The sequence below is a fragment of the Lolium rigidum genome, chromosome 2 (assembly GCF_022539505.1).
Source record: "Lolium rigidum isolate FL_2022 chromosome 2, APGP_CSIRO_Lrig_0.1, whole genome shotgun sequence".
In the NCBI taxonomy this organism is placed as follows: Eukaryota; Viridiplantae; Streptophyta; class Magnoliopsida; order Poales; family Poaceae; genus Lolium; species Lolium rigidum.
Window position 1 is genome coordinate 179,475,861 of NC_061509.1, and position 59,091 is coordinate 179,534,951.

At 46.6% G+C, this 59,091-nt stretch overlaps 1 protein-coding gene across 1 annotated transcript; it reads right to left on the reverse strand.

Annotated features, from left to right (window-relative positions):
* Positions 1–18,323: 18,323 nt before the first annotated feature.
* On the reverse strand, positions 18,324–24,645 carry LOC124692655. The gene is made up of 4 exons (XM_047226069.1): positions 24,580–24,645; positions 20,794–20,929; positions 18,918–18,996; positions 18,324–18,631 (listed from the first exon to the last, which is right to left on the reverse strand). The coding sequence occupies exons 1-4, from the start codon at positions 24,580–24,582 to the stop codon at positions 18,541–18,543; spliced, it is 309 nt and encodes a 102-aa protein (XP_047082025.1). The 5' UTR covers positions 24,583–24,645; the 3' UTR covers positions 18,324–18,540.
* Between the last annotated feature and the right edge of the window lie 34,446 nt (positions 24,646–59,091).

Sequence of the window (59,091 nt, forward strand, 5' to 3'; positions counted from 1 at the left end):
GGCTTGGGGAAAACTGAGGAAAAACTAAGGGGCTGGGGAAAACTGAGTACAACTAACGACCCGAGGGCACGAAAATAGAAATCCCATAAAGTAAAGCTAGCAACTAATTTTTTTTGTGTTTTGATATAATGCAGCAAACAAAGCAGTAAATAAAGTAAAGCAAGACAAAAACAAAGTAAAGAGATTGGAAGTGGAGACTCCCCTTGCAGCGTGTCTTGATCTCCCCGGCAATGGCGCCAGAAAACAGTCTTGATGCGCGTAGATGACACGTCCGTTGGGAACCCCAAGAGGAAGGTGTGATGCGCACGGCAGCAAGTTTTCCCTCGGTAAGAAACCAAGGTTATCGAACCGGTGAGGAGCCAAGAAGCACGTTGAAGGTTGATGGCGGAGGAGTGTAGTGCGGCGCAACACCGGGATTCCGGCGCCAACGTGGAACTCGCACAACACAATCACATAACTTTGCCCCAACGTAACGGCGAGGTTGTCAATCTCACCTGCTTGCTTGTAAACAAAGGATTAGATGTATAGTGTGGATGATGATGGTTGTTTGCGAAGAACGGTAAAGAACAATTGCAGTAGATTGTATTTCGGATGTAAAGAATAGGACCGGGGTCCACGAGTTCACTAGTGGTGTCTCTCCCATAAGATAGCAGATGTTGGGTGAAAAAATTACGGTTGGGCAATTGACAAATAAAGAAGGCATAACAATGCACATACATATATCATGATGAGTACTATGAGATTTAATCAGGGCATTACGACAAAGTACATAGACCGCTATCCAGCATGCATCTATGCCTAAAAAGTCCACCTTCAGGTTATCATCCGAACCCCTTCCGATATTAAGTTGTAAACAACAGACAATTGCATTAAGTATGGTGCGTAATGTAATCAACACAAATATCCTTAGACAAAGCATCGATGTTTTATCCCTAGTGGCAACAGCACATCCACAACCTTAGAACTTTCTACCACTGTCCCAGATTTAATGGAGGCATGAACCCACTATCGAGCAAAAATACTCCCTCTTGGAGTCACAAGTATCAACTTGGCCAGAGCCTCTACTAGCAACGGAGAGCATGCAAGAACATAAATAACATATATGATAGATTGATAATCAACTTGACATAGTATTCAATATTCATCGGATCCCAACAAACACAACATGAAGGATTACGGATAGATGATCTTGATCATGATAGGCAGCTCACAAGATCTAACATGATAGCACAATGAGGAGAAGACAACCATCTAGCTACGCTATGGACCCATAGTCCAGGGGTGAACTACTCACACATCGATCCGGAGGCGATCATGGCGATGAAGAGCCCTCCGGGAGATGATTCCCCTCTCCGGCAGGGTGCCGGAGGCGATCTCCCGAACCCCCGAGATGGGATTGGCGGCGGTGGCGTCTCTGGAAGGTTTTCCGTATCGTGGCTCTCGGTACTGGGGGTTTCGCGACGAAGACTATATTTAGGCGGAAGGGCAGGTCAGGGGGCCACACGAGGGCCCCACACGCCAGGGCCGCGCGGCCAGCACCTGGGCCGCGCCGCCCTGTTGTGGCGGCGCCTCGTGGCCCCACTTCGTAAGTCCTCCGGTCTTCTGGAAGCTTCGTGGAAAAATAGGCCCCTGGGCGTTGATTTCGTCCAATTCCGAGAATATTTCCTTACTAGGATTTCTGAAACCAAAAACAGCAGAAAACAGCAACTGGCTCTTCGGCATCTCGTCAATAGGTTAGTGCCGGAAAATGCATAATAATGACATATAATGTGTATAAAACATGTGAGTATCATCATAAAAGTAGCATGGAACATAAGAAATTATAGATATGTTTGGGACGTATCAAGCATCACCACCAAGGCACAAACAGAAGCACATCAAGCAACCATCAAGAAGCTGATGATCATCAGAGCTTGCTAGAGGTTGCTAGAGCCTGCTAGAACCAAGCATGGTATCAGGAACTTAGTCAGTTATTGAATAAATACACCCAAGCCATAACTGAATAAACAGAAACTGAATAAATGACTTTATAATTGTATCCAGAAGCACATCAAGGAAATGATGTACCACTAGATCAAGTTACACAAGGATAGCACACAGCACACATCACTGGTCCTTGCTCAAGCAAGGATTGCTCAAGGCAATCAAGTCAGGGAGGAATTATATGAGGAGTGAATTCACCAGTTGCTTAAGTAGCTTCGCACGAGCTCTTGTAATGGGTCAAATCCTGACTTCGTTGGACTTGAACTTCACAGCAACATCATCTTCATCTTGCAATGATGGAGGTAGTAGCTCGGTAGGGATGTCCTCATCAGCCGGAGCGGCGGCAAAGTCGCAGTCGGATTCCGTGCAGGCTGATACGTCCCAAACGTATCTATAATTTCTTATGTTCCATGCTACTTTTATGATGATACTCACATGTTTTATACACATTATATGTCATTATTATGCATTTTCCGGCACTAACCTATTGACGAGATGCCGAAGAGCCGATTGCTCGTTTTCTCGCTATTTTTGGTTTCGTAAATCCTAGTAAGGAAATATTCTCGGAATTGGACGAAATCAACGCCCGTGGGCCTATTTTTCCACGAAGCTTCCGAAGTCCGAAGAGGAAACGAAGTGGGGCCACGAGGTGGCGCCACACTAGGGCGGCGCGGCCCAAGCCCCGGCCGCGCCGGCCTGTTGTGTGGGCCCCTCGTGACGCCCTTGACCTGCCCTTCCGCCTACTTAAAGTCTTCGTCGCGAAACCCCGATGCACGAGAGCCACGATACGGAAAACCTTCCATAGACGCCGCCCCCACCAATCCCATCTCGGGGGATTCAGGAGATCACCTCCGGCACCCTGCCGGAGAGGGGAATCATCTCCCGGAGGTCTCTTCATCGCCATGATCGCCTCCGGATCGATGTGTGAGTAGTCCACCCCTGGACTATGGGTCCATAGCAGTAGCTAGATGGTTGTCTTCTCCTCATTGTGCTATCATGTTAGATCTTGTGAGCTGCCTATCATGATCAAGATCATCTATTTGTAATGCTACATGTTGTGTTTGTTGGGATCCGATGAATATTGAATACTATGTCAAGTTGATTATCAATCTATCATATATGTTATTTATGTTCTTGCATGCTCTCCGTTGCTAGTAGAGGCTCGGCCAAGTTGATACTTGTGACTCCAAGAGGGAGTATTTATGCTCGATAGTGGGTTCATGCCTCCATTAAATCCGGGACGATGGATGAAAGTTCTAAGGTTGTGGATGTCTTGTTGCCACTAGGGATAAAACATCGATGCTTTGTCTAAGGATATTTGTGTTGATTACATTACGCACCATACTTAATGCAATTGTCTCGTTGTTTGCAATTTAATACTGGAGGGGTTCGGATGATAACTTCGAAGGTGGACTTTTTAGGCATAGATGCATGCTCGGATAGCGGTCTATGTACTTTGTCGTAATGCCCCGATTAAATCTCATAGTACTCATCATGATATATGTATGTGCATTGTTATGCCTTCTTTATTTGTCAATTGCCCAACCGTAATTTGTTCACCCAACATCCGTTTATCTTATGGGAGAGACACCACTAGTGAACTGTGGACCCGGGTCCTATTCTTTACATCCGAAATACAATCCATCGCAATTGTTCTTTACTGTTCTTCGCAAACAATCATCATCTTCCACACAATACGTTTAATCCTTTGTTTACAGCAAGCCGGTGAGATTGACAACCTCACTGTTACGTTGGGGCAAAGTACTTTGATTGTGTTGTGCAGGTTCCACATTGGCGCCGGAATCCCTGGTGTTGCGCCGCACTACTCCGCCGCCATCAACCTTCAACGTGCTTCTTGACTCCTACTGGTTCGATAAACCTTGGTTTCTTACTGAGGGAAACTTGCTGCTGTACGCATCACACCTTCCACTTGGGGTTCCCAACGGGCGTGTGCTTTACGCGTCATCAAGCTAAATTTCTGGCGCCGTTGCCGGGGATCTGAAGAAAAGTTACTCCACAAAGATTTCTAACTCCCACGTCAACTGCACGCCAGCAGTAAATTTCTAGCACCGTTGCCGGGGAGATCAAGACACGCTGCAAGGGGAGTCTCCCACATCCAATCTCTTTACTTTGTTTTTGTCTTGCTTTACTTTATTTTATTTACTGCTTTGTTTGCTCTCTATATCAAAACACAAAAAAATTAATTGCTAGTTTTACTTTATTTACTGTCTTGTTCTCCATATTAAAAACACAAAAAAATAGTTACCTGCATTTTTACTTTTGTTATCATGTCTAGCTCTGCACATGTTACTTCTTCACCTGAGGAATTAGTCTTCACTTTTAAACAACGGGATGAGGAGAGTTTTAAAGATGCTTGGTCCAGAATTTTTGATTCTTATCGTAAAGCTGACCTCAAATGACTCTAAGTTTGCTCCTTGGTAACTTTTATTTTGGGCTTATGATTCGCTATAGATATGCCTTGGATGCTGTAGTGGGAGGAGATTTCCTTCATTGCGATGGGGATCAAGCTTTTAATGCCATAAAAAATTGGTAGCATCCCATAGTTCAGCTAATAACTTTGATTCAGCTCTTATTAGCATTTATAATAGATTAAACACTCTTGAGACAAGTGCATCTTGCTTGAAAGAAAATTATAGTTATGTTCGTAACCGTCTTGATCAAGTTTTAGTGAACTCTGAACCTTCAATATGGGACCCTACTATTAAAGTTGTTATCGGTGGTGAAACTTTTCATGCCAATTGTGATATTATGTCTGAATTTTGCCTTATGCCTAAGAGTATTTATGAATCTTTGACACTTTGGGGACTCGTTGAAGGGGAGAAGGAATAACTCTTATTGATAACTCTGTTATAATTCCTAAGGGAATAGCCGAGGGTGTGCATACAACCATTCTTGGAAGAACGATATCCATCGATTATCTTCTTATTGAATGTGTAGGAACAGGACAAATCACACTCGGAAGATCCCTGCTGAAACTATTGGGAGCAGTCATAGATGTGGGAGAAGGCACCCTAAAATTCATCTCTACACCGGGAGGTAGACATGTATTCCCTAAATCAAAGATTAAGAAAAAGAATAAGAAGGGTAGGCGTAAAGCCCGAGGTAATGTTGATGCTTCACCTCTTGACAATACTTGATACACACTTTCTGCGCCTAGCTGAAAGGCGTTAAAGAAAAGCGCTTATGGGAGACAACCCATCATTTTACTTCTGCACTTTTATTTTATATTTGAGTCTTGGAAGTTGTTATTATTGTAGCAACCTCTCCTTATCTTTATTTTATTGCATTATTGTGCCAAGTAAAGTCTTTGATAGTAAAGCCAATACTAGATTTGGATTACTACGCAGGAACAGATTTCTTGCTGTCACGAATTTGAGCATAAGTCTCTGTAGAAAATTTATAAAAATCTGCCAATTTACGTGCGTGATCCTCAGATATGTACGCAACTTTCATTCAATTTGGGCATTTTCATCTGAGCAAGTCTGGTGCCTCTTAAAAATTCGTCTTTACGGACTGTTCGTTTTGACAGATTCTGCCTTTTATTTCGCATTGCCTATTTTGCTATGTTTGATGGATTTCTTTGTTCCATTAACTTTCAGTAGCTTTGTGCAATGTCCAGAAGTGTTAAGAATGATTATGTCACCTCTGAATATATGAATTACGCACTGAGCCTCTAATGAGTTTGTTTTGAGTTTGGTGTGGAGGAAGTTTTCAAGGGTCAAGAGAGGAGGATGATACAATATGATCAAGAAGAGTGAAAAGTCAAAGCTTGGGGATACCCCCGTGGTTCATCCCTGCATATTTTAAGAAGACTCAAGCGTCTAAGCTTGGGGATGCCCAAGGCATCCCTTCTTCATCGACAACTTATCAGGTCACCTCTAGTGAAACTATATTTTTATTCCGTCACATCTTATGTGCTTTACTTGGAGCGTCTGTTTGTTTTTGTTTGAATAAAATCGGATCCTAGCATTCTTTGTTTGGGAGAGAGACACGCTCCGCTATTTCGTATGAACACATATGTTCTTAGCTTTATTCTTAATGTTCATTGCGAAGGTTGAACTACTTCATTCATTGTTATATGGTTGGAAACGGAAAATGCAGCATGTGGTAAATGGTATAATGTCTTGAATAATTTGATACTTGGCAATTGTTGTGCTCATATAGATCATGTTTAAGCTCTTGCATCATGTACCTTGTACCCATTAATGAAGAACTACATAGAGCTTGTTAAAATTTGGTTTGCATGATTGATCTCTAGAGTCTAGATACTTTCTGGTTAAGGTGTTTGAACAACAAGAAGACAATGTAAAGTCTTATAATAGTTACAATATGTTCATATGTGAGCTTTGCTGCACCTTTTATACTTGAGTTTGCTTCAAACAACCTTGCTAGCCTAGCCTTGTATTGAGAGGAATTCTTCTCGTGCATCCAAATCCTTGAGCCAATAACCATGCCATTTGTGTCCACCATACCTACCTACTACATGGTATTTCTCCACCATTCCAAAGTACATTACTTGAGTGCTACCTTTAAAATTTCTATTCTTTGTCTTTGCAATATATAGCTCATGGGAAAAATAGCCTTAAAAACTATTGTGGTGAAGAATATGTACTTATGTGTCTTATTTCTTAATAAGTTGCTTGTTGAGCGGTAACCATGTTTCGGGGACGCCATCAACTTTTACCTTTGTTGAATATCATGTGAGTTGCTATGCATGTTCGTCTTGTACGAAGTAAGGGAGATTTTCATGATCAAATGGTTTGAGTATGCATACCGTTAGAGAAGAACATTGGGCCGCTAACTAAAGCCATGATTCATGGTGGAAGTTTCAGTTTGGACAATCAATCCTCAATCTCTTATGAGAATTTTAATTGTTGTTGAATGCTTATGCATTAAAGAGGAGTCCATTATCCGTTGTCTATGTTGTCCCGGTATGGATGTCTAAGTTGAGAATAATCAAAAGCGAGAAATCCAATGCGAGCTTTCTCCTTAGACCTTTGTACAGAGCGGCATAGAGGTACCCCTTTGTGACACTTGGTTAAAACATATGCTATGCAATGATAATCCATGTTAATCCAAGCTAATTAGGACAAGGTGCGAGCACTATTGGTATACTATGCATGAGGCTTGCAACTTATAGGATGTCTTATACATAACACATATGCTTTATTACTACCGTTGACAAAATTGTTTCTTGTTTTCAAAATGAAAAGCTCTAGCACAAATATAGTAATCCATGCTTCCCTCTGCGAAGGGCATATCTTCTACTTTATTGTTGAGTCAGTTTGCCTATTCTTTCTATCCCAGAAGCAAACACTTGTACCAACTGTGTGCATTGATTCTTACATGTTTACCTATTGCACTTGTTATATTACTTTGTGTTGACAATTATTCATGAGATATACATGTTGAAGTTGAAAGCAACCGCTGAAACTTATATCTTCCTTTGTGTTGCTTCAATGCCTTTACTTTGAATCTATTGCTTTATGAGTAACTCTTATGCAAGTCTTATGGATGCTTGTCTTGAAAGTATTATTCATGAAAAGTCTTTGCTATATGATTCATTTGTTTACTCATTATCTTCATCATTGCTTCGAATCGCTGCATTCATCTCATATGCTTTACAATAGTATGATCAAGGTTATGATAGCATGTCACTTCAGAAATTATCTTTGTTATCGTTTACCTACTCGAGGGCGGGTAGGAACTAAGCTTGGGGATGCTTGATACGTCCCAAACGTATCTATAATTTCTTATGTTCCATGCTACTTTTATGATGATACTCACATGTTTTATACACATTATATGTCATTATTATGCATTTTCCGGCACTAACCTATTGACGAGATGCCGAAGAGCCAATTGCTGTTTTCTGCTGTTTTTGGTTTCAGAAATCCTAGTAAGGAAATATTCTCGGAATTGGACGAAATCAACGCCCAGGGGCCTATTTTTCCACGAAGCTTCCAGAAGTCCGAAGAGGAAACGAAGTGGGGCCACGAGGTGGCGCCACACTAGGGCGGCGCGGCCCAAGCCCTGGCCGCGCCGGCCTGTTGTGTGGGCCCCTCGTGACGCCCCTTGACCTGCCCTTCCGCCTACTTAAAGTCTTCGTCGCGAAACCCCCAGTACCGAGAGCCACGATACGGAAAACCTTCCGGAGACGCCGCCGCCAATCCCATCTCGGGAATTCAGGAGATCGCCTCCGGCACCCTGCCGGAGAGGGGAATCATCTCCCGGAGGTCTCTTCATCGCCATGATCGCCTCCGGATCGATGTGTGAGTAGTCCACCCCTGGACTATGGGTCCATAGCAGTAGCTAGATGGTTGTCTTCTCCTCATTGTGCTATCATGTTAGATCTTGTGAGCTGCCTATCATGATCAAGATCATCTCTTTGTAATGCTACATGTTGTGTTTGTTGGGATCCGATGAATATTGAATACTATGTCAAGTTGATTATCAATCTATCATATATGTTATTTATGTTCTTGCATGCTCTCCGTTGCTAGTAGAGGCTCGGCCAAGTTGATACTTGTGACTCCAAGAGGGAGTATTTATGCTCGATAGTGGGTTCATGCCTCCATTAAATGCGGGACAGGTGACGGAAAGTTCTAAGGTTGTGGATGTCTTGTTGCCACTAGGGATAAAACATCGATGCTTTGTCTAAGGATATTTGTGTTGATTACATTACACACCATACTTAATGCAATTGTCTGTTGTTTGCAACTTAATACTGGAGGGGTTCGGATGATAACTCGAAGGTGGACTTTTTAGGCATAGATGCATGCTTGGATAGCGGTCTATGTACTTTGTCGTAATGCCCTGATTAAATCTCATAGTACTCATCATGATATATGTATGTGCATTGTTATGCCTTCTTTATTTGTCAATTGCCCAACTGTAATTTGTTCACCCAACATCTGTTTATCTTATGGGAGAGACACCACTAGTGAACTGTGGACCCCGGTCCTATTCTTTACATCTGAAATACAATCTATTGCAATTGTTCTTTACTGTTCTTCGCAAACAATCATCATCTTCCACACAATACGTTTAATCCTTTGTTTACAGCAAGCCGGTGAGGCTGACAACCTCACTGTTACGTTGGGGCAAAGTAGTTTGATTGTGTTGTGCAGGTTCCACGTTGGCGCCGGAATCCCTGGTGTTGCGCCGCACTACACTCCGCCGCCATCAACCTTCAACGTGCTTCTTGACTCCTACTTGGTTCGATAAACCTTGGTTTCTTGCGAGGGAAACTTGCTGCCGTACGCATCGGTTGACGTCGAAACCCCCGGCGGGCGAGACGGGCAACACAGGTAGAGCCGGGAACAACTAGGGCTGCGGCCGGCCCCGGTCCCTCGGAGCGACGGCCCGCAAAGCCTCCCGGTCGCACGTCCGATGCAATCGCAAGGGCGTGCCACCCGACCTATACCGGTCGGGAAGGTGTGGATGATGCCTCGCTTAGTTTCTGCATGGCATACACGTAAACATTAAATACGAGCCTCGATCGGCTCTCGGGTTATCCTGTGAATCGGCTCAAAGAGCCGATCCACCCATGATTCGAACGAGGTGTCCGAATATATGGTGGTCCTGCTTGATCAAGATAAAGCTAATGAGATCTACGACGATTTAGGGTTTTCACCGCATAATCGGATCATCCTACTCACGATTGGGCCTCGCGCTCGCGCACGGTGACCGTAAGCCGATCCTAGACGGGGCCTAAAAACCAACACGAGGTTGATCCCGGAACATCCTTTCTAGGGCTAGCGAACGCCACCCTACACGCCGCTGGATCCTCCAACCCTTTGTAAGGCCTAACTATTGCGGATGTTAAACTAATCCTTGATGAACAAGGAGCAACCGTAACGGATCAGATCTACTAAACTATGATCAAGCGGGGTGCCGCCCCTACACCTAAGATAGGTGTAAGGGCGGCTAGATGTGCAAGGGTTGCATAACGAAAGCATGTAATTCGAAGAACGATGCTAACCCTAACACATCTAAGATAACTATGTTGCTCGCAATCAAAAAGGCTTCAGCACGAGCAACGCATGAACAACGTAGGCAGGCTTGTGCTGCCTAGATCGCAAGATGCGATCTAGGCAGCATGGTGCTTACCGGAGAAACCCTCGAGACGAAGGAGTTGGCGATGCGCCGAGATTTGTTTGTGTTGAACGTTGGTTGTTGTTTATTCCATAAACCCTAGATACATATTTATAGTCCAAGGGACTTTCTAACGTGGGTGTGCACCTAACCGTGCACGGGTAAAATTCTAACTCTTAACCGACACGTAATCTAATATGTTACAGATACAAGGGCAAACTAGCCCAAACTTTGCATGTAAGGCCGATTCACGTATTTCTTCTATATATATTCTTCAAGTCCATCTTGATCGCGTCCCACCTCTGACTCGGTCAAATTCTGGTGATAACACATTCCCCCCTGGTTTTGGAAATGACATTTCCAAAATCATTACGCTTTCCTTTCGTCGGGTCATGTCGTGGCGGAGCAAAAACCGCCGCAGAATCCTCATCATGATGCCTTGCCCTCTCCACTTCTACACGTGGCCGTAAAACTTTCCTGTTGGGCAACATCTCCTCGGAAACTGCTGTGGCATTGAATTTCCCTCATATCCCCTTTATTTAACCGTTCTCAACAGCTTGCGCCTCCTTCGTCCTCCTCGCCTTAGCACCAAAAAACCCTCTGTGCCACCATGTCTTCTTCCTCCTCCTCCGAGCTTTCCTACGGGTCCGACTCCTCCCGCGAGACGCCGCCGGAGATCCGTGCCCCAGAAGAATGGGACGAGGAGAGCCACGCCTCCTCCATTTGGTCCGAGGACGACAATTCCTTGACCAGCGGGGATGAAGATCTTCAGTTCCTTGCCGACGGAGAACTGGAGTCGGAAAGCGAGGACGACCGGTTCCCCTGGGACGGCTGCCCCACCTCTGAAGAAGAGGAAGAGGAAGACGACGACGACGACGACTCCCTCGAGGGCTACCCGCCGGCGAAACGCCTCCGCATTTGGTGGGACGACGATAGCAGCGACGATGAAGACGGGGATGAAGCTCCCGTAGAGGGCTACGGGAGTAGCGACGAGGAACCCATCGGCAGCAGTGCCGATGAGAGTTCTGAGGACGACGACGAGGGTAGTGATGGCCCGTAGATTAGGATCTACTAGTATAGGCCTAGCAGTAGTAGATTGGTCAATAGACCCTTCTTTTGTTCTCCCTTCTTTGAGCAATCGGTTCTTCCTCTGTAAGAAATCCTGTTTATTAATGAAGAAATTTCCCCAATCTGGTATTGCCGATTTCTTTTGAACCGATTCTCAATGAGCCGATGGCAACGTATCGGTCTCTCGTAATCCGCCCATTGTCTCTCCGACCACAGGGTGACTGGAATCTTGGTCAAAACTCAATAAGCCGATGTTAACATCAAGTCTTCGTGAATTATCCTTCATCCTTTCGCATAATGAACTTGAGTTCCGCCAGATCACCACCCTTGACGAAAATCGCGGCACAGGACTAGCCGGTAGCCACCCAATCGGCTTCCAAAAACGGAGCATCCATCAGGCCAGCTGCCCCCCGAGCCTCAGTCAAGGCGAACAGAGACGAAGGCATGTCATTCAGACAGATGGACTTGAGTCAGACCATGTCCGAGAGAACTATCATGCAGAGCCAGCCGATTCCCAGCAAAATCGGCTCTCCAGAGCAGAGAACCTTCGGGGTGAGCTGCCCCCCGAGCTTCCTCAGTCCTTCCTGCACTTTGCCGGTCAGATCGGCTCCTTTCCTTTGGCGGATCTAATGCAATCCATCCTTGACCTGATCTGCACGTCCAGGCTGCTCTTGGCATTGTTTTCGAAGAGAGGATCTGAGCCATTAAACCACTCCATTGAGGAGTTCTTCCATTAGAGTCTCTCTTCGTGGCCCACTTCCTGCTCCATTGATCCTCTGATTATAACAGTTATACCTCTTGAGTCGATGGCCATGCATCGGCTTTATATCCTTAAGTCGATGTCTGCTGCATCGGCTGTGTTCAAAAAATTTCGAATTTTTTGAATTTTTTACGGCCGACTTATGCATCGGCCCCCATACTTCAATACCCATACCAACGGATGAGACCCTTCTACTGCATATCCTCGTGTTTTATCCACCTGGGTGCCCCCCCGAGCCGATTCTGTCAAGAGAATTGATGGTATCGGCTCTGTTGGATAACATGTTGAACCCGAGCGAGAATGGATGGTGAGGATAATTTTGGCCGATTGCTGGAATCGGCCTCCACGTTGCTTGCTCGGTGAAGGTCTTGTGATGTCCCTTCATAAATTTTTTGGGGCCGATCACAAGGATCAGCCTCGCAACGTTTGCTTATTGACGTGCTCTTGCTACTCGTTCAGGCCGGCAGATAAAACCAGCCCAATCTCTGACTTTATCATGTTGGTGTGCTTGCTGTCGTCCACCTTGAGTGCATCGTATATTCGTGGAGCACTAAGCTTCGTCGGAAGAACGAGTACCATGTTTGTGCCAGCCGATGTTTCATCATCGGCTTTCCTTTGCTTGGGGCGCCACTCCATTTTCCGTGGACGACCCTCTTCATCCAGGGTTCGCTGAACCTTCGCAGCCAGATCAGGCCTTGCCTTCCTCAATGTATGCAAGTATAACCTCTCGGCTTCCTCCGGGCCGCGCAATCGTTGAACCCTGCGTTTCGGGAACGGCTGAGTCCATCGGGGCACCACCTTGGCCGGTGGTACTGTCTTCTTCTTCTCCCTCGTCTTCTGAATCTTCGAGATCTTTCAACCGAGGGGACTCAGCGCGTTTGCTTTGTTGCGGGAGAGGCCCTAGGCGCTTGAACACGGACACGTTGGCTGTCTCCTTCTTCTTCTGGTTGCATTCTGGGCAGTTGCCGATTGTGGGCAATCGGCTCATTCCTCGAATCCCAGCAGTGTCTGAAGAAGGGACAGCCCCTGTGCCTATCTTCGTCGACTCGCTCCCCCAACTTTTCCTTGGCACGGCGCTTGTGCTCCTCCTCCTCGCGATCATGCCGACGACATCTCCTGTCGTCCCTAGCCAGACGATCTTCTTCATCATCGTCGTTGTATCGCCGGCGTTGGTCATACTGACTCACGTACTTGTTGAGGAGGTGGTCGGAGAGAGGTCGTTGATACCTTATGTTTTTCACCTCTCCCTCTCGTGACGTAGCGCTTGCCGTCTTGGCGGAGCCGATCGCGTGGAGCGGCTTCCTCTCGTATCTTTGCTATGAGAGCAGCTGCCCTCATCTCCGTCCTTACCGCAGTGGTGCCCAAGATCTACCATGTTGATTTTGCACGAGAAATCCGGCTGGCACCCTCCATGGTAAGTATACTCCACCATGTTAACGGCGGGGAAGGGGTGTGTGTCGACCTTCATGGCGTACTGGTTGAAAATTAACCGTCCATTTTCTATCGCCATTTGGATTTGCTGCCGCCACACCCTGCAGTCGTTGGTGGTGTGGGTGAACGTGTTATGCCACTTGCAGTATGGCTTTCCGTTCAGCTCTTGCACCGTGGGGATCTTGTGGCCTTCGGGTACCTTTATATGCTTCTCCGTGAGTAAGAGATCAAAAATCTGCTCGGTCTTGGTCACGTCGAAGTCGAACCCTTTTGGAGGGCTCGGTGGCTTCACCCATTTGCGGGTCACGGGGCTCGTCGCTCGAGTCCATTCAGCCACTGCTACCTCTCGATCTCCCGCAGCACCTTCATCCTCGTCTCGCCTCAACCGGGGTCACCGCACGCTTGAATTTGTCCCGGTAAACATCCGGGTGACGCTGCTCATATGCTCGACGGCCTTCGCACCATGTGCGCCAATGAAGGGTAGTCTCGCTTGGGAGGCCACGTCCTTAATCGATGATGAGAGACCCACCACCGCCAACTCGATCGCTTCTTTTTCACTTACATGAGCCGAAAAGCATCGGTTCCTAATGGTCCCGAAGCGCCGGACGTATTCGACACTCGTCTCCCCGCGCTTCGTCGTACTTGTGCTAGATCGGCAATACCAACCTCGGAAGCCTCCGAGTGATACCGCTCATGGAACTGTTCTTCCAACTGCTTCCGAGTTCGGATGGAGTTCGGTGGCAGCGATGTGTACCACCCGAAAGCCGATCCTGTGAGGGATCGTGCGAAGAACCTCACACGCAACTCGTCTGATGCTGAGATCGTGCCCAGCTGTGCCAAATATCGGCTCACATGCTCGATGGAGCTGGAACCATCTGATCCACTAAACTTTGTGAAGTCCGGGAGCCGATATTTGGGTGGTAGCGGGATCAGTTCGTAGTCCAGGTGCGGACGAGTGCGACCCGGAACAGCCTCTTGCTGGAATCAGGCGTAAGGGGTTGTGGTTGATCAAGTGGCACTGGTTGTCTTGGGACAAGATTGCAAAACGTTGGGGTACGGCTTGGTGTAGCCGAACGTCTTCCTTTTCGGCATCATGCCGAACTGATCTTTCAGGATTGCACAAATCTGATCCGCTGTGATGGCTGAAGGTGTCGAACCCTGAAGATTCGCCGGGGTGGCATACTTAACCAGCCATGCTTGCTTTTCCGGTTCTAAGCCAACCTGCAGGAGGTGGGCTCTGGAGGTTTGTCGGAGTGGCGTACTTAGCTAGCCACGTTTGCTTCTCGAGATCGGCTCCCGACGTTCCTCCCGCCGTTCCGAGGCCCCCGATGTTACGGCCTGGTTCGAGAGTGCCCAGGTGTTGCAGTCTGGTACGTATGCGCACGCGTATCCATGCGGGATCTCCTTGGGTGCCTCAGGTAGGAATTGGTAGTCACTAGGATCACCACCAATCTTGTAGACGATGTATGCCGATGAGTTCGGCAGTTCCGGTGCTGCCCATGCGAACGGCTGGGGCTGGAGTGGCATCTCTCCTTTGAAAGTCCCCGCAGCTGGTCCCGACGGAGAATACCGGTGGCTCATGATTTCCGGACCACGCGCGAGCGACACGCTCCAAAGTGTTCACCGAGCTCTCGAGTGGCGGTGCAGCGAATGAGCCACCATGTAGTTGATTTCCTGCCGCGGCGACCCGGTGCGTTCTTCGACGGGGCGGACAGGTCCACTCCATCGAGTGCGCCTTCGGGTGTGAAACCCTTCCACCCGACGCCATGGGAGCGGGTTCGGTGGAATGAGCCGATGAGTTCGGCTTCGAGGACCGCCTTGATTTCGTCATGCTTCTTCTTGAGCTCATCGAGCGGATCCTCGTACTTGACCGGAGTGTCTTCCGCCATCTCGGATGTAGATGGCGATGTTGTGGATGTCGAAGGTTGTCCCACCGGTGTGCCGGAATGTGTTGACGTCGAAACCCCCCGGCGGGCGAGAGACGGGCAACACAAGTAGAGCCGGGAACAACTAGGGCTGCGGCTGGCCCTAGTCCCTCGGAGCGACGGCCCGCAAAGCCTCCCGGTCGCACGTCCGATGCAATCGCAAGGGCGTGCCACCCGACCTATACCTGGTCGGGAAGGTGTGGATGATGCCTCGCTTAGTTTCCTGCATGGCATACACGTAAACATTAAATACGAGCCTCGATCGGCTCTCGAGTTATCCCGTGAATCGGCTCAAAGAGCCGATCCACCCATGATTCGAACGAGGTGTCCGAATATATGGTGGTCCCGCTTGATCAAGATAAAGCTAATGAGATCTACGACGATTTAGGGTTTTCACCGCATAATCGGATCATCCTACTCACGATTGGGCCTCGCGCTCGCGCACGGTGACCGTAAGCCGATCCTAGACGGGGCCTAAAAACCAACACGAGGTTGATCCCCGGAACATCCTTTCTAGGGCTAGCGAACGCCACCCTACACGCCGCTGGATCCTCCAACCCTTTGTAAGGCCTAACTATTGCGGATGTTAAACTAATCCTTGATGAACAAGGAGCAACCGTAACGGATCAGATCTACTAAACTATGATCAAGCGGGGTGCCGCCCTACACCTAAGATAGGTGTAAGGGCGGCTAGATGTGCAAGGGTTGCATAACGAAAGCATGTAATTCGAAGAACAATGCTAACCCTAACACATCTAAGATAACTACGTTGCTCGCTATCAAAAAGGCTTCAGACACGAGCAACGCATGAACAACGTAGGCAGGCTTGTGCTGCCTAGATCGCAAGATGCGATCTAGGCAGCATGGTGCTTACCGGAGAAACCCTCGAGACGAAGGAGTTGGCGATGCGCCGAGATTTGTTTGTGTTGAACGTTGGTTGTTGTTTATTCCATAAACCCTAGATACATATTTATAGTCCAAGGGACTTTCTAACGTGGGTGTGCACCTAACCGTGCACGGGTAAAATTCTAACTCTTAACCGACACGTAATCTAATATGTTACAGATACAAGGGCAAACTAGCCCAAACTTTGCATGTAAGGCCGATTCACGTATTTCTTCTATATATATTCTTCAAGTCCATCTTGATCGCGGCCCACCTCTGACTCGGTCAAATTCTGGTGATAACAGCATCACACCTTCCACTTGGGGTTCCCAACAGGCGTGTGCTTTACCCGTCATCCCAGGCGCACAGACCGTGCGGGCACTCCATCCTGTGGGCGTGGACCTTGTCGTAGGCGCCCAAGCTCCCGGAGTCGTCGTAGTGGCACTCGTTCATTGCTGTCTACTTGAGAAGATGATCATAGGAATGGATCTGTGTGAAGGGTCTCGGTTATAAGGGGTGTTTTTTTAGAGGGTTATAGGGGGTGTTGGTGGGGGAGAAGCGGCGGAGAAGTCCTCTTCAGCTGGAATGAGAAACAAAAGTCCATGACCTTAATCAAAGTTTACTGGTGGTCCACTAGTCGCCGAACAAGGAAAAGTTACTGTCTCTGCCCCTTCGTCTCTTTTCAAGATTCCTCTAGAAACTTGAATCCAACCGAAGGAAATTCAAATAAGGAGTAGTTTCTTATAATTAAGTACCCCTCGTATGCGAAACATAAATGACTATTTATAAATGTATAGTCTCAACACAAGATTATATAAGAAAATAATGGTAGTTCAATTAAGAAAGAAAGTGAGAATATTTTAAGCATAGAAGATTGCAGAATGATGGAGAAGTGTGTTTTGAGGTTTGTGCATAGCCTCCGTCTTCAGATCTTGTACCAGAGGCCCGTCAGGGCGACCTCCGCACCATGCCCACACCCGCCGCCACTTCACCGCCCACGCGGCCGAAGAAAGTAGACCGCAGCATCGCCACCTGCCGCCCGCCGCCAGGCCGACGATGCCCCACCCTGCGCCCAAGACCGCCGCCCTTGATTCCTGGCCCCAGCCCGGTCGACGAAGGGCACCAAACCACCGGCCACCACTCCCTAGCGCCGACGAGGCCACGCCGGAGAGGGCGCGGAGGGAAGCGGGCCAACCTCTCCCAGCGGCGGAGGCCACCCCCACGCGGCCGTCGTCCTCCCTACAGCAACGCGCGGGGGGCGGAGGAGAGTTCCCCGCCACCCCCTTCATCGGCGCCGCACGGCCTTGTCGGCGGCCGCCTCCGGGGGCGACGAGGGGGGGGGGGAGGAGAGGGAGGGGGAGGCGGCGGCAGGATCTAGGGTTTCCCCCCGGTCGCCTGGAGGGGCGACGCGGGGGAGAGGGAGCGGGGAGCGATGCACGTGGATGATACTATGTCGAAAAAAAATCATGTCCGCATAAGAGAAGAGTAATTATAACTCACTTTAATGGGTCAAACACCAAAGCTGCAAAGGTATAATTAAATCGCATTATTATGCCATCGCAAATGGCTGATTGCATCACTAAGCATTGTGAGGTTGAGGACATGATTTCATATCAATTACATGTCTTTAAGCAGCAGATTGTTATTGCATGTATTCTTGTCATATATTTCACCTTCTCTTATTAAATATTATCTCAGAATGTTTATACATGTAGTGAGAATTTGATAATTGACCGTGGCAAGGCATTCAACTAGTAATGAGTAATATAATTCCAGGAGAGTATACGGACGGGAAGGACGTGCACTGGGGTGAGTTTTTTAAAAACTGGACAAATAAGTATCAACATAATATCTACATACGTGTATTTTTTTTAAAAAAAAATCCAAAACTTTGAAATATCATTTTTTGGAACTTTCAATATAGGGTGCATATACACCCGGGTGTAACCGGGTATTTCCCGAGAGTAGACTCTCTTTAAAGTCCTAGGGTTTATTCTAGGAAACAATTTTAAAACCTTCTCTATTAATGAAAATGGCAAATCTTTACCTTGCTTAAAAAAAAAAACTATTGCGGATTTCGGTTCCAAAAGAAACAAAACCGGAAGTTGTGCCATGCATCATTCAGAAATCATAGCTAAAAGTAGTCTTACAGATAATGAGGTGACGCCACTTGGCTAAAGCTAGAAAGGTCCATGGCCAAAAGGCAAAATAGTCTGACGAAAACAACACGATTTAGGAGCTGATAGCAGGGCCCATCAAAAGCTAAATACTAAATAAAGTGTTGCCTTAGGGACAGTGGACACACCATCAGATAAATTCCACATAATTACATACGCAGCGGACACCTACGATTATATGTACATAACAACCTTAAAAAAAATTGATGCTTCGTAGCTCGGGGCATGCACAGAACAGAGACAGAACATCCGTGAGTAGTTTATGAGATCGAAAGCTAAGACTCCTGGAGGACGCAAAGCAAGAATCAGACTGTTATTAAGCTGCATAGAAGAAGAGAGGTGCAGAATAATGCAGGGAGTTAGAGGAAGGTACATCGAGTATATATAAGCATAAGAAAACGTGTGTCAATATGGTTAAATCTCTTTATCTCATATATCTTCCTAGTATATACAGAATCAAAGGTAAACTCAAATAAAATATGGATCATATCTATATTAATTCCCAGTGACATTTACGCAAATAACTCAACAGCAGTATCGGTAGGAACATGTGGAAGTAAGCGTAAATACCTCTGAAATATCATCTCAGAGGGGGGAGTCCTGCAATAGAGCTCACTGCAGAGATGAATTCTTAAGATCTTTGCTGTCGCTGCAGAAGGCGATGATCGTGTGCATTAGATCATATCAATACATATTAGGTTCATCAGTTTTAAGAACTTATGGTGACATCCTAACTCATATGTACTCCCTCTGTCCCAAAATAACTTGCTCAACTTTTTCTAGATACAGCATCCGTATCTACAAAATGTTGAGCAAGTTATTTTTGGGATGGAGGGAGTAGTATTTCATTTCAAAGCAAAAGAAATCTACCATTAAAAAGGCAAATAATAACCTGGCGTGCAAGAGTTAACCAGAACTGATCGGAGAAGCTAAAACACATCTAACAAATTTAAATATGGCGCAAATTGCTTGCACTCACCTAAAATACTTCACTATGATGCTTTTCTGAGGTACACGATAATTAAGCTGCTCTATCTTTGCGGTCGAAGATGAATACCAGAATTAACCTCAAGAACACATGATATAAATAGAAGAAAACATCACAGAAGCAGAGTACGTAAAAGGATATCCATTTTGAAAGAAAAAGCAGCAAACCAATACCTTAACCACATATCAAAATGACATTCACCGGGTAGTACATAACACATGATTGTTATGGAAAAGATACCAAAGTTCAGCCATGCGCAATAAATTCAATGACATATGTCACCTGATCTGCTTCAATTATCTAAAGCTACAAATAGCCAACAATCATACTACCTTCCATTATCTAAAAAGTTGTGGCCAATTTGTGCAGCTATGATTGAATCGAGACATCATCGACACAGAGCTTCAACACCTCGACACTTAACATCTAAAAGAAACATTCTTGGGGAAAATGGAGGCCTCTCAGGGAACTTGAGGTCCCTCCCATCCAATCAGCAGACATGGTGCTATCCTGGCCGTCGCTCATCTCCCTCTTTTCTTCATTCACGAACAGAAACCTAGCTATTCCCACTGAAAGGTGGACCTGCTTTTGCTAGTGTATCAGGGGCAAAATCGAAATTCTGCGTCCCATTCCGTCCTTCTCCTCCCACGCCCTAGGTGTGTGGCGGACGGCGAGGCGACGCCGTACATGAGCACGAGCGCCCCGCCTCTTCCATTTCACACCTTGCCCAGCCTATTCCCTTCCCTCAATTCCTTGAGATGTTCTAGGTTTGCTCCCACATGATGTGCCGGGTATCCAATGTAAGGTCCGGCGCTGGCTGGACGGGCTTGAGCAGAGAGGTACGAGCAGCAGGGCAGTACGAGATGCGCGATGCAGGAGCGTTCTGCGGTGTTTCTGGCCATGGCGGCCAGGACTTGTATGGAGGCCGGGGCTTTGTGCTGCTCGAGGCTGGCTGGATCTCGTCTTTCTGAGTGCGGGGCGGTGTCGAGCAGTCGTCCTCCCTCGCCGCTGACGATGCCTCCGGCCTCAAGTACGTGCCACCCATCTCCAAAAATTGATTTCTTGCGAGGGATTGTGTGGGGGGTATCACAGGGGCACCACGAGTGTGGAGGCGGGCTGCACAGGGAGACGGAAGTAGGCGTGCTGGCGCCGGACGGTCTTCTTCCCTGCCGTGGCCGCCTCAACAACAACAGCAGCAACAACATCCTCCCCGATCCCTGCTGCATTCCCTGTCGTGGGCGCCCAAGCTGCCTTCCCTGCCAGCAGCCTGCTGCAGCAGCAGGAAGGGCTCACCGACCTCGAGCATCAACGCCCAGGCTCGTGGGCGGGCTCTTCGTGCCCCCGAGGGACCCAAGAAAGATCAACAAGATGGCAAGGAAGAACGTCAAGGACACCACCGGCAAGGGCTGGTGAGTTAGAAATTAGAATCTTGCTATTATTTCTTGTATGGATGCTTACGTTCCGTTTGCAGGTTTGACATGCTGGTGCCGATCATCACGCCCGAGTTGAAGAAAAGACCTTTTGCAGGTATTGTGTTGCATTTGGGTGAATTGTTCTCAGTGGTAGTACTTTTGTGCGAGGCTGCATTGTGTAACTGCAGAAAACAGAAACCAACTATTTAATTGAGCATGTAGGAACGTGGTCCTGAATTCCTGATGAGCAAGCATCAGCAGTTTGATAGGCAGTGTACTAGAATGTAGAGCATGCCTACTCATGGATTTGTCTTCTACTTGTGTGTTATTCTCAGGATAATAATAATAATACAAGGAGTTTTCCTTTAGTTTGACCTCAGTAGCAGAGAAAATAGCAATTGAGCAAGCATGAATGGTTTAGTGAACACTTAGTACCATTCATATTTTATTGTCAACATGTACCGTCTTTGGAGGCTTATATGATAGTACTGCAATCTGGTCTAATTGTGTTAATTCTAAGAAGAACTGAATATTGCCATGTTGTTTATCAAATTTTATCCGTACATGTTCCATTTTTTCCTTATCTGCAAAAAATGCCTCTCTGTCCATACAGTTTCTATCACAGCTTACAAGCTTGTGAGCTGAATCTATTCAGCTCTAATTAGCAAGGAGTGGCATGTGATACTAGTCTTATCTTTTCTAGATTTAGTTGGATTATGTCTCAATGCTTATGTGATAAATCTCTGCAGCAAATGACAAAACTAAGGACACGAAAGGTTCAGGAGCTTTCTGTCTTCAGGTTGCGAGATAATTAAGTGGATACATTGCATCTAATTTAGTTTTGCTTGAAAGATTTTATATGGAATAAGATGGCCTTTCAATTCTACCAGCAAACTTATTTGTTGTTGCATACTTTACATGGTCTTTAGTCATTGTGATGGCATTTCATTTCCTAGTCGACAGTCCTTGAAATATCATTCTTATTTTACTTGCTGCTTATTCTCTAGGTGTTAGAGCAATCAAATTTTACACATTCAACGTCTCTTGTTGATGAACACACAACAATTGAGTTTTTATCTCTAAATGGAACCAATACTGCTCAATCACTTCAGGACAAGGTAACTGCACATTTCTACTCCTATAGTTTTGGAAGTACTTGTTTGTTGGTTTAGCAGAAATGAACCAATTTTTGCTATGAAACTTTCGAGAAAATATAGCAAGTAAATTGTTGTTTTCCTGCGTTGGTTTTGTTGCCTTGACCTTTCAGTTAACACGATGGTGCGGTTCATTGGGAACTTATGGGCCCGTTACAGACTGTGTTAGAAGCTACCGCAAATGAGTTCTATAATTCACTAAAGATATTGGCTGATCCTACTCACCCAATTTATCAATAGGAACCTCTTAGCAACTTCACTGGAGACAACAAATTATCTTTGCTATTTGTAGGGCTAAATTCTAACAGAACTTTCAGGAACCCGTTTATTATCAACCTGAGAAACCCTCAATATTTCATCACTCATCTCCGTGTTTCCTGAAATGTTCATACCTATCAGGAGCTGCCAGCATGCCCGACCCCATGGCTGGAACACCTACGAGGAGGAGTTCAGTTCGCAGTTCCTGCAGGATTACATCGAGGCGACCCTTGAACCCAGCAGGTACCTACTCCATCCAGTCATCTCAGTACAAGAGCAAGATGACACCTGAAACAGATTGACACAGCAGTTTACTCACCATTCTCCTCTCTGGGTGATGAGCAACTGGTCAAACGTGCAGGGTTACTTTGTGTTGTCATTACTGGACATGTTTGAGTACCTCTTCGGCTACTGAATGGGCTTCGGCCTCTATGGCGTCGACTTCAACTCCAAGGAGAGTAAAAGGTACAATAGACACTCTGCCTAGTGGTTCACCAATATCCTCCATGGATCAACTTCCTTCAACCCTCATTTTATTTCTGTGTTTGCGGCTAAAGTGTGGGTGAGATTTTGGTTTTGGATGCCATGGATATCAGTATATCATAGCCATTCAGCACTTCACTCCAAAGACACTGCAAAGCCACAGGTATTCCTCTTCCATGTGCAATTGCTTGGGCATTTACTATTGTTTATTGTGGCTACCCAATTAATATGATCACACTGCTTTCACAACTTTTCATTTACATTCTTATCTATGTGATCTACCATTCAAGCATTCTCTGTTATCTATGGTTGGCACATGTATATTTCACTATGTGCAGTACCATTTTTATGTTTTGGCCCCATATCATTTTTGTGTTACTATGTGATTTTGTATAGATGATCTTCCTTATATTGTCCACATATTTTGGTTGTTGGTTCGCACGCTTAGACACACTTTTGTCCTATCTTCCAATGTTGTTTCTGTTATTCATGTGCATACCCCTTTTCGGTCAAACATAAAAGAAATGGATCATTAGTTCATTACCCTCGATTGAATGTCAGCAGCGTCAAAAAGATACTGAATTGACAAGTATATTCATTGCTGGTTAGATCTTCTGTTGGTAATATATATTTGTCAATTTGTAAATGAAAAATCATGTCAGTGCTCCTAGGTTGAAGCTGATGCTCAATAAATGATCACCAATAATGTTACAAGAACAGTTCTAGAAGGATTTATGACTGAATGAAAATTTTACAACCGAGAGTTGAACCGTCGATGAAAAGTGACAGTTTGATGAAAAGGCATGCCTTTGCTCAATCCCCGCTCTTTAGTTGCTAAATCGTAATGCATCGATGCTATGTATAGTCTATGGTTCTTAATATGAACTTTTTAGCTGGCTTGTAAGTGACTAAATGTCAGTTTTGTAGAGACAATGCTTTAGGAGAATACTACGGGACATTGCTCAGTACTCACTGCTTTGCAAAATTGCAAATGCAATCTGTACGTTGCCTTTGCATCTAAAATCTCTACCATGCCTTTGTAGACTATGGGAAAATATGATAGACGTTTGTGGCTCAGGGTCCTATTTCTCTACTTCTCAATAGAGGTTTTTCAGCTCAAAAAGGTAATACTCATGCCTATGCCCTTAATTAGAAACTCAAATCTTCCAGATGCAAATTTAGAGACTCTCCTTTACCTTATTTTGTCCAGCAAGAACTAAATGATTCCATGAAGATTGATACGTTCTTTAGAAACACATATTGCTTGGCTTTGTTTATGCCTGCCTTTTTGTTATAAATTAGAACAAAGTTAGGAGGAATCATGAAAAAAATTCTGTTATCAAGCATGAGAGTGATAATGCTAACTCATATGAAGATATAGCGGAACAAAAAAAAGTCTGAGATGGAATTTACTGAAAATAAAATTATGAGAGATGGGCTTTGATTGTTTAGAGCTGATCTGTTTTGAAACATGTGTTTTACATCTAGACTTATTTCAATTACGTATCCGTCAAATCAAGAGGTGAACTAGAAAATTGTTCTTTGTGCCATCAAGGCGAGATCGAACCGATATTATACTGGTCCTCACTCTTCAGGCAAGACATGCAACAATTTTTCATGAGGTGTTAAGTCTGGATTTAATGGGTTCTATTTCTGGTCTTTAGATTGTCTATGAGTATGTGCAACTAAATTTCCGGTGCATTCATCACAGCAAGCAGAGAAGTATTGCCACACCATCAGTTGCATTGGTTACCTAACATTTTTAGCTGGAAAGGGAGGTTATCGGTGAAACATGAATAGGATAGTCCAGCGGGTTGATTTGTTAGCTGAGCAGAGTAATGAAGGTCAATCGGGCTGTTGTTGAGAGCAGTATTTAGCGGGCGCGAACAGAGGAAGATGGAGAAAATCAGAGGAGAAGACAAGATGAGAGCCCGTACCATAATCTTCTGCTTCGTTGCCGCGGCGGCGGTGGCGGCCGCTACTGCCGGTCGCCCGGTGGCGGATCCTCGGGGCGCTGCTCGCCCGCTGGAGGATCCTCAGGGCGCTCCTCCCGCTCGCGCTGTGGCCACTTCGACAGCCGCTGCTCCCGCTCTCGCTGTGGCCGCTCCGACGGCCGCTGCTGCTACGGAGGCGGCTACGGCGTCTCCGATGACGGCTGAGCCGGGGGACGAGCATTGCTGCTGGGCATGGTGTTGCGGCAAGTGCTGCTGGAGGGAGCCGCCGCCCGCAGCTGCGGCTTAATTGGGCCGAGCCGCCGGAGCTCCGCCCGGGCCGCTCACACTGCGCCGCCGGCTGCTTCTCTAAATAAAGAAATCTGTTAGATTCTGGAGTACTGGAGTAGTAGTTTATATCTGATGATGGGGTTGTCCGTACTAGCGGATGATGTAGTACTATCTGTGATGCCAGTTCAATAAAGTGGGATTTATGCTGCAGGCCTCTCCCTGCGTTTTCTTATCTCCATCCTCTTCCTATCTCCATCCTCTGTTTCTTCCATCTGCTATGTTCTGTGCCCTCATGCCCTGTTCCGCCGCTTTCAAGAGTTGTTAATGCTTGCTGCTTACGTGTACCTGTTTCGATATGAGCCAGTCAATTCATACCGTGGCCTAGCAGCTTTGAATACTGAACCAAAGGTACATAATGGATATGAGGTGTGTTACGGTGATTGGGCAGTACTTTTGAGTACTACCGAGTACTACTGCGTTAATTTTTTCTGTCCGTCCGATCTGGCCAGTTAACTGGGATTTTAAGGGGTATTTTGGCAACTTCCTTAGCCTACCCAATCCGCACGACCTGGTCCACGATCTCAGTCCCATACTGCAGCAATCCTCCCTCTGCCACGTCGTGGCTCCCGCTCGCCGGACGCGCCACCGCCGCTCGTCGGACGCGAAGCTGAATCAGACCTCCGCATCCGCACTCCATTCCTGCACCGCGCCTGCCTAGCCCGCGTCATCAAGGAGCTCGGTCGCCGCCTGCTCGCCGACGAGCTCACCCGCGTCCCCCGGGAGGTCTCTCGCCTCGCCCAAGATCTAACACACCTACACCGCTCATGCTCTCCCACTCCGAACCCCCGCCGCAGCGTTGTCCCTGCACGCCACCGCTACCTCCACGCTGTTGATCTCCACCTGGCAGTGCAGTCTGAAAAGTTGAGTTGTTGCCGATTAAGAGCATCTCCAACAGGCGCGCTATATAGGCCGCGCGGCATAAAAACGTCCGATATAGCGCGCGCGGGACAGAATCAGGCGCTCCAGCAGGCGCGGTAAACGGCGCGGTGCTGTAAAATTTTTAGGGCGCGCGGCGTTTTGCACAATCCGGAGCGGCATATCCGGCGCGTCGGCTACGGCGCGCGGCATCGCTCGTCCAACCGCGAAAAATCCCCGCGGCTGAAACTTCCTCCCCGCGTCGGCCGCCCGAGCCCAATCCGTCGTCTCCGCGCGCCGCCGGCGATCCCGACGATGGACGACCCCTCCGGCAACCCGCCGACCCCTCCCTACTCGTCACACCCTCCGCCGCCGCCGCCACTGCCGCGCCGGCGCCAAACCCTAGCGGCGGCGCCGACGCCGGGAACCCAACGGCTGGCTGCGCGGCGGCTGTTCGTCCCGCCGCGCGGGCACTACACGCAGGCGCCGCCGCGGCGCGGATGGCCGCGCAGGGCACCGGCAACGCGCGGCCCGCGCCGAGGAGGGAAGGCGCCGTCAACGAAGCGGCCTCACGTCGGCCCCCGCCGCCGTCGCGCCACCGAAGAAGCGAAGGCGCCCGTCCCCCGCCGACAGCCTCCTCCTCCGGCGCCGAACCAGGCGCCTTCTCCTCCTCCTCCTCCGCCGACCCAGCCGACGCCTCCGTCCGGCAACCGCGCGGCGCACATATGGTGGATGGTGAAATGCCCGAGAGGTAAAAAACACTTCTTTTTGTCGAATTGTGGTTTAGATGCATACCTAGCCGATGGTAATGAATTTCATTGCAATGTAGAGTGGATGATGCGGCATTCATGGAGACAATGAATGTTGGATCCTCGTTCTTGCATGACGATGAAGCCGCCTATGGGGAGGAGGAATATGAGGATGTAGATGAGGAAGGAGAAGGGTTGATTGAACCTCGCCCTCCCGGCTTCGTGTCTTCCATGAATGCTACTATTCCTCCTTCAACCCAAGATGACGAGGACGAAGAAGAAGGTGTTGACTTGGAAAATGCGGAAGTGTGATATGCATTTGTGATATGCATTGTTTCACTTTGTCCATTTGAACCATATGTCGTGTGTCATTGTTGAACTACGTCATTTTGTGTGTCCTTGTTGAACTATGTGATGTTGTTGCACTTTGTGTCATTTATTTCATGAATTGTGTCATTTCTTTCATGAATTGTGAATGCAAAATAGACTAGAAATCTGTTTTCCGCGCCCGCGCGCGCTGTATTTTGCAGCGCATGGCGGAGGACCATTTTTCCTGCGCGCGCACGCGCTGTATTTTGCCGCGCCCGGCGGAGGAAAAAACGGCACAGCGCGCCATATCTGTTTACCGCGCGCGGATTCTTGGTTTTAGCGCGCCGCGATATAGCGCGCCTGTTGGAGATGCTCTAAGCAGAGCATGTTCACCAAGTTCTGAACAAAATCTTTATTTCTAATTCTATCCTTGGCCATATGACTAATGATATTTGGCATTCTGATTATAATTCTATCCTTGGCCATATGACTAAAGGTATGTGGTATTCTGATTACTAGTGTGAAGTTAGTTCCTTTAGAAATCAAAGAAGTGCATTCATGTGATTTTGGTATATCACATCTCAAACATATTGTTTCAGCCTTAATAATTAGACACTTCCATGTTCATCTTATTTACCAGCATTACAAACAACCTGACCCCTATGTTTAGTTAGCTTGCCTATTTCTCTTGTTAAGGTTTGTATATAATGAACAATATGGTGCCACTGTTCTATTCAAATAGCATTATGCCTAGAAAGTTGGCGTCTAACTGTTCCTTATAGCTTGGGTTTGGACTTTCTAAAGCTGCTACTTTCTTGTTTGTCTCATATTTATTTTACCAGTTTAATTCTAGCATGGAAATTCACAAGAACTATCCGTCACACCAATATTATCATTTCATGATTACCGGATTTTCTTTGGTTTATATATATGTGTGCTGGTCTTATGCTTGCTCACCCAGAGAAGTTCGTGTGCTCTTCAATTGCAACAACCGTAACAGAACTTACTGTGCAAATCTGATGTAGGAGTTGCATTAGTTTACTGACAGAACTTGCATCTTCCAAGAGGATTTCCAAAATTCTTCCGGAAACGTTGGTGCTATTAATGCAAAGCTTGTTAACCATAGTTTGAATTTCAGGTGTTGTTTTCTATCAGAGAAGCTGATGTGAACAACTTAAAGTGTCTGGCGGAGGTGTTTGGTTCATAGTGGGCAATGCAGCATATAATCTCTCGGGTTAGACCCATTTATGCCTAACTGGAACTTAACGAATTCTCCTTAATTTCTATTACTAGTCATGAAAGGTCACATGTTCTATTGTCTAGGTGTTGGAGAAGATAAACAACCCACATTACATGTACCACATTACCATCCTGCAAGCCACCTCATTGCTAGCCTCGTCGTGGTTGCAGACGTAACATGCCAGAAGCCTCCATGTCGTGGTTAATTCCTCAGAGAACATGTGACTGGCAAATACCATACCGGCAAAAACTCATCTCTCGAAGGCTTCTTCGCTGAGACGCTGACAAGTATCTTTAAACTTTCAGGGTGCCCAACATCGAGTTCAATGTTGCCAAGGTTCCGCAGTCGTGTACATCAGTCCTTTGCTGTGAAGACTTTGAAGCCATGCCTCATCAAGCTCAGTGAGGACACAAACGTGGATGTGAGAACTACGCGAACCAGGCCCTCGAGGCGTGTGATCAGATCATGGTCTCAAGCTAATTGCGGATGATGGCTGGGGAAACTGAAGATATGTGAGGTGATTATGCTAGTTTCACTCCGGACTTGGATGCCCATCCTAATCCTGGGCGTCGCTCGTTGCCACCATGAGAAGCGAGAAGCTGTGATTAGTGGCATGGGATGTTCTCAGGGATATAACTTATTTTTTACTACATACTGTATTAAATTAGGTTTAGAAACATAAGAAGAATATGTTACATAAGTAGTTATGTTGAGACTTTCTGGTCATTTCTTAGGTTCAGTGACAAAATGAATCGAATCGCTAACTTGATCATTCTTACATAATGAATGAAGTTCACGTTCTGTGAAAAAGCAGAGGAAAGATGGCTAACAATTTTAAAACCCCTTTCATTGATGTACACAACAAGTGAGAGGATTCTGTCAAAAAAAAAAACAAGTGAGAGGATTAATTACAACCTCCGTTCCAAAATGTAAGCCTTTTTAGAAAGCTATAGTAGGGTTCTAAAAAGGCTTATATTTTAATGGAGGTAATATTTCTCAAGGAAACATCAGTGTGGTAATCACAGATATATATATTCTTCATTCTTTTCCCAGTGTACCACTAGCTCACATTTTTTACCGCATACACAATGAAGTTCACATTTCCTCTTATAAATGTTAAGAAAGGAAGATGGCTCCGCATCTGAAAGCCCGGCTCCTTAGTGTACAGAAAAAGGGGAATAACTCTACAATAAACACCAGTGTGGGATCCATTGTTGCCCTGTTGCATTATCCAGGACGGTGACTTGTTTATTGTCCATCCAGGATGGTGAAACTGAGTCACTGTGTGATCAGATCATGGACTCATATTTTGGCTTTGATGGATGCAAATGACAATAGTCTCCTTCTGTTCATCCTTGTTGTCAAACATTATGAGCTTTGGTGGCGACCCATAAGCATACCTGGTTTCTACATAAGGGAATTCATCTTTATCCTCTTCGAGAAAATCAACGACTTCTGGATAAAACACTAGCTTTCTCATGCATACCTCAACAATGGCGCCGGAGTATACGAGCTGCAATACCAAAGCACCATAAGATACCATATGAATTATGAAGTACAAGTACACTTCTATATTGCATGTTTAGTGCCCAGCTGCTCATTATCAGTCTTAAAAACATTGTGTAACAACATAAAGAACAAGTTCGTCTATACATATCCAAAAACAGTAAGCTGCTAGTTGGCGCCTATAACCTAACCTTGAATATATCTTAAAAGATGAGAAAGCAAGAAATATTGAAAAACACTTAACCAGATAAGATCCTATAAGGTTATTCATACTATAAATCAAGCAACCTTCAGAAATACTACTAAATGCACCCTTAATCCGAATAAAACTGGTTCTGGTCGCATCTTATGGCAAGTAAAAGCAGTTGTCACTAGTCAGAATTCATGGTATTCATGGCGCTTCATAGTTCATACCTTGATGTAGCTGAGCAGAAAAAACTGGAGCCGTGATAGTACCAGTACTGGTCCTCTCCAACACGTGCAGGTGACCGCGACTGAGTCCTAATGGAGCAACTGAGCAGAACATTTCACAGAACATAATAAGCAACGACCAAACTATATACACTACAGTTCTGCACATTAAGTTAGCTTTTCATCTAGCTTCAGGATGCTCCGAGACAAAATTAATCAAAATTACAAAGACATATCCCCATAACTGTCTGCCTAGTGCCTACTGTTCAGCTGCAATAGCTTTCAATCCCTGCAGATTACAACTGTTGTTTCTGTTCACCGGAGGAGCCAGAGGAACGCACTTTTTCCAAAGTTTGCAACTGAAATCTGGAGTCCCATCAAATCAGTTTTTGGGGTCAAACTGAATCTCAAGAATTTCAGAAGTGTTCAGCAATGGTAAATCCAGTGGTACATGCCACTAGTTTGGCTGTCACAATTTGGCACAGATGGGATGCTCGGAATGGTGAATCGTCCATGTACAACGTTCTGAAACGACGGTAATAAATCTACCGAGCAATGCAAACATCAGCTACTCACCGGTGCGATGGCGTAGGGAACGGCGAAGTACCAGGCCTGGGACATTTCTAGGGCGTTTATCTGGATCCCAAGAAGGAACAGAAACTCACCTTGGAGACGATGAGGTGGTCGGAGATGCCGACGGAGACGAGGAGGTGAAGCCATGGTCCAGGACGATCTGCCGTAGGCGGGGAAGATGGAGACGAAGGCGAGCGGCTCGGGACGATTCCTCACACGGGGAGGACCGGTGCGTCGGGGCGGTGTGGATGATCGCAGGTCTCAGGGCCGACGGCGGGGACGGCACGGTGGAGCTCACCCCGGCAGGGAGGTGGGGGAGGGAAAGACGACATGGTGTCAGTGACGGGAGAGAGCCAGACAGGTTGACCAATAGACTCAAAATGACATGTTTACCCTTTTAATAAATAAAACAAATTAATACTTTCCAGTACTTTTCAGTACTTCTTTGTTTGTACTTTCCAGTACTACCTATTTTCCAGCCGTTGAATTAGGCTGGTTGGACGGTTCCTAAAATCCCAATCATGGTAAAACTTGTAAATGGATATATATAAAAAAATTACTATATCAGTTTTACGAAAAGCAAAAGTATCAGAATTAATGTGTATGTGTAGCTAAAATAAATAAACTCAATTGTCATGCAGCAGACAAGGAACCAAGTGCGAAATCAAGTAATCCAACAATCTAAGGTGATTTTCTTGTTTCACATCACTAAATAGCAACATGATTAAACACTCCATCACCATTACTTCCATACTACCTTGCTCGAATTGATGCTCCACGACCAATGTCCACGGCTGCAGCTTGCTACAATTTCGGCTGGTTTCAGTTTTGTATTAGCGTGAGAAGAAATAGAGAGCTAGGCCATGTAGATTGCAGAGAAGAGAATTGGAGAGAGAGAATTATTGACGTTTCTAGTTGATTTGTTTTTCTCTGAGCAATGCAGAAACTTCACAATTTTGTTCGCTTGTTGCCTAGCATTTTTTGAGTGATGTTTTTTTAATTGCAATGTATTCTAAGCAAACATACCCCTTTTCTTCCCAATGCAAATAGAGAAGAGGACCCGAAGATTCAAGGTGTAGTGCTCTTTGTGCAGCATGCATGTATGATGTCGGCCTCTCGCAACCCGTTGGCTGCTCCGAGGCCACCATCTCTCATGGCGTGATCTAGCAACGTTGCTGCTGTGGTGTACGGGCTTGGGGCAGTGGTACCTGCCACATGGCGTCCAGAGCTCGGCTCATGGAGCAGCACTGGTTGCAGGGAACTAAGTTTGGCTCCGACCCGACTTGCCGCTGATGCTCTTCGCCGCGGCGCTGCCTTCGTTGCCGAGGCTGCAGGACATAGTGCTGGTGGCCATGGTTGTGCTGCTGCACCTGGTGGTGATCTGAAGAGAGCAGGAGGAGAGCTGTGTATATTCGTGATTCATATATGAACTCTTATCTCTAAATCTGGTGCTTCTGCTTGCATATTTGTTATGGTTTTGTAGTGTGGCAAGAATTGCAAGGACGAGTTCATCGACCTTTTATCACACTAACTCAGTTAATTCTCTTCTAGATCCTGCTGTATATGCGTGTTTGTTTCCAACCATTCATGACTTGCACGGGGTTCTAATGGTTGTGCTGGGTGTTTGCGGCGGCGAGAGAGTCCACTAAAGTCTGGGTCGAAGGTGGTTTTGAGTTATCAATATTAATAGTTCTGAATACTTGTTCTGGTAGATTATTCTGAGTATGTTTATTTCTGTATTTAGGTGGATACATGTCAACATTATGTGATATTGCAGAAGTACGGTTTCCATTGAGGTAGGTTTGAACTTTGGTTATGGCTGGTATCTTCATGTTAATGTTCTATTTTTCACATCACATTTGAAGTAACTGAACAAATCAAGTTTGTCTCTTGAGTCTATTGAAATGAAAATTTGTAAAGCGGTGTGAACTTTTGGACAGTATTCTTTCAAGGATTGCAGATGTGTTAACCAGGATTGATTTTGAGTAAAACTAACAACCGTGACCAGCCACTTGATTTTTTGCCTGTATGCACTTCTCATCTACCATATGAAGGAAAACTTTGCTGAAGAGATTGCATTATTGTCTCCTTGTAGTGTTCTTAAGCTCGCCATGTTTATGTTCTTATTAGTCTTGTTTGGGGGGATCGGATTTCTGATGATGATGATGGATGTAACATCCCAAAATTTTTAAAATTCAAAAAAACATATGCATTCATTTCATTCATGCATTTGAAAATTCAAATAAAATAAACAAACCCTAAAAAGACTAAAACCCTAAAAATTCTATTTGCCAAATGTTGCCAAAATGACCTATATGCCAAAGTGCATATAAATATTACTTTGCTATTTTACAAATGTGTTTTAAACATGCCCCTTTTATCCTAAAACACTATTTAGAATTTTAATTTTTTTTAGAAAGAGGTTTGAAATCATTTGGAGGGTTAAAAGAAAAGCTATAAAAGAAAAACATAAAAGGAAAAAAGAAAAGAAACAAAAAAGGGGGGCCAAGCCAACTGGGCTGGCCCAGCCGGAGAAAACGGCCCGCGCGCCCCTCTCACACCCCATTCGCTGCCACCGGGACCCACCCGACAGGCGGGCCCCACCTGTCAGGGGTCACCCCTAACCTCCAACCGCCACTCCACTTCTTCCGCGCGTAGCAGCCCACCGCGGCCACGACCCCCACTCGCCCTCAAAGCCCCCACCCTCCTCTCTCTTCTTCCCCTCCCCTCGCCCAAAACCGAGCCGCCAGGCAGCTCAATTTGCTCGCCGGAGCTCAGCCAACCACCGCCGTTATTCGGCGATTCCGGCAAGTCGAGGTCGCCGCCGCGCCCCCAATTTTCTACCTTTCCCCTCCCCTCTCTCTGCCGCACCCCTCCTCACAATCTTCCCCCTCTTTGCGCAGCAGGAGGTGCCCCGCGAGGACGCCGACGTCCGCCACCGCTGCAGCCGGGAACCCTCAGCCGGGATCATGTCCGTTTGGCCTTTTGATTTCTAAAACTTGAAACAGTTGATAAAATGTTGTTAGTCGGCAATGTAGAGTTAGTCAGTGTTTTGATTAGAAGTGTACAGATGTGTCCACGAAAACTGGAGTATCCTTGCAGAGCAACTATACATTGGAGTTATCGTGCGGCACAATATTGCCCTAATTATTTTACTTTGAGTTATTGTTAAAAGCACATAATAAACATGTTTACTTTATGGACGTGGCTAGGGAGCATCCGATGCCAGTTTGCTCATCTAAACACTCGGCTATAAAAGGAAAGATTTCACTGTCACGGGAATCACTCAAATACTTCACGTGTGCATTTAATTTTATCAGAAGAAAAATCAAAAAGCCATAACTCGTAAATGGTGTGTCAGAATTGCAATCCGTTTTCACCATTAGGCCTCTCGCGATGAGATCTTCGAAACTAGATCCCATTTGTATATATTTTAACAATTTTCTTTTAAAAAAGCAACTATGTTGCCGTGAAAAACCAACTCTAGTGTTGTAGCAAAACAATTTTGTACAAAAGTTTCTTACACTATATTTTTTTGTATACTTTATAGCCAACTTAGTTTCTCCGGTATTTACTTAGCAACAACGGCCAACAAACAATGCAATACTAGTTTCCTATCATAGTTTCAAGTACCGTGGGTAACTAGATAACTTAATAGCAACGAAAATAAAACATCATAATCACATAGTACACAACTTAGACGCGGTTGTAGAGAACTTAGACGTGGTAAAAATATACTGAAGAATGAATGCAACTTAATCATAGTTGGTATACAAAATAACAAGAGTGTGTGTGCAACTTAACAACAGTTGATATGCAACTTAATAGTAGCGGTTATACAATTTGGAAATATGAGTATGCAACTTAGAGCTTGTGTGAACAGAAACTCAATTTGGCTCCCGGGTGCGTATGATCGCTCTACCATAAAAACATATTTCCAAGTGTTAAAAAAAATTTGACAAAAAAATTTACATGTACATCTCCATAATATATGTGTATTCGTCAAATTTCACGAAAAAATGATATTTTTTGTAATCTAAGCGGAAAAGAGAAAATTTATCTTGTGACAAGTCTTTGTTTCAGCACCGAATTTTTTTTTTTTACACACGTCACATGACATGTCGATTTTTCATGAAACGACTTTGTGAGCGTGTAGCACATGAAGATGTACGCGCGAAATTTTTGTTTCAATTTTTTTGACATTTTATAATGTGTGTAACATGTATTTCAAAATAAAGGGAGCATACGCTCCCATGTGCCAAAACATCACTCCCGTGTGTGAAGTAATAATTTACTATCTACAAAACACGACTTAGCACACGTTAGTTTATGCACTATTAAAACAACTTAGACACATGGATAGATAAGTTCGCAATAATGGTGCTTAACTTCACCATAATCGGTGATAGCTAACTTAATACTAGCTAGACAATGGATGTAATTTAACCTTAGTTGGACAAATTCACCCAAACTGATGAAATAGAGACAAAAATCTAACTGCGCATGTTACATCTACAACTATGTTGGACAATATATGCAAGTTAACCTTAATAGGTATACAACTTAATAATATAAGGTATGCAACTTAACACTAATGAATAAACAACTTAATACTAGTGGGTATGCAACTTAACACTAATGGGTTACAACTTAGCAATAGTGGGCATGCAACGTAGCACGCGTGTGAATTAACAATTAACTGCTTACAAACACGACTTATAGTTGTTGCAACTTAACCTAATAATACATGCAACTAAACCATGCATCAGTTGCAACTTAATAACCTAAATAATGGATGCGACTTAACCTTATAATGGATGCAACTTAGCATGATAATGGATGCAACTTAAACTACTAATAGATGCAACTAAACCTAAGCCTTGTAGCCGTTGCAATTAAATACAAGGAACAACACGAGTCATGACACTAGGCACAACGCGAGCTGCAAGAAGCCAAAGGGGATGCCGCATTAAGATCCGTGGTGCCCAACCCTCCACAGAGCCATGCCAATGGGGAGCCCGATCTCGTCACCTTCCGTCCAAGAAGCAACGACAAATCCGTGTGCAAAACAGAATATAAGTTGAGGAAGGTCGCCACCAAGGGGAATGCCTGGTCCGGAGGATAGGGTGGCTCCTTAGGAGCTCCTGTTCGCATCGGTGGCCTCCGGGAGCACAGATTCCACCGTCAAGCTCAAAGGGCGGAGCCAGGCATGAACAACAAGGATAGCACGGCTCCGCGTAGATAGTGCAAATAAATATGTATCCTCTATGTAAATCTCCAAAACTTCAATTTAGTACTGTACAAGATAATAGTATAATACACAGGAGGAGCTGCTCACACGAGATCCCCTAGAGAAATGAGATAGTGGTAGAAACTAGGGTTCTACCGGGGCGAGGGCGTAGATTGTAGGGGTGGAAGTGCTGAGAGCGAGAGGGAGGAGGGCGGCGCCGGCGGCAGGGCGGCGCCGGCGGCAGGGCGCCGTCACGAGCACGCGGAAGGCGGCGGCTAGGGTTTGGGCGGCGCGGACGGGAGAAGGCCGACTCCTTTGGGAGTCGGCAATAATGATATCTGATTATTGCTTGATTGATTTAGTCTATTACAACTTGTATATATAAGAGAACTCGCGAAACCCTAATCTGCTAACTGGGCTAAGCCCCTAACTAAGCTTGGCATGTTGGGCCAATGGGCCCCCTTCGGCGGTAGACCAGGCCGGTCATAACATCTCTCCCCGCCTGCGCAAACAGCTCATCCTCGAGCCGGTAGTCCGGGTAATGTCTGCCGGAACTCCTCGCGAGGCTCCCAAGTCGCCTCCTCCTCGAAAAGGCCCTCCCACCGCACCAACAAGTGCCAAACATCACGACGTAGTTGAGCGCGGAGCACCTTGGCCGGGACCGGGCAGCGGACGTCCCGCGGCCGTCGGCGGAAGTGGTGGAGTGGCCACCGGCGGGGCACCGCGATAGGGCTTCAGCAGGCCCACGTGGAAGACATCGTGAATGCGGGCCCCCTCCGGCAACTGAAGCCTGTACGCCATGGTCCCAATACTCGACGATGATGAAGGGCCCCGCATAGCGCGGACCAAGTTTACGCTTGGCACGCGGGTCGAGGGACTGATGAGAGCGGTGCAACAGGCGAAGCCACACCCAGTCACCCACCGCGTACTCAACCTCACGATGTCGCCCGTCATAGTAGTGCTTGGCGACCTGTTGAGCTTGGACAAGACGCTGCCGCACCTCGGCCAGCATCTCGTCGCGGGCGCGGATGAGCTCGCCAGCTGCCTCCGTCCGCGCTGTCGGCTGGATCCACCGGTAGGATAGGTGGTGGTGGCCGACCGTAGACCACCTCGAATGGCGTAGCACGCAGGGCGGAGTGGTAGGAGGTGTTGTAGCGATACTCCGCCCACGCAAGCCAATCCACCCAAGCGCGCGGACGATCACCTGTAACACAGCGCAAATACATGGCGATCACCTTATTGACCACCTCGGACTGGCCGTCCGTCTGAGGATGGAACGCCGTGCTAAACCGGAGTTGGACCCCCGCCATGCGGAAGAGGTCCCGCCACACGTGCCCCGTGAACACCGGATCTCGATCACAGACGATGGACGAGGGAAACCCGTGTAGGCGGACGATACCGTCGAAGAAGGCGCGGGCCACAGACGCCGCTGTGTAGGGATGGCCAAGCGCGATGAAGTGGGCGTACTTGGAGAAGCGGTCAACCACCGTGAGGATGACAGACTTGCCGCCCACCCTCGGAAGGCCCTCGATGAAGTCCATGGAGATTTCGACCCACACCTGCGAAGGAACATCAAGCGGCTGCAGGACACCGCCCGGGCGCAAAGTCTCCGTCTTGTTGCGGCGGCACGTCTCACACGAACGCACCCAATCCCGGACCATGGCCCGATCGCCCGGAATGTAGAAATCCGCGCGAAGACGGTGGAGGGTCTTCTGGACACCCTCATGACCGGCGGAGTGTGCCAAGAGCAGCACTCGATGGCGGAGGTCATCATGGTCGGGGACGAACACGCGGCGCCCATGGAGGAGAAGGCCGTCGATGACGCGCCAAGGGTCGTCCAGCTCACCCGCGTCGAGCCGCTGCCGCCGCGAGCCGGGCATCCGGCGCGGACACCGTCGCCCGGCGGATGCGGTCGAAGAGGACGAAGGAGGGCCCCGAGCGGATGCGAGAGCGGGCGGCCGTCCGAGTCTCCCTCGGTGGCGTCGGGATCGGCGTCGCGGCGGGACAAGGCGTCGGCCACCGTGTTGAGGCGCCCGGACGATACTCCACCGTGAAGTCGAAGCCAAACAGCCTTGCCGATCCACTGGTGCTGGGGCACCGTCGACAGCCGCTGGTCCAAGAGGAACTTAAGGCTGTAGTGGTCCGTACGTACGCGGAACGAGCGCCCCCATAGGTAGGGGCGCCAGTGGCGGACGGCCTGAACCAAGCCAATGAGTTCCCGCTCGTATGCCGCAAGCTTGAGGTGGCGTGCAGCAAACGGCCGGCTGAAGTAGGCGAGTGGCCCGTCACCCTGGTGAAGGACGGCACCGAACCCCGCCCCGGAGGCGTCGCAGTCGACGATGAACGGCTTGTCGAAGTCTGGCATCTGGAGAACGGGGCCCGTCGTCGTGGGCCCCTTGAGGGCCTCGAAGGCAGCGGTAGCCTCGTCGTCCCAAGCGAAGGCCTCGTGCCGCAGCAGGCGCGTGAGCGGCGAGGCGATGAGGCCAAAATCCCGGATGAACTTCCGGTAGTAGCCGGCGAGGCCCAGGAACCCGCGGAGGGCGCGTGGTGAACGCGGCGTCGGCCAGGCGGCGACCGCCGCCACCTTGTCCGCATCCATCGCCACCCCGTCGGCGGAGATGACGTGACCGAGATAGGCCACCGAGGTCGTCGCAAACGAGCACTTCGAGCGCTTGAGGTGAAGTCGATGCGCTCGAAGCTCGTTGAAGACGATGGCGACATGCTGCAGGTGCTCCGCCCATGATGCGCTCGTAGATCAAGATATCATCGAAAAAACCAGCACAAAACGACGTAAGTATGGGCGAAGGACATCATTCATCGTGGCCTCGGAAGGTCGCGGGCGCGTTGGTGAGGCCGAAAGGCATCACCACGAACTCGAAGTGGCCATGGTGTGTCCGGAACGCCGTCTTGGCGATGTCCTCCGGTGCATGCGCACCCGATGATAGCCTCGAGCGGAGGTCGAGCTTGGTGAAGAACCTCGCGCCGTGGAGCTCGTCAAACAGCTCGTCAACCACCGGGATCGGGAACTTATCCTTGAGCGTGAGGGCGTTGAGGGCGTGGTAGTCGATGCAGAAGCGCCACGTGCCATCCGACTTGCGCACCAAGAGCACCGGCGCGGAGAACGGGGACGTGGAGATCCTGATGATGCCCGCCGCCAACATGAGCGTGCACCTGCGCTCCAGCTCGTCCTTCTGCAGCTGGGGGTAGCGGTATGGGCGCACCGCCACTGGCGCCGACCCCGGGAGCAAGTGTATGCGATGGTCACACGCTCGTGGGGGCGGCAGGCCCTGCGGCTCCTCGAAGATGTCGCCGTGCTGCTGCAGGAGGTGCGTTAGGAGGGGGTGCTCGGCATCGTCGGCCGCAGAGACTAGCTGGAGCTGCGGCGCGGGAGATGTGCCCTCGAGACCCTCCCAGCGAATGTGGCGTCCCTGGCGCCAGAAGGTCATCGTCAGGGCGTCGAAGTCCCAGAGAATGGGTCCGAGCGTCCGCAGAAAGTCGACGCCAAGGATGAAGTCGAAGCAGCCCAAGTCGATGCCGGCGCACGTGATGACGAAGTGCTCGTCGCCGATGGTAAGGGGAACGTGCCGGACCACCCCATGGCAGAGGGAGGCGGTCACCGTTGGCCACGGTCACGCGGAGGGTATCCCCACTCGTCGGCCGTAGCGCGAGGCGGCGCATAGTGGCGGTGGGGAGGAAATTATGCGTAGACCCCGTGTCCGGTAGCGCCACCGGAGGCTCGCCCCGGATAGTGACCGGAGCAGCATCGTCCGCTCGTGGCGGATGCCGGCGAGCGCGTGGAGGGACACGACGAAGGCCGTGGCAGCTGCGTCGGTCGGCCCGGCCATCTCGGATGCCGCGGCAACCGGCCCAGTCATCGGGTTGCCCTCCTCTACGTCGACGGTCTCCAGGTAGAAGAGGCGTGGGCACACGTGACCGGGCGTGTATGGGTCGTCGCAGCTGGAAGCGAGTCCCGTGCGGCGGCGTTCGAGCTGCTCCGCCGGGCGAGGCGGCGGAACGTGCGTGTAGGTGCGGGGGCAGGGCCGGTCGGTCCAGGTGGGGCGGGCCGGGTGGCGGCCGCGGCCGGAGGAGGAGGTCGGGCGGCGCGGGTGCCGCGGGCCAGGGGCGTCTGCTGAACCGCCTGGGCGCGACGCTCATAAGCGCGCGTGTAGTGCATCACCGTCTGGAGGTCCCGCGGAGCCTGTAGCTCGACATCCACGCGGATATGGTCCGGGAGGCCGCCAATGAAGAGCTCGGCGCGCTGTTGGCCCGTCACGCCGGGCGCATGGCATGCGAGGGCCTGGAAGCGGTCGGCGAAGTCCTGCACCGTGGTGGTGAACGCCAAACGCCCAAGCTCCGCCAAGCGGCTGCCGCGGACTGGAGGGCCGAAGCGGAGAAGGCAGAGCTCACGGAACCGGTCCCATGGAGGCATGCCACCCTCGTCCTGCTCCAGGGAGTAGTATCACGTCTGGGCGGTGCCGCGGAGGTGGTACGAGGCGAGCCACGTCCGGTCCGAAGCCAGGGTACGCTGTCCCCGGAAGAACTGCTCGCACTGGTTGAGCCAGTTGAGGGGGTCCTTGATACGTCTCCAACGTATCGATAATTTCTTGTGTTCCATGCCACATTATTGATGTTATCTACATGTTTTATGCACACTTTATGTCATATTCGTGCATTTTCCGGAACTAACCTATTAACAAGATGCCGAAGTGCCGATTCTGTTTTCTCGCTGTTTTTGGTTTCGAAATCCTAGTAAAGAAATATTCTCGGAATTGGACGAAATAAAAGCCCGGAGGCCTATTTTCTCACGAAGCTTCCGGAAGACCGAAGACGAGACGAAGAGGGGCCACGGGGTGGCCAAACCCTAGGGCGGCGCGGCCCCACCCCCGGCCGCGCCGGCCCGTGGTGTGGGCCCCCCGTGCCGCCTCTTGACTTGCCCTTCCGCCTACAAATAGCCTCCGTGACGAAACCCCCGCACCGAGAGCCACGATACGGAAAACATTACCGAGACGCCGTCGCCGCCGATCCCATCTCGGGGATCCCGGAGATCGCCTCCGGCACCCTCGCCGGAGAGGGGATTCATCTCCCGGAGGACTCTACGCCGCCATGGTCGCCTCCGGTGTGATGTGTGAGTAGTCTACCCCTGGACTATGGGTCCATAGCGAGTAGCTAGATGGTTGTCTTCTCCCCATTGTGCTATCATTGTCGGATCTTGTGAGCTGCCTATCATGATCAAGATCATCTATATGTAATTCTATATGTTGCGTTTGTTGGGATCCGATGAATAGAGAATACTTGTTATGTTGATTATCAAAGTTATACATGTGTTGTTTATGATCTTGCATGCTCTCTGTTACTAGTAGATGCTCTGGCCAAGTAGATGCTTTTAACTCCAAGAGGGAGTACTTATGCTCGATAGTGGGTTCATGCCTGCATTGACACTCGGGACGAGTGACGAAAAGTTCTAAGGTTGTGTTGTGCTTGTTGCCACTAGGGATAAAACATTGATGCTATGTCTAAGGATGTAGTTGTTGATTACATTACGCACCATACTTAATGCAATTGTCTCGTTGCTTGCAACTTAATACCGGAGGGTGTTCGGATGATAACTCGAAGGTGGACTTTTTAGGCATAGATGCAGCTTGGATGGCGGTCTATGTACTTTGTCGTAATGCCCAATTAAATCTCACTATACTCATCATGATATGTATGTGCATTGTCATGCTCTCTTTATTTGTCAATTGCCCAACTCGTAATTTGTTCACCCAACATGTTGTTCGTCTTATGGGAGAGACACCTCTAGTGAACCGTGGACCCCGGTCCAATTCTTTTACCGAAATACAATCTACCGCAATACTTGTTCTATCGTGTTCTCTGCAAACAATCATCTTCCACACAATACGGTTAATCCTTTGTTACAGCAAGCCGGTGAGATTGACAACCTCACCGTTTCGTTGGGGCAAAGTACTTTGGTTGTGTTGTGCGGGTTCCACGTTGGCGCCGGAATCTCCGGTGTTGCGCCGCACTACATCCCGCCGCCATCAACCTTCAACGTGCTTCTTGGCTCCTCCCGGTTCGATAAACCTTGGTTTCTTTCTGAGGGAAAACTTGCTCGTTGTGCTCATCATACCTTCCTCTTGGGGTTGCCCAACGAACGTGTGAAATACACGCCATCAAGCATATTTTCCGGCGCTCGTTGCCGGGGAGATCAAGACACGCCGCAAGGGGAGTCTCCACTTCTCAATCTCTTTACTTTGTTTTTGTCTTGCTTTATTTTATTTACTACTTTGTTTGCTGCACTAAATCAAAACACAAAAAAAATTAGTTGCTAGTTTTACTTTATTTGCTATCTTGTTTGCTATATCAAAAACACAAAAAAATTAGTTTACTTGCATTTACTTTATCTAGTTTGCTTTATTTACTATTGCTAAAATGGCCAACGCTGAAAATACTAAGTTGTGTGACTTCACAACCACAAATAATAATGATTTCTTATGCACACCTATTGCTCCACCTGCTACTACAGCAGAATTCTTTGAAATTAAACCCGCTTTACTCGAATCTTGTCATGAAAGATCAATTTTCCGGAATTAGTTCTGATGATGCTGCCGCCCATCTTAATAATTTTGTTGAACTATGTGAAATGCAAAAATATAAAGATGTAGATGGTGATATTATTAAACTAAAATTGTTCCCTTTCTCATTAAGAGGAAGAGCTAAAGATTGGTTGCTATCTCTGCCTAAGAATAGTATTGATTCATGGACTAAATGCAAGGATGCTTTTATTGGTAGATATTATCCCCCTGCTAAAATTATATCTTTGAGGAGTAGCATAATGAATTTTAAACAATTAGATACTGAACATGTTGCTCAAGCTTGGGAAAGAATGAAATCTCTCGGTTAAAAATTGCCCAACCCATGGACTCGACTACTTGGATGATCATCCAAACCTTCTATGCAGGACTAAATTTTTCTTCACGGAATTTATTGGATTCAGTTGCTGGAGGTACCTTTATGTCCATCACTCTTGGTGAAGCAACAAAGCTTCTTGATAATATGATGATCAACTACTCTGAATGGCACACGGAAAGAGCTCCACAAGGTAAGAAGGTAAATTCTGTCGAAGAAACCTCTTCCTTGAGTGATAAGATTGATGCTATTATGTCTCTGCTATGCAGTGGTAGGCCTAATGTTAATTATAATAATGTTCCGTTAGCATCATTGGCTGCTCAAAAAGAATATGTTGATGTGAATTTCATTAAAAATAACAATTACAATGATTCTAGGCCATATCCTCGCCAATGGTAATTCTCTTGGTAGATATGTTTCACCTAATGAAGAGAAGATATTAGAAATTGAAAGATCCACTAAGAGCTTTATGCAATCACAATATGAGCAAAATAAGTTGTTTACTAAAACATTGAATGAGCAATCTACCTTGTTGAAGAATATAGGGAATCAACTTGAAAATCTGAATAGGGAGATCTCGGGGTTGCAAACTAAACTTGCTAATGTCGAGAACCGAATTTCATACATGTCCGCATCACAATCTTCTTTAATTAATAAAATGGCTGCTAAACCTGAGGATTTAGATGATAAAATTACTACTACAGCAAATGCCATTCAAGTTAGAATTAATGAGAATATAAGATTAATGGCTGAACTGCGTGCTAGGTGGGATAGAGAAGAAAATGAAAAACTAGCTAAAGAGAAGAATATAGCTAAAGTTTGGACTATTACCACCACTAGTAATGCTAATGCTACACATGTTGCTGCACCTCCTACTCATACTAATAAAAGAATTGGTGTTAGCAATGTTTCCACTTCTAATGCAAAGCGCGAAAAACTGCCCGAAACTGCTAAAACTGCTCGAAACCGCTCGTGATAAAGTCGCTGAAATTTTTTCCAACATTGGGGATGATGATCCCATTGCTTTAGATTATAATGGTTTGAATTTTGATGATTGCCACATCTCTGAAGTTATAAAGTTCTTGCAAAAACTTGCTAAAAGTCCTAATGCTAGTGCTATAAATTTGGCTTTCACGCATCATATTACAAATGCTCTCATAAAAGCTAGAGAAGAGAAACTAGAGCGTGAAGCCTCTATTCCTAAAAAGCTAGAGGATGGTTGGGAGCCCATCATTAAGATGAAGGTTAAAGATTTTGATTGTAATGCTTTATGTGATCTTGGTGCAAGTATTTCGTTATGCCGAAGAAAATTTATAATATGCTTGACTTGCCACCGCTGAAAAATTGTTATTTGGATGTTAATCTTGCTGATCATTCTACAAAGAAACATTTGGGTAAAGTTGATAATGTTCGCATTACCGTTAACAATAATCTTGTTCCCGTTGATTTTGTTGTCTTGGATATTGAATGCAATGCATCTTGTCCAATTATATTGGGAAGACCTTTTCTTCGAACTCGTTGGTGCTATTATTGATATGAGGGAAGGTAATATAAAATATCAATTTCCTCTCAAGAAAGGTATGGAACACTTCCCTAGAAAGAGAATAAAGGTACCTTATGATTCTATTATTAGAACAAATTATGATGTTGATGCTTCATCTCTCGATGTTACTTGATACACACTTTCTGCGCCTAGCTGAAAGGCGTTAAAGAAAAGCGCTTATGGGAGACAACCCATGTTTTTACCTACAGTACTTTGTTTTTATTTTGTGTCTTGGAAGTTGTTTACTACTGTAGCAACCTCTCCTTATCTTAGTTTTGAGTTTTGTTGTGCCAAGTTAAGCCGTTGATAGAAAAGTAAGTACTAGATTTGGATTACTGCGCAGTTCCAGATTTCTTTGCTGTCACGAATCTGAGCCCACTGCCCTGCAGGAAGCTCAGAAAATTATGCCAATTTACGTGCATGATCCTCAGATATGTACGCAACTTTCATTCAATTTGAGCATTTTCATTTGAGCAAGTCTGGTGCCATTTTAAAATTCGTCAATACGAACTGTTCTGTTTTGACAGATTCTGCCTTTTATTTCGCATTGCCTCTTTCGCTATGTTGGATGAATTTCTTTGATCCACTAATGTCCAGTAGCATTATGCAATGTCCAGAAGTGTTAAGAATGATTGTGTCACCTCTGAATATGTCAATTTATATTGTGCACTAACCCTCTAATGAGTTGTTTCGAGTTTGGTGTGGAGGAAGTTTTCAAGGATCAAGAGAGGAGTATGATGCAACATGATCAAGGAGAGTGAAAGCTCTAAGCTTGGGGATGCACCCGGTGGTTCACCCCTGCATATATCAAGAAGACTCAAGCGTCTAAGCTTGGGGATGCCCAAGGCATCCCCTTCTTCATCGACAAATTATCAGGTTCCTCCCCCGAAACTACATTTTTATTCGGCCACATCTTATGTGCTTTTTCTTGGAGCGTCGGTTTGTTTTTTGTTTTTGTTTTGTTTGAATAAAATGGATCCTAGCATTCACTTTATGGGAGAGATACACACTCCGCTGTAGCATATGGACAAATATGTCCTTGGTTTCTACTCATAGTATTCATGGCGAAGTTTCTCCTTCGTTAAATTGTTATATGGTTGGAATTGGAAAATGATACATGTAGTAATTGCTATAAATGTCTTGGGTAATGTGATACTTGGCAATTGTTGTGCTCATGTTTAAGCTCTTGCATCATATGCTTTGCACCTATTAATGAAGAAATATATAGAGCATGCTAAAATTTGGTTTGCATATTTGGTTTCTCTAAGGTCTAGATAATTTCTAGTATTGAGTTTGAACAACAAGGAAGACGGTGTAGAGTCTTATAATGCTTTCAATATGTCTTTTATGTGAGTTTTGCTGCACCGGTTCATCCTTGTGTTTGTTTCTAAATAGCCTTGCTAGCCTAAACCTTGTATCGAGAGGGAATACTTCTCATGCATCCAAAATACTTGAGCCAACCACTATGCCATTTGTGTCCACCATACCTACCTACTACATGGTATTTTCCAGCCATTCCAAAGTAAATTGCTTGAGTGCTACCTTTAAAATTCCATCATTCACCTTTGCAATATATAGCTCATGGGACAAATAGCTTAAAAACTATTGTGGTATTGAATATGTAATTATGCACTTTATCTCTTATTAAGTTGCTTGTTGTGCGATAACCATGTTTATCTGGGAACGCCATCAACTCATTGTTGAATTTCATGTGAGTTGCTATGCATGTTCGTCTTGTCCGAAGTAAGGGCGATCTACACCGAGTTGAATGGTTTGAGCATGCATATTGTGAGAGAAGAACATTGGGCCGCTAACTAAAGCCATGTTCCATGGTGGAAGTTTCAGTTTTGGACAAACATCCTCAAATCTCTAATGAGAAAAGAATTAATTGTTGTTGAATGCTTAAAGCATTAAAAGAGGAGTCCATTATCTGTTGTCTATGTTGTCCCGGTATGGATGTCTAAGTTGAGAATAATCAAAAGCGAGAAATCCAAATGCGAGCTTTCTCCTTAGACCTTTGTACAGGGCGGCATAGAGGTACCCCTTTGTGATACTTGGTTAAAGCATATGTATTGCGGTGATAATCCAGGTAGTCCAAGCTAATTAGGACAAGGTGCGGGCACTATTAGTACACTATGCATGAGGCTTGCAACTTATAAGATATAATTTACATGATGCATATGCTTTATTACTACCGTTGACAAAATTGTTTCATGTTTTCAAAATCAAAGCTCTAGCACAAATATAGCAATCGATGCTTTTCCTCTATGAGGACCATTCTTTTACTTTCAATGTTGAGTCAGTTCACCTATTTCTCTCCACCTCAAGAAGCAAACACTTGTGTGAACTCGTGCATTGATTCCTACATACTTGCTTATTGCACTTATTATATTACTCTATGTTGACAATATCCATGAGATATACATGTTACAAGTTGAAAGCAACCGCTGAAACTTAATCTTCTTTTGTGTTGCTTCAATACCTTTACTTTGAATTATTGCTTTATGAGTTAACTCTTATGCAAGACTTATTGATGCTTGTCTTGAAGTGCTATTCATGAAAAGTCTTTGCTTTATGATTCACTTGTTTACTCATGTCATATATATTGTTTTGATCGCTGCATTCACTACATATGCTTTACAAATAGTATGATCAAGTTTATGATGGCATGTCACTCCAGAAATTATCTTTGTTATCGTTTTACCTCGCTCGGGACGAGCAGTAACTAAGCTTGGGGATGCTGATACGTCTCCAACGTATCGATAATTTCTTGTGTTCCATGCCACATTATTGATGTTATCTACATGTTTTATGCACACTTTATGTCATATTCGTGCATTTTCCGGAACTAACCTATTAACAAGATGCCGAAGTGCCGTCTGTTGTTTTCCGCTGTTTTTGGTTTCAGAAATCCTAGTAAAGAAATATTCTCGGAATTGGACGAAATAAAAGCCCGAGAGGCCTATTTTCTCACGAAGCTTCCGGAAGACCGAAGACGAGACGAAGAGGGGCCACGGGGTGGCCAAACCCTAGGGCGGCGCGGCCCCACCCTCGGCCGCGCCGGCCCGTGGTGTGGGCCCCCGTGCCGCCTCTTGACTTGCCCTTCCGCCTACAAATAGCCTCCGTGACGAAACCCCCGGTACCGAGAGCCACGATACGGAAAACATTACCGAGACGCCGTCGCCGCCGATCCCATCTCGGGGGATCCTGGAGATCGCCCTCCGGCACCCTCGCCGGAGAGGGGATTCATCTCCCGGAGGACTCTACGCCGCCATGGTCGCCTCCGGTGTGATGTGTGAGTAGTCTACCCCTGGACTATGGGTCCATAGCAGTAGCTAGATGGTTGTCTTCTCCCCATTGTGCTATCATTGTCGGATCTTGTGAGCTGCCTATCATGATCAAGATCATCTATATGTAATTCTATATGTTGCGTTTGTTGGGATCCGATGAATAGAGAATACTTGTTATGTTGATTATCAAAGTTATACATGTGTTGTTTATGATCTTGCATGCTCTCCGTTACTAGTAGATGCTCCGGCCAAGTAGATGCTTTTAACTCCAAGAGGGAGTACTTATGCTCGATAGTGGGTTCATGCCCGCATTGACACCTGGGACGAGTGACGAGAAAGTTCTAAGGTTGTGTTGTGTCTGTTGCCACTAGGGATAAAACATTGATGCTATGTCTAAGGATGTAGTTGTTGATTACATTACGCACCATACTTAATGCAATTGTCCGTTGCTTGCAACTTAATACTCGGAGGGGTTCGGATGATAACTCGAAGGTGGACTTTTTAGGCATAGATGGAGTTGGATGGCGGTCTATGTACTTTGTCGTAATGCCCAATTAAATCTCACTATACTCATCATGATATGTATGTGCATTGTCATGCTCTCTTTATTTGTCAATTGCCCAACTGTAATTTGTTCACCCAACATGCTGTTCGTCTTATGGGAGAGACACCTCTAGTGAACTGTGGACCCCGGTCCAATTCTTTTTACTGAAATACAATCTACTGCAATACTTGTTCTACTGTTTTCTGCAAACAATCATCTTCCACACAATACGGTTAATCCTTTGTTACAGCAAGCCGGTGAGATTGACAACCTCACTGTTTCGTTGGGGCAAAGTACTTTGGTTGTGTTGTGCAGGTTCCACGTTGGCGCCGGAATCTCCGGTGTTGCGCCGCACTACATCCCGCCGCCATCAACCTTCAACGTGCTTCTTGGCTCCTCCTGGTTCGATAAACCTTGGTTTCTTTCTGAGGGAAAACTTGCTGCTGTGCTCATCATACCTTCCTCTTGGGGTTGCCCAACGAACGTGTGAAATACACGCCATCAGTCCTCGACGCCGTCGTATGTGGCGAATTCCAGCTTGGCGTAGCGTGGGGGAGCGAAGCCGGTGGCGCCCTGGGCGGGGTACTCCGTGCGACCAGCGGACCGCTCGGCGAAGCGGGCGGGCGGCGGGTCCGGGAAGGACGGGCGCGGGGGGTCCCCGGCGGTGGTGTAGACGGGGGATGGCGCCAGTGCGGCCGAGTGGATCGGCGGGGGCTCCATCGCGGTCACCCACGCCGGAAGTCGGGAGGGCGATGGCGGGAACTGGACCCGCTGGATGGGCACCCCCTGGGGCAACGAGGCGGGGCCCGGACTGGGGGCCGGCGGCTAGGCCGCCCACGGTGGCGGCGGCGGTGAGGCCGGGGGCGGAGCGGGCGCTCCCTGGCCGGGAAGGGCCGTCGGCGCGGCCGGGTAGGCGGCGAGGGGTGGCGACAGGACCGGCGTAGTCATCCCCTGTGTACCGATGAGGTACAGGCGGATGCCCTGGACGGCGTTGGCGAGGTCGCGGATGGCCGTCGACAGCTCTTGCGGCGAGAGGAGGGGAGCGGCGCCGGCGTCATCGGCCAGGGGCGCCGCGGCGCCCGTGGAGGGCGGCGGCAGTTGCGCGGCGGCGGAGGCGGCCGGCGGCGTCTCGGAGGCGACGGCGGTGGTGGCGGTGGGCTGGCTCGAAGACATGATGGTAGAGGTCTCTGATACCAAATTGGTAGAAACTAGGGTTCTACCGGGGCGAGGACGTAGATTGTAGGGGTGGAAGTGTTGAGAGCGAGAGGGAGGAAGGCGGCGCCGGCGGCAGGGCGCCGTCGCGAGCACGCGGAAGGCGGCGACTAGGGTTTGGGCGGCGCGGACGGGAGAAGGCCGACTCCTTTGGGAGTCGGCAATAATGATATCTGATTATTGCTTGATTGATTTAGTCTATTGCAACTTGTATATATAAGAGAACTCGCGAAACCCTAATCTGCTCACTAGGCTAAGCCCCTAACTAAGCTTGGCCGGTTGGGCCAATGAGCCTCCTTCGGCGGTAGACCAGGCCGGTCATAACAGATAGCCTTTTGAGTTTTGCTACCTGTTTTTACACAGGAGCTGCACAACCATGTGCTCTTTCCCCTTCCTGTAGCTTCTCATCTCTTCTTATCTTTCTTTTCTTCAACCGAAGTAGCCGGCCATGCACCCAGCAACGAAGCATAGAAGTGGAGAAAGAGCAGAACTCCAGCAGGCAAAAGCAATCACATTACTATGTAGTCTCAATTCTCCACTTTTTTTCACATATTCACATGACTACAGTGTCCAGCCACACAAATTTACCTGGAAATCGGAAATTGAAGATGGCCATTACCACCGCACTTGAAGTCGGAAGAGGGCATCGAAATTCAACTTGCCTCTTGTCGTTGATTGGTTTGGGAGCTAAACAATCCGGAGGAGATCCAATGGAGGGTTAACTCAAGCTGCATCCGGCTGGATTGGAGCGACGATCAGCGGCGGCCGGCCGGAACGAGAACCGTCTTCGGCCAGCAGAAGGGAGCAGCGGCAGTACGTGTCACCAGTCAGCACGGGGCGGGGCGGGGATCTCCGCGGCGGTGGATCGCCTGCTCGCTGGCGGCGAGTGGGTCGAGCGCCGGCGCGTGGGTCCGGAGGTGGGGCACAGCAGGAGGATGCGGAGCAAGGCACTGCGCCGGCAAACTGGACCAGCAGGCGGCGGGGATGGAGCTACGGTGGTCATGGAGGAAAGGGGCGGAACCGCGGAAGGGAGGAGCTGGTCAGCTGGATCGTGGGCACGTGATGCTCTCCGTACCTGTTTTGTCGGGACGTGGAAGATAGTCTTGATCGATCGAATCTGACGGTCATAAATCGGATGCTCGTTTTGATACATAGCATCCAAGCACTTTTTAGCACTTGGGTTACTTTATTCACATTCATTTTGTTATCTTGCGGATGCCGCCATCCCAAATTATTTGCTCACTCACTGAAATTCATGGATATACAGGTTGGGATGTGTTCTCTGCTCCCTTGCCTGTGACCACTGGCCCTCATCTTGCGTATGCTGCCATCATTGGCGGAGCCAAGTTTCAAAAAATGGATGTACAAAGCTCAAAAAAATAGCCAAAGTTTCAGGATTATATACGGTGTATTGTCATGTATATATGCATAATATATTGGTAAAGCTTCTTCCCTCAAAGTAATGGGTGTACATCTGTACATCCAAGTACCTATCTGGCTCCGCCCATTACCTTGCTCAGTTGGTTGGGATGGACGCCATGAGATTTGGCGTGGTTGAGGTGAGTTTTGTCAATTTGGCCAATTTTTTGTCATGTCTCACGACTTTTCCCTTTCCCCATTTGGATTAGTTTTTCTATACTTGTGTGCCAGATCTAAGAGGACTCTAGAAAGAGAACAATATGATGATGTAACCGATGTCTGATATTGCTCACGACTTTCACCTTTCCCCATTTGGATTAGTTTAAATCTAATGTTTTATGTGCCTATTGTACAGATCTGTTCTGATATTTCTCAGTTTTCAAGTTGCTTTGGTGAAGATTCGGTTGAGTGTAATCTTCAGTTGGTGTATTTTCAAATTGACTACTGCAAGGTTTGTTGCTCTATTTTTCAAACATTTTTGTGGTGACTGGATGTAAATAATTACATTGTCACTGTGATGGAACCAAATACCACTTGCACCTATGTATATGTGTGATGTTATTCGGTATGTAGCAGGTAATATTGGCCAAATTTAATAGATAGTTCTACCCGATATTATGGTGCACTCCCATGCAGCAGAATATATATCATTAACTGATGTTATGACAGGAAATTCATCTTGGCTCCCGGGAGCATTTGCTCCCGGATTTTTGGGGAGCAAATTTTCTTTTTCAAAACTTTTCAAAAAATTCCGAAAAAAATCATGCACGTACCTGGCCATGGCACGCATCACCTTGTGAAATTTCGCTGCGAAATATCATCGTATGTTATGACCCAGTTTGTTTGATGCCCTGGTCTGTTACCTTTCTTACTCCAGATCTGTTTGATTCTTGTATGCCTCCTAATTTACAATTGTTTCCCTTTTCTCCTCCAGCATGAGGCTCAGCTTGTTGATAATGGTACTACATTGTCAGGGTTCCCGCAAGTCTAGCAGATTTGTTTAGATAAAAGGCACTCAAGTGCCCAACTTTGAATTAACAAAGCCACCAACGGCGAAAAACGATACAAAGTGCTGAACCCAGCTTACAGAACGACACCACACACCCACACGAACTACCGAAGAAGCTACAACCGGAAGCGAGATCAACGAGCTCAGCCAAAGCGCCTACGAGGCTTGGAGAAGAGCTGGAGTCTACAGTGTCGGGCCGGAGCTCACTCGAGAGCGAGCCATTTTCACGCGCGCCTCAACAGAACTCCTCCGTCGCAGAAACGTCACCGGAAGCCGACCACCACCGGGGGCCAACCCTCGTTGCTCACAAACCGAACAGTAGCGCCAAGGAAGCTCGACAAGGGAAGGGGCACGGAGCAAGCCTTGCCGAAGATCGCCGAAGAAACACCTCCGTCACAACCATCGGAGAGCCTCGGGTTGTGGGCTCCAAGACGGTGTCTTCAAGAAGAGCACGACACCGGAGTGCCGCCACCGCCCGATCCGGGGATCTTGGATTTTCACCCGGAGCACGAAAGGGGGCAGGGAGAAGCCAGAACGACGCCTTCAAGAAGGAAGCGACGTCCATGGACGCCGCCGTCGTGGCCCTAGAAGGTAGAGGGCAAGAGTTTCCTCTCGGCATGATCTCTCCACCACCCAAACATGGCAAGGGACGCCACCGAGGTGGCAGCCACCACGCCCCCACAAACCGCAGCCCGCTAAGCACCATGACAGCCCCCTGTCCATGGCCCCAGCCAGCACCAGAACCTCGGGCTCGCCCGCCAACCCACAAGGTTCCCACCTTCCAGGGCCGCCGCCCCGGCATCCATGATCTTTCCACCGCGCGGAGAAAGGCACCACCTTGACAGGTGATGTCTACGGGAGCTTCTATTCTTGTAGACACTGTTGGGCCTCCAAGAGCAGAGGTTTGTAGAACAGCAGCAAGTTTCCCTTAAGTGGATCACCCAAGGTTTATCGAACTCAGGGAGGAAGAGGTCAAAGATATCCCTCTCAGGCAACCCTGCAACCACAAAGCAAGAAGTCTCTTGTGTCCCCAACACACCTAATACACTTGTCAGATGTATAGGTGCACTATTCGACGAAGAGATAGTGAGATGCAAGTAATATGGATGAGTATGAGTGGTAATAGCAATCTGAATAAAATATGGCAGCGAGCAAACATGTAACAAAACAGTAAACAAACAGAGATTCGATGCTTGGAAGCAAGGCCTAGGGATCCTGCTTTCACTAGTGGACACTCTCAACAATGATCACATAATAGGACTACTCTACACCCTCTTGTTGGATGATGAACACCACTAATTGTGTAGGATTACGCGAACCCTCAATGCCGGAGTTAACAAGCTCCACAATATTCAATGTTCATATTTAAATAACCTTAGAGTGTAAGATAGATCAACACAATTACACCAAGAACTAACATAGCATGCACACTGTCACCATCATACCATGAAGGAGGCATAGATCATATCAATACTATCATAGCAATAGTTAACTTCATAATCCACAAGAGATTACAATCATAGCCTACACCAAGTACTAACACGGATGCACACACTTGTCACCATTACACCGTGCGGGAGGAATAAAACTACTTTAATAACATCACTAGAGTAGCACATAGATGATATTCAACTAGATCACATAAAGAGAGAGATGAACCACATAGCTACAGCGGAGCCCTCAGCCCCGGGGGTAGATTACTCCCTCCTCATCATGGAGGCAGCGATGGCGGTGAAGATGGCGGTGGAGACGGCGGTGGAGATGGCTCCGGGGGCAATTCCCCGTCCGGCAGGGTGCCGGAACAGAGAGTTCTGTCCCCCGAATTGGACTTTCGCGATGGCGGCGGCTCTGGATGGTTTTCTCTGTTTCCGTCCTTTATGTCGACGTTTTTAGGTCAGGGACGATTAAATAGGCCGAGAGTCGGAGTCGGAGGGGCCACGGGGTGACCACACCATAGGGGGGCGCGCCCCCCCTTGGGCCGCGCGGCCAGGTGGTGTGGGCCCCCCTGGCACCTCTCTGACTCTTCTCCGGTGCTCCGGAAGCTTCCGGGAATTATAAGCCCTTCGGTCTTGATTTCGTCCGATTCCGAAAATATTTCTTTACTAGGATTTCTGAAACCAAAAACAGCAGAAAACAGCAAGCGGCCTTTCGGCATCTCGTCAATAGGTTAGTTCGAAAAACGCATAAAAATGATATAAAGTGTGAACAAAACATGTTGGTATTGTCATAAAACAAGCATGGAACATCAGAAATTATAGATACGTTGGAGACGTATCAGCATCCCCAAGCTTAGTTCCTACTCGTCCTCGAGTAGGTAAACGATAAAAGATAATTTCGAGGTGACATGCTACCATCATAATCTTAATCATACTATTGTAAAGCATATGAGATGAATGCAGCGATTCAAAACAATGTTAATGCAATGAGTAAACAATTGAATCATATGGCAAAGACTTTTCATGAATAGTACTTTCAAGACAAGCATCAATAAGTCTTGCATAAGAGTTACTCATAAAGCAATAAATTCAAAGTAAAGACATTGAAGCAACACAACGGAAGATAAAGTTTCAGCAGTTGCTTTCAACTTGTAACATGTATATCTCATGGATAGTTGTCAATGCAAAGCAATATAACAAGTGCAATAAGCAAGTATGTAAGAATCAATGCACAGTTAACACAAGTGTTTGCTTCTTGAGGTGGAGAGAGATATGTGAACTGACTCAACATAAAAGTAAAGAGAATGGTCCTTCAAAGAGGAAAGCATCGATTGCTATATTTGTGCTAGAGCTTTTATTTTGAAAACATGAAACAATTTTGTCAACGGTAGTAATAAAGCATATGAGTTATGTAAATTATATCTTACAAGTTGCAAGCCTCATGCATAGTATACTAATAGTTCCCGCACCTTGTCCTAATTAGCTTGGACTACTGGATCTTTGCAATGCACATGTTTTAACCAAGTGTCACAATGGGGTACCTCCATGCCGCCTGTACAAAGGTCTAAGGAGAAAGCTCGCATTTTGGATTTCTCGCTTTTGATTATTCTCAACTTAGACATCCATACCGGGACAACATGGACAACAGATAATGGACTCCTCTTTAATGCATAAGCATGTGGCAACAATTATTATTCTCATATGAGATTGAGGATATGTGTCCAAAACTGAAACTTCCACCATGAATCATGGCTTTAGTTAGCGGCCCAATGCTCTTCTCTAACAATATGCATGCTCCAACCATTAAGGTGGTAGATCTCTCTTACTTCAGACAAGACGGACATGCATAGCAACTCACATGATATTCAACAAAGAATAGTTGATGGCGTCCCCGAAACATGGTTATCGCACAACAAGCAACTTAATAAGAGATAAAATGCATAAGTACATATTCAATACCACAATAGTTTTTAAGCTATTTGTCCCATGAGCTATATATTGCAAAGGTGAATGATGGAATTTTAAAGGTAGCACTCAAGCAATTTACTTTTGAATGGCGGATAAATACCATGTAGTAGGTAGGTATGGTGGACACAAATGGCATAGTGGTTGGCTCAAGGATTTTGGATGCATGAGAAGTACTCCCTCTCGATACAAGGCTTAGGCTAGCAAGGTTGTTTGAAGCAAACACAAGCATAAACTAGTACATCAAAACTTACATAAAAGACATATTACAAGCATTATAAGACTATACATTGTCTTTCCTGTTGTTCAAACGCCTCACTAGAAAATATCTAGACTCTAGAGAAACCACTCATGCAAACCAAATTTTAACAAGCTCTATGTATTTCTTCACTAATAGGTGCAAAGCATATGATGCAAGAGCTTAAACATGAGCACAACAATTGTCAAGTATCAAGTTATTCAAGACATCATACCCGTTACTACATATAGCATTTTCCGTTTCCAACCATATAACAATTAACGAAGCAGTTTCATCCTTCGCCATGAAAATTAAAAGCTAAGAACACATGTGTTCATACGAACCAGCGGAGCGTGTCTCTCTCCCACACAAGCATTTATTCAAACAAAAACAAAAACAAGAGACATACAGATGCTCCAAGTAAAGTACATAAGATGTGACCGAATAAAAATATAGTTTCAAGAGAAGGAACCTGATAATGTTGTCGATGAAGAAGGGGATGCCTTGGGCATCCCCAAGCTTAGACGCTTGAGTCTTCTTGAAATATGCAGGGGTGAACCACCGGGGCATCCCCAAGCTTAGAGCTTTGACTCTTCTTGATCATAGTATATCATCCTCCTCTCTTGACCCTTGAAAACTTTCTCCACACCAAACTCGAAACAACTCATTAGAGGGTTAGTGCACAATAAAAATTAAAATGTTCAGAGGTGACACAATCATTCTTAACACTTCTGGACATTGCATAAAGCTACTGGACATTAATGGATCAAAGAAATTCATCCAACATAGCAAAAGAGGCGGTGTGAAATAAAAGGCAGAATCTGTCAAAACAGAACAGTCCGTAAAGATGGATTTTATTAGGGCACCAGACTTGCTCAAATGAAAATGCCCAAATTGAATGAAAGTTGCGTACATATCTGAGGATCACTCACGTAAATTGGCTTAATTTTCTGAGTTACCTACAGAGAATTAGACCCAGATTCGTGACAGCAAAGAAATCTGTTTCTGCGCAGTAATCCAAATCTAGTATCAACCTTTCTATCAACGACTTTACTTGGCACAACAAAATACAAAACTAAGATAAGGAAAGGTTGCTACAGTAGTAAACAACTTCCAAGACACAAATATAAAACAAAGTACTGTAGCAAAATAACACATGGGTTATCTCCCAAGAAGTTCTTTCTTTATAGCCGTTAAGATGGGCTCAGCAGTTTTAATGATGCAATTGCAAGAAATAGTATTTGAAGCAAAAGAGAGCATCAAGAGGCAAATTCAAAACACATTTAAGTCTAACATGCTTCCTATGAAGAGGAATCTTGTACACAAATGAATTCATGAAGAACAAAGTGACAAGCATAAGAGGATAAAACACGAGTAACTTCAAGATTCTCGACATAAAGAGGGGAAACTTAATATTATTAAGAGGCATATAACCATATTTCCCTCTCTCATAATAACTTTCAGTAGCATCATTGATAAAATCCACAATATACCTGATGGCGTGTATTTCACACGTTCGTTGGGCAACCCCAAGAGGAAGGTATGATGCGCACAGCAGCAAGTTTTCCCTCAGAAAGAAACCAAGGTTTATCGAACCAGGAGGAGCCAAGAAGCACGTTGAAGGTTGATGGCGGCGGGATGTAGTGCGGCGCAACACCAGAGATTCCGACGCCAACGTGGAACCTGCACAACACAACCAAAGTACTTTGCCCCAACGAAACAGTGAGGTTGTCAATCTCACCGGCTTGCTCGTAACAAAGGATTAACCGTATTGTGTGGAATATGATTGTTTGCGAGAGAAAACAGTAAAAACAAGTATTGCAGCAGATTTGTATTTCAGTATTAAAGAATGGACCGGGGTCCACAGTTCACTAGAGGTGTCTCTCCCATAAGATAAAAGCATGTTGGGTGAACAAATTACAGTCGGGCAATTGACAAATAGAGAGGGCATAACAATGCACATACATGACATGATAAGTATAGTGAGATTTAATTGGGCATTACGACAAAGTACATAGACCGCCATCCAACTGCATCTATGCCTAAAAAGTCCACCTTCGAGTTATCATCCGAACCCCCTCCGGTATTAAGTTGCAAAGCAACAGTACAATTGCATTAAGTATGGTGCGTAATGTAATCAACAACTACATCCTCGGACATAGCGCCAATGTTTTATCCCTAGTGGCAACAGCACAACACAACCTTAGAACTTTCTCATCATCGTCCTAGTGTCAATGCGGGCATGAACCCACTATCGAGCATAAGTACTCCCTCTTGGAGTTAAAAGTAAAAACTTGGCCAGAGCCTCTACTAGAAACGGAGAGCATGCAAGATCATAAACAACACATGTATAATAACTTGATAGGCCCCTGGGCTTTAATTTCGTCCAATTCCGAGAATATTTCGTTACAAGGATTTCTGAAACCAAAAACAGCAGAAAACAGCAACTGGCACTTCGGCATCTTGTTAATAGGTTAGTTCCAGAAAATGCACGAATATGACATAAAGTGTGCATAAAACATGTAGGTATCATCAATAATATGGCATAGAACATAAGAAATTATCGATACGTCGGAGACGTATCAAGCATCCCCAAGCTTAGTTACGCTCGTCCGAAGCGGTAAAACGATAACAAAGATAATTTCGAAGTGATATGCCATCATAACCTTGATCATACTATTTGTAAACATATGTAGTGGATGCAGCGATCATAACAATGGTGATGACATGAGTAAACAAGTGAATCATAAAGCAAAGACTTTTCATGAATAGTACTTAAAGACAAGTATTAATAAGTCTTGCATAAGAGTTAACTCATAAAGCAATAAATCAAAGTAAAGGTATTGAAGCAACACAAAGGAAGATTAAGTTTCAGCGGTTGCTTTCAACTTGTAACATGTATATCTCATGGATAATAGTCAACATAGAGTAATATAACAAGTACAATATGCAAGTATGTAAGAATCAATGCACGGTTCACACAAGTGTTTGCTTCTTGAGGTGGAGAGAAATAGGTGAACCGACTCAACATAAAAGTAAAGAGAATGGTCCTTCAAAGAGGAAAGCATCGATTGCTATATTTGTGCTAGAGCTTTTATTTTGAAAACATGAAACAATTTTGTCAACGGTAGTAATAAAGCATATGAGTTATGTACATTATATCTTACAAGTTGCAAGTCTCATGCATAGTATACTAATAGTGCCCGCACCTTGTCCTAATTAACTTGGACTACCGGATCTTTGCAATGCACATGTTTTGACCAAGTGTCACAATGGGGTACCTCCATGCCGCCTGTACAAAGGTCTAAGGAGAAAGCTCGCATTTTGGATTTCTCGCTTTTGATTATTCTCAACTTAGACATCCATACCGGGACAACATGGACAACGAGATAATGGACTCCTCTTTTATGCATAAGCATGTGGCAACAATTATTATTCTCATATGAGATTGAGGATATATGTCCAAACTGAAACTTCCACCATGAATCATGGCTTTAGTTAGCGGCCCAAAGTTCTTCTCTAACAACATGCATGCTCCAACCATGAAGGTGGTAGATCTCTCTTGCTTCGGACAAGACGGACATGCATAGCAACTCACATGATATCCAACAAGAAATAGTTGATGGCGTCCCCGAAACATGGTTACCGCTCAACAAGCAACTTAATAAGAGATAAAGTGCATAAGTACATATTCAATACTACAATAGTTTTTAAGCTATTTGTGAGCCACAT

What these genes read in the sequence shown, in the direction of transcription:
- LOC124692655 (XM_047226069.1), bottom strand. An exon ending in GTCAAACCTGCAAACGGAAC is followed by an intron (nt 18,997 to 20,793) that starts GTAAGCATCCAT and finishes CGCCTTCTGCAG; the next exon opens with CGACAGCAAAGATCTTAAGA. An exon ending in TCTGAGATGATATTTCAGAG is followed by an intron (nt 18,632 to 18,917) that starts GTATTTACGCTT and finishes TGCGTCCTCCAG; the next exon opens with GAGTCTTAGCTTTCGATCTC.